The sequence below is a fragment of the Convolutriloba macropyga genome, chromosome 3 (genome assembly GCF_964194025.1).
Source record: "Convolutriloba macropyga chromosome 3, txConMacr16.3, whole genome shotgun sequence".
In the NCBI taxonomy this organism is placed as follows: Eukaryota; Metazoa; Xenacoelomorpha; order Acoela; family Convolutidae; genus Convolutriloba; species Convolutriloba macropyga.
Genome location: NC_134470.1, coordinates 3,408,960 through 3,481,048, shown reverse-complemented (window position 1 = coordinate 3,481,048; position 72,089 = coordinate 3,408,960). Strand labels below are relative to the sequence as shown.

Here is a 72,089-nt window from a genome sequence, read left to right as displayed (position 1 = left end):
TTTTGACTAGCTGTGATAACCAGTAAATATATTGTTGATATCTATTAAACCGGTGAATAATTATTAAATACCATATTACCATATTAAATTCCATATTATGCAATTTTAATTTTCAATAAAAATGGAGAAATGTTGTACATAATCATTTTGTTTGGTGCAGTAAAACTATTATACGATGTACTTATTTAATGCTGTACCTAATCTTGAAGGCCGTATCATAAAGTCATTTTAAGTTCAGTGTCTACCAATTTTAATTCACACATTATGTCTGTTGCCCAAATTCCCGCTCTGGGAATTATGTGTTCACATTTAGTTATGACTTCTGAGTTGCTAACTGTTATAACTTTTCATTCTCTTAGTTTTTCAATTCGAGAACAGTTACTTAATTTATCTTATTTCTTGTCAACCGTACTTTACTATCTGAGTAAAATAGACAAGTGTCAGGCAGACGATTCGCTAAGCAAATTCATTTACAAAACATCGTTAAGTGCACTTGCCCAATGAATAAACGAAACATAAATTTTAATTATGATTCGCACTGCAAGTTCAAGTACACAATATTGTTTGTGTACGACATGTTCAACTGCGAAAAGTTTGACTTTGGAAATTCAAAAACTGTTTTTCTACATGTTAATTCAAAATTTCGTGGACACCGACAACTGAGGGCTAACAAAGGATATGACTGGGGTTAAAACTCCTTTTCAGAAATTGGAAACAAAGTACCCAGAAGTTTTTAAAACTCTGGACTAAAGATTAGAAGTTATTGGTTGTATCAAGATAAAATGTTGTAAGTTCAATTCTAACCGAAATAATTTCGAAAATTAGATGCATGTAGTCAATGACAAGTTAAATTACTTTGTAAACTTTTTATAAGTATAAAAGTATAAAGTACAAAGTATAATGTACTTTTAAGTAAACCTGACGAAAAACACAAAGTTGGAAAACGCTTGTTTTTTGACCAATTAAATTTCCATTGGCAATTCATTTTTCTCCGCAGCGTTAATTACAATGTTTATCAACAAGGGAAAGGTTTTAGAGCTTTTTATACTTGTTGCCAGATAACTTTTTCAAGCGAGTAATTTTTTTTGCAAAACACTCAGCACATTTTGATTTAAAATAAATTTACTCTACACATATAATGCAACTAATTGATTCTAGTGCTAATTTAGTAAAAATATTGTTTTTCGTATTCTAGATTTTGTTTCATATTTTGAATTTCTGCTCGTTGAAAATAATTGTTTTAAATCAAAATTAGTACAGTTTCCGCGCAAACAAAGGTCTTTAACTTAAAAATTCATTAAATGTCAGTTTAAAAAAACATTTAACCGAAAGCAATTTTGAAGAAATATTGAAGATCGGATCGGGAAAATTTTGTTTTCAACTTATTTGACAGTAGAACAAAACTACTTTGCAAAAAACTCCTATATGAAAGCATTTATAAAAGAGGAAAATTGAATTAGAAAGAACAATTTAAAGTCCATTTTTGTTAAACTCCTATATGAAAGCATTTATAAAAAAGAGAAAAATTGAATTAGAAAGAACAATTTAAAGTCCAATTTTGTTAAAATCCTATATGAAAGCATTTAAAAAAGAGAAAAATTGAATTAGAAGGAACAATTTAAAGTCCAATTTTGTCTATTTAAAGTCAATTTTGGTTATACTTGATGGCATAACTCAATCTCGTGAAATTCATCATCCAGACATCAATTATCAATCTAATTTACCTCAGATGACGCGATTGGTAACTTTGTGGTTGTTGTTTACCCAGAATAAAAACCCCGTGTGATCTTTAATTATTACCACCACCATATACAAATCATATATGATATTGTATGGCAACCGAGTTTTGCATGATTGTCAAACCAGGATGTAAAAATTAATACTTCTGGTTATCATTCAAATTTGGGCATCCTGAAAACCTTGTGTAGAATTTAGGAATCGTCGCATTTCATTGAAACAAATCTTTACTTGTCGACCAGATCATAGTGGTAAAGGGGTAGAACTCCTCAGAATACAAAATAGGTATTATTTTCATTCAATTTTTCGCGAAAAAAGTTTGAAAAATGTGGTGTTTACTGTAATTTTTCGGGCTCTATAGAACATCATCAACATAGCTGGTGTAAATTAAACCAAAAAAATCACCATAACTGACTTTTGCTGAAACTAAACTGGAACAAGGCAAAACATCTTGTACGTACTCGTTTGAACTTGATTTATAAAAACTCAAGTTAAACGAACTTAAAAGACAAAAATAATTGGTTATACAGAATATTTATATAATATGATTATGCGTTGCTCGAAACGATAAAGGTATATTAAACTTTATTCGAAAGCTCTGAGGACAATTATAAAATAAGTTACTAGAGTTAACTTAAATAAAAATAGATTTAGTTGAAAAATCAGCGCCAATCTTCTTCATACTCGTAAAAACCGACAACTTAGTTCAAAATCATTAGTTGGTGGCAAACTTTTGCATAAAAAAATTTACGTTTTACAATTGTAATTCATTTTACAATTCGTTTTAATGATGAATTGCTATAGCTAATCTACGTGAAAATTGAGAACTTAATCAAGAGAGAAACCGAAACTCCAATTCTGAACAAAATTGTTATAGTATTTCTTTTATTTTTATTTTATCTCATTATCATAATGTCTGGCGAAGAACCGACCAGAGAACTTTTGAGCGAACCCGACGAAATGACCCCTTATGGCTCTATAAGCAACAAACCGGAACCCAAAACTGACGAACCCTCATTCGAACTACTTTCGGAAGACGGGCCTTATACGACGACCCAAATCATAGAAGCAATCGGTCTGGGCAAATCGCAGTATCTAATGATGACGATTCTATTCTTCGGGTTCTTCTCGGAAGTTTCTGAAACTTCGCTAATGCCCATTTTGTCAACTCGTCTTTACGTAGAGTTCGAGTTGACTTCGTCACTCGAGTCGGCCATGGGGGCCGCGTCGTTTGCGGGTTTTGCTGTGGGTTATGTTTTGTGGGGTGCAATTGCGGACAAAATTGGAAGGAGGCCGGCGTTGATTTTGAGTCACTGTTGGGTTCTGTTTTGGGCTATTATGTGTGCAATAGCGCCTACAGTGGGTTGGTTGATAGCATTCAGGCTCATTTACTCGCTTGCAGGAGGTTAGTGATTCTCGTCACGGCCGGCGGCCATTTGTAAATCATTTTTTTGCCTCATTAAAATTGAGCCACATCACCCCAGGTTGAGGTGCCATCCGGAAGTGACATCTTATCAGACCATCCCACGCCAAGGTGTCGACTGATCAGGCTGAAGTGCGCTCGAAATAGCTTGTGCGCTCGGAGTGCGCTCAAAACTGTCTCTGATCAGACCTTTACAGACGGAAGTGACCTCTGATCAGGCTAAAATCAGACCATTGTCCAGAGGATTGTGCGCTCAACATTACTCCTGATCAGACCATTGTGCGCTTGAATCCGCCTCTGCTCACACCAAGCCAGATTGAAATGGCCTCTGATCAGACCATGACCCTCCGTCCGGAAGTGACCTCTGATCAGAGCATTCCCAGATCGAAGTGACCTCTGATCATAGTATTGTGCGCCCGAAAAAAATTCCAGACCCTGTAATTTTGGTGTGGAAACACACCGTGTGCGTGGGACTTGGGTCTGATCAGAGGGCACTTCCGTCTGGCACCTCAAACTGGGACCCACAGCACAAATGGTACAAAAGGGTCGTCTTAGTTTTTCTCTAAAACAAAGAATAGCATTCACTATTGATGGGATTGTTTTCGATTAAGACGCCTACGAAGAAAAGAGATTTAATTATGAAAAAATAAAAGCTGCGTGTTCACAACCAAATAATTCCTCGAGTTCCATTTTTGCCAATTTTTCAAGAGTTACTACAATTAAGGAAAGTTTAAGTAAAACCAATGAAGGTAGAAGGAACTGGTTTGAAAAAGAGTTCTGAGGCAGCAACTTTCTCTACCGAAGGAAAAAATCAAAGAAATTTCACAATCTTAGTTAAGAGATCTTTTCTGGCTGTGATCAGTGCGTTAAAAATTGACCCAATTTCCTGAATCAAGTATTTGTTTTTTTGATTTACGCTTAGCTGTCTATTAAAAAAGGCTTGGTCTGAAGTTCGATTCAGTTAATGTGCAAAACATTTTTCGCAGGAAGTTAAAATATTTCCATTGTAACTGCGCAACTGGAAAAATATTTCCAGAAATAATCCAGATCAATTCAAAAAAAAATCTGAAATCGATGCTCCATAGGTCATCAAGTAGGCAAAAAATCAAATGAAATGTTTTACGGAAAATAATTAAAGGAAAGATATCTCCAATTTGGAAATCTTGCTTGCGTGGCCAACATTCGAACTAATTGGCTAAAGTAGAAAAATTCTAAACAAATGGTTTCGTCGAAAAGAATGTACACGCCGCAGAGCATTCCTTTGCTGTTATAGCAGGACTCAAATTGGTGAAAGCGTTGTTACTCGCGCTTGTTTTTTATAGGGCCCTTTCACTAAAAATTCACTGACGAAATAACTATATTGGGCTGAAACTATGTACCCGGATCTTAGTCCCAGAGTGAATCAGCGCTGAATCATAGAATTTCAATTCTTGGATAATGCTACGGCCATAATCTGATATCGTCAATTTTTTATTCTGACAAGAAAAAAATTCAGAGAATAATGTTTCATCGCACTGAAAAAACTGAACAGTATTAATTTCACTTTTGACTTTTTAGGGTCAGCGTTTCCTAGAATCCTGATTTAGGACTGGGCATGATGTCTCAAGGGCGAAAATATCCTCTTGAGTTTGCTGACTTTTTTGGAAAAAAATAACAGGAAACAGTAAATTTTGTTCATAGAGGTATATAAAAGCTGGACAAGATATCAATTTAACAAAAACGAAAAATTGCTATCAGGGAATCAAATTATTATCATCTAAAAGAAGTGACGTTTATGTGATAAAGATCACAAAGATAAAAACTGAATGTCTGGTGTTTTTATTAAAATCTTTTTCATCTAAAAACAAATGGTAATAGCAAATGATCTTTTCAGCAGTCGACCTCTCTTAAATTTAGTTTATCTCCCGTAGTTTGCATTTATTGGTCTCAATTTCTGCCTCATCGTTTATAATAATCATTATCATATTTTGTTTGTCGATCCAATTAATCGAGATCCATTCGAATTTCAATGCCCTGTTCATATTTCCTTTTCGTCCGTATCTGTGGACGGAATGATGGATTGGTAACTGAACACACCATTTGCAACCTGCCAGCTAGTGAGTAGCTGTCCAGTCCTGTCCAGTTAACTCAACCTCCCTTGTGGGTGTAAATACATCATCGACACAAACTTCAAAAAGAGTGTCATGGTTCAATCAAACAGATTTTAGCTCAATCAAATCAATGTTTAGTTTGAAACTGCATAGCTGAATTTTTCGTGAAACTATAGGAAAAAAATGCTGGGATTGTTTCAGGGATTAATCATTCAAAAAATTGTCTTTCTGTTTGAGTGGCCAATTAATCGTATCAATATAAACTTTACTTAAAACGCTTCCAGAAAAAATAACATTCCTTAAATGTAAGAAATTCCCTAATCTTACAAATTAACATGAATGCTTTTTATGGAGCAGGGACCTTAGTCTGATTAGTAAAATTACATTGTCTACAGTCTATAGAAATTGACATTTACTTTAATATATTATTATACAATCCCAATTGAATTAAATTCAATTAAATTTTGTTGAATGATTAGTTACACAAATTTGACACAGAATACGGAAGTTGAAATACAAAAATTTCTCCAACACGGAAAAACCAAAGAAAAAATTCTCCACAAATGGTTGTCTATGAGGTGGTATCGAATAATTGACTTTTGAAATAACTTATTTTAACCTTTTAATAAGCTTAACGCAAACTTTTTATGATAAACTCCTAGCCCCTTACATTGTGCCTCTCCAAACAATTTTAAAATAACAAACTTCATTAAAGCCAGAAGAACTATCAGTCGGCAGAACACCACGCGTGAGATTGCAATAGCTCTCACCTCTGATAAGTTGGAGTATATAAAAAGAGGAGTAAAAAATTAAAAGCGAATTTAAAAAAAATAAAAACTTATAAAAAAAAGTTTATTGAAATTATTCAAAATGTTGTTAAAATGAATAAAGAAGTTTTAACTCAAAAATGGAGACGTAATGTAATTCTAAATTGACTAAACTTTGCAATGTGGTTTATTTCATTTCATCATTTCGAAATGAAATTAACCACATTACGTTGTCAATGTCGGAAAAATCGAGTATAAGTAATAGATGATGTCACGTACCTTCACAGCCCACGTTTTAGCATTAAAGTTGTAAACGAGTGTGAAAATTAGTTACAATAAGCGATTTTAGTTCAAATTTGCTTCAAAGTTTACCATTTTCCCACGGAGTCGACTCTGTATCAGTTCTGATAAAATTTCAGGTGTGTACAGTTTGATGATTCCGTTCTACTACGAGTATTTAGCACCAGAGTACAGATACATTGGCTTTGTAAGTGGAAATGGATTCGGGGCTGCAGTTGGTCGACTTTTTCCAGTCATTATGGCCATTTTTATCCTGGACGAGGAAACTGAGAATATTTGGAGGTATGTAAATATAAAATACACAACGACCCCCCCCCATACACACACACACACGCTTGAAGCTAATCCATTAAACATTCTGCCATTTCTTTTAAAAAATCAATCAATTTTTCAAACGAAGTTAATTTTTTAGTTTAAACTATTATCAACTTTTTAACTTTTTTCTCCTTTTCAGATACTATCTTCTAGCCTGCGCTACCCCATTCCTTGTTTTCATTCCCCTCGCCTTTCTTTTTCTGGAGGAATCACCTCGGTATTTAGTCAACAAAGGAAACACGGAAAGAGCATTGAAGACTTTACAACGAATGGCAAAAATGAACGGGAAAACACTTCCCGAAAATTTAAAACTAATCCAAGAAACCGAAAGCGGAGATTCGGAGAAACAAACTTCCTTTATCCAAAAAATTAAGATAGCAATAAGCGATCCAGACATTACGCGAGGATTTCTTTGCATATTAGCCATTGGAATTGCGTCTAAATACATTGGGTACGGTTTGGGTTTTGTGAGAACAGAACTTATCTTCAAAGACGGAGACGAAAATTCTTACTGTGGGGGTGAACGAAATTCGAATTATTATTTACAAACATCAGATTACCTCAAATTGATCTACATCCAATTAGCCGAATGTGTTCCCTCATTTGTGCTGATTCCGGCATTGAAGTACAATTTATCCGTGAGAACTTCAAATTTATTAGCGTACGGGTTAGCGTTTTTCCTTCTTTGTTTTTTGTATCTTTGCCCGACCCTCGAATGGGCTTTGTCACTCGTGACGATTTCTCGAGTTGCAATCGAACCCGGACAAGTTATTATGCTAGTCGGGCTTTCGGCTTTGCTACCCACCAAAGTCCGAAGTACGATGTTCGGCTTGGCTAATTTCATCATGTTCCTGTACTTGCCAGCTATTCCATACCTAACTCAGTTTCTGGCTAAGGAGAATCAAGATTACGTAACTACAGTGACGTTGATATTTGTGGCACTTGGAGTTATCGGCGCTTTTATGACTCCTAAAAAATTGTACAGTAACTAGTTTAAATTTGTATAGATTGTTTCAATTTGTTTCGCGAAGAAAAGAGAATTTAGTATTGAATTGAGAAAAAAATGGAATTTAAAAAGTGATCAAGTCTTATAATTAGACGGGAAATGAATCAAGGACTAGCGAAAAAGGAAAATAATTAGATAACAAAATAATCTAAAAAAACCGCGAATTGTTAGCCAGGACCTATTTGTCATAAAATTTCACAGCTGAACCATGAAAAAAAAAACAAGCTGGATTTTTACACTGAGCATGAATCTGTTAATGTCATATTTTTCTATTTACAGTCTGGCTGTAAAACTTAAAGTGACTCATCCGTCTGCTTTTATCTTAGCATAGCAAATTACCGCATGCTTTCAATCTGAGCAGCTCTAATTACCGCATGTCCTCTATATGCGCAGCGATAATTACCGCATGTCTTCTATATGCGCAACTATAATAACCGCATGTCCTCAACCTGAGCAGATTGTTTACACGCCGCAATTCTCTCTCTCTCTCTTTCTCTCTTCCTTTCTCTCTCTCTCTCTCTCTCTCTCTCTTAAAACGCGCGGGGACAACATTTACGGGTAATGGTCCTTTCGAGTATACGAGCAACATGGCGCGTAAGGAGATAAATTTCCTTAGCTTCCAATGCCATTAACGGCAGCTCGTTTTCTTTCCATTGCAACATGATCGTCCACTGAAATAACTTTAACGAGATCCACGTACCCGTGGCAAAAATCTATCAAGGGGTCTATGAGGAGGAGTGGCACCGGCGACGCATCAACACATGTGATAACGGACTCATGAATGTCCAATTTGACTTTTCGTTTTCGATTAGCAAACAATACACAGACGCATACAATTCACAAACAGACAGCAAAAAACAATTTTCAATCAAATCTGGAAAACACACATGAAGACCGTTGAGTCTAATATTCAGACACTGGAAAAAGATAAACTGAAAAAGACTGATAAACACTGGTATTGACACCCCACGGGCGAAGCCCGAAGCTTGTACTACTACTACTACTACTACTTCCACTACACAACAACTAATTCTGACTCTCGCTTCAAACTCCGCCTTCGCCTCCGCCTCCGCGATCTCCGATCTCCGCCTCCGACCTCCGCCACCAAACTCCACCGACCTCCGACCTCCGCCTCCGACCTCCGCCTCCAACTCCACCGCAAACATGTAAATGCAGCAATATATAGTATAGTTGGAGCTAGAATTGCTTTTGAGAGTATCGCCATTTTAAATACCTTAAGCATGATGTCAGTTATTCGAATTTTTTTAAAACTTGCTATGTTCTTTGTATGTACAGTCTGATGATGTGAGACGTTCTGTGCAGTGTTCACCAATAATGTAAATGAGGCTGCGAAGAAGAGGGACAGACTGGGATGTTTGTTAATCGACTCTGGGCAAACTGGCAGAAGTATTTACACTTCTATTTGACTGGTTAAGTAATGGTTACTATTGAAAGTCGATGATACAGCGCTGAAACTCACTGTGAGGAAGGTCCGGGAAGACAATTTCCAACGTGGAATTCAATGAGCTGTTTGAAACATTTTAGTAAAATAAATAATAAATAAATATTTAAATCTCAGCTCACAGACATCCCATTCCAGTTCACTCCAAACTTCGGTAAAAGTTAGTTTTTAGGCAATTTAGACGGTTAAGACATTTATGCTGAAACGATAAATGGATACAATTTTAATTATAAAACGCGTGAACGGGTCTAGGAAATAAACCCCCACGGAAAAGAAAACACAATTTTAGATAGCAAATAAACCCCCACGGAAATTAACCCCCATTTCAAATTTGGCCGTGATAATTTATTCGGTTGTGATAGTTTCATATCAAGTCCCATGGGCCGCTAAGGCACGGTCATGGCCCGCGAGGCATGGTCAAACGCTCTAAATGCTCAGCTCGTTACCAGTAAAGGGGTTTATTTCCGTGGGGGTTCATTTCCTATCTAATTATAAGTGGATTTTTTTCCCGTGGTTTTTTCCGAAGCCTGCGTGAACTATGCACGCATTGATATTGTTGGACGAGTGAAAAAATTCAGTTCTGTCGTCCATTAGATCTAGTTTCAATTTTTAGGTTTGCTGTCCATTGATATTATCTTTTTATGCGAATCCTGTTTTTAGTATACATCGCAGGACAACCTAAAAAAAAGGTTGGTGATTACTCTACTAAGTCCGTAAGTAGATACCTTAATGGTGAGTAGTATGGTAAGATACCAGCTTAATGTCCAGTAGATACCTCTAATGGTACCTAAATAAATAGGCGATCTCTGAAAAATTACTCAACGTTGAGCGCAGAAATGAGAAAATAAAATTTAGGGTATCTTCTGTCACGAGACCATCAAACTATGGGCCCTTTCCGCAAAATTTGGATGCCTTCAGTTGAAAAATTAAAAATTCCAGCTGCCGAAAGGATAGAAATTGATCGCAGATTGCTAAAAATAGAGAATTTGAAACGTGTACTTTGACATAAGTGTGCATTATTGTTTTTTTATTTAAGGTTTACTAAAACTTTTCCAAATTGGAACACTTTTGAAAAGTCTTAATTATATCACATCAATTTTGTTTGAAGTCAATCACTAGCTCACACTGCAAATGCAATCACTTTTTAGAAGAAATTTTATCTTCTTACGATTTACTCTGTGGACAGTCATAGTTTGTTGAAATCCGTATTATGAAATTTCATTGGACCAGTTTTAGTTTTCAATTATCAGCCAGATCTCCGTTTTTGACCCACTCATCCAATTATGTGTTCTTTTGCGTACAAGCAGTAACTGGAGCGCTAAAATTGTCAGTTGAGTTTGAAATTCACATTCTTCCCTTCTATGTTAATATATGATACCTAGATCATTAAAACTAGAAATTTGCTGTTTACAACAGATATCAATATCTCTCAAGAACTCTTAAAATGAAAAAAAAAACATCCAATTCAGAACAAACCCCAAAATAAAGCCAAAAATGGCCGCCATTGATTCCGATAACTCCGATTGGGATTGAAAGAACAGAAAGCGAAAACTGATTAATGTAGGAAAACTTCTTTAAAGTGCGAACTGTCTCAATTTCATTTCGTTGTTAGACAAAATCCTGCCAGTTAATGAGATGATATATGGGCTAGTAGCAATACCAAAAAGCATTAAAGATGGTAACTAAGACTTATGAGAACCAACTTCAAGTAGCTGACATCTAAATTTCGATTGTATGGGTTTCTCCCGTTTCTCTTTTTGATTCCGTGTTTTGATACCGATTCTGTTCATTTTAGATTGCACTGCTGAGCAAATGTTGTTTAAAAGCACTTTGAGCAGAATGAGCGGACCTAGCTTAGAGAAGTCGAAAAGATTTCACGTAAACTGTCGATAAAGCGGCAAAGTGAGTTGAAGGAAATCAATTTTTAGTCGAGGAAGTAAAAACATTGCTGGAAGACTTCCCGAAACGACTCGACTCGGAGTAGAAAACTGACTACCCTAACTCCTAATTGATACCCTAAAAAACCTCCTAATTGATAATGCTAATCAATTTGAAACAATAACACTCGACATTTCAAAGGAAAAGTAACAGACAACAAAAACTGATAAAAGATCAGATTTAAAAATTTTATTTCGAATTGCGGCCCCAGAACAACTACTGGCAAAAAACTTTCGACAGAGTTATTATCAAAAACACTCAGGACACAGTTAATTCTCAGTAAACAACCAAATGCCAATGGACAGAAGAGGCGACAAAATAGTTCATATACAGAAAACCGGGAAAAGGAAAAGAAATGAAGCATAGTGTAGAAAAAAATTCGAGGAAACATTTGAACAAAATTATCCACAACATCAATCTTTTACCAACTGAATTTTTTTACAGCCAAAAAAACAACTCAAAGCAAAAACAGTTATATTGCAAAGCCAACCAAAACAACTAACACAGCTAATTGGAACCACGGAACTCCACAAACGCTATATAAATTGGAGGAAGAAAACAAAAACTGCTAAAAAAGAGTACAACATGTCAAAACGGCAAAAAGGCTCAAAACTGAATCTTAAACATTATTTTTCAATTCAGATGGTCAAAATAACTTACAAAACAGCTTACGCAATATTACAAATTTAGGTAAGCAATACAAGAATCTTTGAAGAGTGAGTTGAAACTAAAAAACTGCTTTCAAACTGCCGCACGTGATCAAAAAACTGTGCTCGCTTAACGAAAATTTTCACACCGACTTTTCACTAGCTCTCTGTAAAATATAGCATGTACAGAATACCACTCTTTTCTATCTGCTCTTCAGCAATTTGACCTATACACTTTGTTTTCACGCATTTCACTTTCTGTTCCAAACACACCAACAAAATTACTGATAAAAAAACGCGCCACCCTCGATTCGTAAAAACAAAAAAGAGCGCAATAATAGCCTGTAGAGAATATGAGGGCGATATCAAACAATCAATGGGTGTATTTCGCTTTCACCAGTTTTGTTTAAGTTAAGTTGCTTTGAAGCTCAAAAATTAAAGGTCCATAGTTCTGGACGAATTGATAGGCAGGTTTCAATTCTATTGTAGCCTGTATTAGCGGGTTGAGAGGGAAACTACCTCTCTAGTGTGCCCAAAATGAGGTTACGAGATTAAAATGATAACCAGAGATCAATAAAGGACCATAGGTTAGAGATAATTTTGATACAAAAACTGTATAAGCATAGGTTTCAAACCTCGCCATGCCGGATGAGAGTCCTGGCCAGTTAGCACTAATAAGCTACGCGGGCTAATAACTGTCTTCTCTCTACGTCCCTTTAATTTTGTCAACAGACCATTTTTGAATGCTCGCAATCGAAATCACTCAGAAAAAATCAGAAGTTCAGCGTGAAAAAGTCACTCGAGAAGTAAAATCTAAAGAATGTAAAATCTAAAAATCTAAATAGTCAAGCAAAAATTTTGTAAACCAGACTAAGCATAATCGACTAACGTCGGGCAAATTGCTCTCAAATGACCCGCAAGTGGTTGGCTTCCTCAGTAGCTACCTGCAGTTTAGTTAGGCTAGCGTTAGTTAAACGGAAGCTAGAAAGTATACATCTCCAAAACAGTTTCTGTGAATCGCACACTTGCATACTAGGGAGCTCAAAAAGGCTCCAAGAGAACTTAATGCTCACTGTGCGCTACGTTATCCCGTTTTTGAGGACAAAAACTCAAATGGATTAGACGAAAAATCGGCCAAGCGAAAAATCGCATATAGACCACAGGACTAATATAATTGCTACAAACTTCGTTGGAGAACAGTTAGAAAAGACACACGTTTACAATAATTGCTTCAAACTTCGTTCGAGAGGAATTAAACAATTCATGTCTTTCGGCTTAAACGAAAACCTATGACGCTCAAAAAATTCAATTCAATAATGTACAAAAAGACAAGTCAATTATTTCTTTATCTATGAACAGCTAGCGATGATATTCAAATCAGTAGAACACCAAACAAAGATCACGGTAATCACAAAAACAAACAAACAACAAAAAGCACAATTGTATTTGTAAAAACAAATATTTTCATCGGATTAGTTTTCAAATTTATAGTCACATCATAAGCAACTATTGCTGAGTATTCTCAACTCCAGAAAAAAAGCGCAGGATTATGAGCGATTCAGTTTAACAATGTTATTAACAAAAAAAATGTATCAAAATTTTATCGCGAATTTCTGATATAAGCTTTTTAATCATTCGTTTCAAAACTCTTGGACCTTAGCACACTAAGCAAATCAAATTTTACATTAAAATTTTTAAGACTCAGTTCTAAAAAACTGAGGGCAACCGCAGTTTATTTATTTATTTTCATTTTATTTATTGTCCATTTGCCTGTTTTGCAATAAAGTCGCTCTTCTATACCTTCTATACTTGGCCATGGCATTCGCAACTGTTTCTTCTTTATTGTTTGAGTAAAAACTGTTCAGGGTACTCCGTCTCAACAAACTGTCATCAGGTTGCCCAATACCCAATGATTGCACGAATTTAGACCCGCTATCAAAAACCGTGTCTTGAAGAAATCCAGAACCATCATTACTTTCCCTTCGTCTCACGAAAGTGTCATTTTTGCCATCTGGCGTGCTGAATGAAAATGGAGGCGGATTCTCGTTTGGAGTTGAACAATTACTTAGATCAGCTTTCGGTATTTTGGCTCTACGAACTGTGTTGTCATTTTCATTGTCGAAATTCAGAACAGGGTCACTAATTTCACGTAATCTTGAAAACCCTAGCGGATCTGTGTTCTCATCAACTAATCGATCCAAAGTTGACGCTCCGAATATTGTAAATTCAGGTTTTGAGGACTCAAAGCTATTACTTTCATTTTTAGCAGAAGTTATTAATCTAGAATTCCGCTTCGCATTAGCTCCCGGTCCGGATGACGAATCAATGCCATGTTTTGCAGAACTCGCACGAGATGAACTTTTAGTCGTGTCTCGCGACAATCTAGCAACTGTTGTTGATGAGCGTGTTGCAATAGAACTAGGTGCTGCTACCGTGCACCTCCGATTACCTTCGTTTTCAGATATTGCAAGCGCTCGTTGCGTTTCGAAAATATTCTCGAGATCCCGTTTGACAAAAGTGTCTCTTCGTGGAATCGGCTTGAAATTGTGATGCAACTTTCTGCGGACAGGTGATGGCGTTTTTGAGCGTCGTCTGCTCCAAGAGCGAGAAGATTTGCTTGAGTTGAGCGTGGATCCACTGACATTATTAGGCATGATTGAAAATCTGTTTGTATTTGGCATTACTGAGCTTGAAATGCTCTTTTTGAACTGTCTTGCTACCGGCTGCGCTGTCGTTGATACTGCAGACATAGCAGTTGCACTTCTAGTGGTGCTAGAAGTGGACCTGTCGGAGAGAGATGATTGCTTCGAGCTTGTCACGATTTCAGGCTTCCTTTTTCTTAAATTTGATTCGTTGGGTTGAATGACTGTGGTCTAAAACAAATAGGATTCAAAATTGAGACAAGTGATTTCGGACCAAAAGTTTGATTTTCAAACTTTATTTTACACTAATACTTGCATCCTAAAACTTGACAGAGGATTTTGTCATACCTTGATTATGATAGTTTTTTCGACAATTTCGTCATGACTATTTATTCTATCTACGTCTTTTAGAGACAGTATCTGCGTGTAGCGTAATAGGATAATTGATAATAACTGCAAATAATTTCTTAGCATCGAAAAACCGATTACTAGGTGAAATTTGAGACCTGGAAAACTTTAGCAGAGCTTGCCGGGGAATAGTTGTCAGTGCTTTGCAGACCTGCTTTTCAATACCAAATTAAAACAACCTAGCTAGCAGATTGCCAAAAAATACAGCGATAGCTTAGTATATATGCAGTCTCAAAAAGGTAACGAAAAAGAACAGACCTAAGAGATCTTTTTTTGTTTTAATTAATTATGTTTTACATTGATTGAGAGTCGGTATATCATAATGCTGCTTCTACAAGCTACTCCAAAATTACCCTCAATTAGTGCGACACACAATCAGTGCAACTTATCACCTTGAATTAAAGAAAAGTCACTTTGAAAGTGAGGAATGTCCTTTTGTGAAAGTGAGGTATGTCAAGTGTGACCAGGCGCTTAATCACAATCACAGGAATGAACAAAGATTCGCTCTACTAGGAGCAAAAATGACGCCACGCACGCAATTCAGTTGAAACTGAATGAATGAATGAGCAAATAGCTGATTTGAAAAGAACATGACGTCATATGATCGCAACAAAAATATTGACGAAACAAAACATAGGCAGAAATCCGAAAGCGACTCGAAGCTTCGGCCCTTTACAAACAAAACAGTTATCTTTCGTCCGAAAACAATTGTTCTTTCCAAGAGCTTCGAAAACTATTCGGGAAAGATTTCAACCCTGGCATTAAAAGTTCAGCACAAGCAATTAAACATAATTACGAACTCGTTTTAGAATCCATACAAAAAATGCCGCGCTAATTTAAATAGTTGAAATTTGAATTGAATTATAAAATGAAAACTGGAATATAGGTCTCCAGAAAACAACAATTAATTTTTGCAACAACTCAAAGTGGATGTTAGCGAGAAAGAAAAAGGCAGCTTCATAATTCTGAAAGCTGAAAATAAAAATGAAAATATACAGAAAAACAAGTAAAACATAGCCGGCAAATTGCCGGAAAAAAGCCACCGTTGACCCGCTTGACGCATATTGGGATTGAAACACACAGAAAAAAAAGAAGAGATAGAAAATGAGAGCATTTTTCTAAGTGTCAATTTTAATTGGTGTGCAAATTCTGCATATTCGGTTAGATTCTAACATTAATTGTAATTCAGCTTTTAAATTTTTGCTTTTCAGCTTTGCACAAAAGCTGTTTCTGCCGCAAAGCATTTCAGTGTTTATCAAAAAACCTGAGTGCCAAAAGAGTCAGACAACGAATAACGAGGAAGATCTCAAACAACAAAAAATTTGAAATTTGTTAACTACAAAACAGTTCGTCAATCCGAAATGTGTCTCCCCCCCTGATTATCGCAATAGCTATTCTCATATTTTGGTTATAAAAGTCGTTCTTGGCACAAAACCTGTTAGGTTGACTCGCTTGACGCAAATTGGGATAGAAATACAAAGAAAAAAGGCGATATAAATCGACAGACTTTTTCTAAGTGTCAATTTTATTTGGTGAGCAAATTCTGCATATGCGGTTAGATTCTAACATTATATGTAATTCAGCGTTTAAATTTTCAGTTTTCAGCTTTGCACGAAAGCTGTTTTTTGCCGCAAAGCATTTCAGTGTTTATCAAGAAACGTGAGTGACAAAAGAGTCAGATGACGAATAACAAGGAAAATCTCAAACAAATGAAAATTTGAAATTTGTTAAGTACAAAACAGATCCGAAATCCGAAATGTGTCTCCTCCCCCTGATTATCGCAACAGATATTCTCATCTTTTGGTAATAAAAGTTATACTAGGCACAAAACCTGTATTAGAATGACCCGCTTGACGCACATTGGGATTGAAAAACAAACCAAAAAAAATTAACATTAGATTCTAACATTATACGTAGTTCAACTTTTAAACTGAACGTTATTAAGCATAATGCTAATGCCAGCTAGCAATCGTTTTAATGAACTTTGATGACCTTTTGCGCTATGACGTACTGACCGAGCTTTATATGCTTATCTTGTATCTTTTGATTTTGCTCTTTTGACTTTGAGCGTATTCACTACATTGCGTAATTCAATGCCTGAATTTCTATTCAGTTAAAACAGTGAGTGATGTGACTCATAAGTTAAGCGTGAAAATCGTGACTTATGTAAACCGAAAAACGTGATCAAAAGGTAAAGCCAATTGAAAAAAAGGAGAGCGCCTAAATAATAGCTGCTGAAAGGCTCACGGTGGTTATTAATAAAAGTTATTTAGCATTTGGGGTTATCTTTAATTACTTAGCCTGACACTTGTCAAAATAAAATAGTGCCAACACAATTCAGGGATTCAAAATAATGAAATATTTTGCCAAAAATTCTGTGCACCATCAAAGATTGCAATTTGTGTGACTAATAATTCATTTATTTTTTGGCGTTACGTGTTTGAAATTCTAAAAATGTTTTCATAATTGCAATTTTAACACTTTTTACATTTCTGGCAAAATATATCAAATATCGCAATTATGAAAATATTTACTGAATTTCAAACACGTAACGCCAAAAAAAATGAATTATTATTAACACAAAATTACAATCTTTGATTGTGCACAGGTCTTTCTCAAGTGAATCATTTCAGAACAAAAAATAGGACAAACCGCTAAAAACTGATTGTGTTTTATTGTAAAAAACATAACCGACGAACGTCAAACGGCAACCGCCTTCGGTAGTAGTAGCCAACTTGGGCTTACGGGGACTAGTGAGTCATCAGCCTCTAATAGAGCTGCTCAGTCAATTAAACCCCACCAGGCTTCACCTGTTTCTCCCGTTTTGAAAACGCAAAATTAAAATGGTCAGACGAAAAATTGGTCAAGCGAAAAGCCACATAAAAAAGACCACATGACTACTATAATTGCCATGTGAGAAAACGATCAGACGAAAAATCAGTTGTACGAAAAATCGCATGAAACGCGGGAACAACATAATTGCTCTGAGCTTTGCTTCAGAGACATTAAACAGTCAGACAACAATTTTGCGAAGCAAAATTATATACAACCACAATAATTGATTAAAACCTCGTTTGAGAGCAATTAAGAAATGACATTTAATTACTTTGAATTCATATTGTCTTCAAATCACTTTTAGTGACTTCCTCAATTTCAGATTCATGATTTTTTTGCAGTTTATAAGACTATTCGGAGTAGTAATAGAGTGAGTGATAGTCCCCGGGGGGGGGGGGGGGGGTGAGGACCCCCATGTATTAAGATAGGGTATAGCGTATTTTTCGGGATTTGGGTCCTCCCTAACGTACTAAGATAGGGAATGAATTTGCATGTATTAAGATTAGGTATAGCGGTCTTAATGTATTAAGATTAGGTATAGGTTGCATGTATTAAGATTAGGAATAGAATCTCCATGTATTAAGATTGGGTATAGCCGCCATGTATTAAGATTAGGTATAGCCGCCATGTAATAAGATTGGGTATAGCCGCCATGTATCAAGATTAGTTATAGCCGACGACATGTATTAAGATTAGTTATAGCGGTAGACATGTATTAAGATTAGTTATAGCAGTCGACATGTATTAAGATTAGTTATGGCGGTCGATATGTATTAAGATTAGTTATAGCGGTCGACATGTATTAAGATTAGTTATAGCGGTTGACATGTATTAAGATTAGTTATAGCGGTCGACACGTATTAAGATTAGCTATAGCGGTCGACATGTTTTAAAATTATTTATATCCGTTGACATATATTAAGATTAGGGGTATTTTTTGAAAAATTGTTGAGATTTTTGTACATTTTTACGTCGTTTTTTCAATAATTTCTAATTACTCTCTTCTGATTGGTTAAAAATGACAGCTTTTTTGAAAAAATTGAATTGAAAAAGTTAATAACAGACACAGTATAAATTATGCACATCAAAATACAAAATCACTCAAACATTTACATTAAATTGGTATAAATTGCTTTTAAAATAAGTGAAAACCGAGGTACATTTAGCCGAGTGGGTTAATAAAGTCGACAAAAAGGAAAAACTTGCGTAGCTAACTGAGTAGAAGGTACAATTGTTAAAAACTAATGTCGACTTTATTGGGCACCAGCTTAGTGTATACCCCAGTAATCAAATTTACATATAATTACTAATAAAATTTAGTACATGCACATCATGAACATTGTAAGTTTGTTTGTAAAAATTTAAATAGATGAAAAGCAGCATAAATAGTGTAGAACCCACACAAGTTTTCCATTTTCTGGAGTGGTCTCTGTATCATTTTCTGACACTTTTTATTCAAAAATTTGTAATGTGTGATTGATCGTGCTAGAGAATCCGCATAGTAATAGTTCCTATTGAGGCGACCAATCATTATCCAATATTCACCAGCTTCACTGCTTGGGGAAGTGTTGATGATTGCAAAAGTAAATTTGGGCAAATTTGCGACAAAATCTGCTGGAAAGGATCCAATATACCGGAATTTAAGCTCTGGAATACGTTCAATAATGTCACGAAGTGAGGTGTTATCCATGACAAATAAGTTTTCTTTTCTTTATCTCACAAGCTCCGTTTGTACAAGGATTCCTGACAGAGCAATCAAGTTGAAAACTTTCGTTCTGTTGAGAGAAGCAACAATCTTTGGATTTTGTGATTTTGTCAACCGTTTCGTTCTGGGTGCTGGGATGAAACAAAACAATAATTATAAAAAGTCCAAGGAAAATTAGCAAAGGAATATAAATATATATATTTGAAGTTAGCCTACCCCAGTTCACATCCATTAGTTAATTAACAATTGATGTAGAGAACAACAGCTAGATAGAGAGGTTAAGCCTACAAATGTTCCAACAAAGTACATAAAATTGAAAAAATGATGAAAAATTATTAGACATTTTTAGCAACAGTCCCAAACTGATCAATTTTGACAGTGGACATCCTTTCTCCCAGAACAATGATTTCTGTTACGTTTCTTAGTGAACGATCAAAAAACATTTCCTATCGAATACTTTCACCACTGAGTTCAGGATAATGAACATTTTCGCCAGCATCTTGAAGTGAAGTGAGATCGAATACAAGTATGTAGTGGTTCTGAAACTGGTGATTCGGTAACGCAGGAATTTCCTCGTTAAAATTCAATGCTTTCATTGTTGTTACGTATGCTCTACAGTCATTAGTTGTATCAAGCGATACAATAGCTCTACCTCCGCGAACAATTCTAAGTTCTCGCAAACCAAATTTCTGATAATGGAAAGGATTTTCTTGAAAATGTCCTGTGAATACCGAATTGGTGTTCGTCGCAATAGCTACTCTTCTGATTGGAGCATTGTTAAAAACATTTTCCTGAATAAACTGGTTCTGTCCTGAGGGAATAATAAATGTACGTGCAATGGTTTCCATAAAGTTGTAACAAGCAGGTTGATGAGTTAATTGGTATTTGATAGTCTGGTGATACACTTCGTTAACAACCACGCGTCGTGTAAATAAGGAACAGTCAAGAACCTTAAGGGAAACGCGAGGATTGTAGGAAATCATGTAAAAATTAGGTCTTGCACGAATCAACTTCAATCTTACTTTGTATTTGGAAGCAGTAACTTTTCACATTGAAACAGATCAATAGCTAATTTACCGTAGTAAGTGCTTCCATTTTTCAGCAGAAGTTCTTCCTCTCGGTCTATAAACGGGCTCTTCTCATAATCACTAGGTTCTTTTTCAAATTCGTATCCATGACAAGCCAAAATGCCTTCATTATTTCTCGTTGAAGCATTAAATTCATTGGGAATTAAAGCCTTGTGTCCATAGAGACCATTTGAGTTGTACACTTGTTGATTGTTCAGATACACTTCACAGTTGGAGAAGAGTGAGTGTAAAATATTGTTGACATGAGTTAGATAATGTAAATCGTCATCTGTGAAAGACATAACCATATCTGGTTTTCCATGCTCATCTTTTTTCATAAAGTCATCAAACAATCTTCCCTTTTGTAGTCCAGTTTGATTTGAAGGTGGATATCTCTCATATCAAGATAGATGCTTCTATCTGTTTCAAATTCAAATTCAATGCTGCTTTCATCCAGTGAAGTACTAGGATAAACTTCTGGAACATGAGAAGACTCAATTGGTTCCAAACCAGGAATTTTGTCAAAAATCTCCAAGCAAGAGTTTGTAAAGTGTCCATATCGAAAATTGGAATCGTTTGTTGATCTAGAATTCATTTTAGATTAGCAAATATATCTTTTCTCGTTCGACGACGTCGATTGATTTTTGGAGATGATCTACGAATAATGCGACGTTTTCTTGTTTTTCCTGCACCTAGCTGTTTACGTAAAGTTTTCTTTCCAACATCAGCAGCGACAGATTTGAGTTTTTTCTTCCCAGTCAAAACATTTCCAATTTCAAGAGCAGCCATTTCAATTAAATCAGCTCCCACTCTTTTTGCTGCTGGGACAACATATCGTCTCAAAAACGGAATTGCTGTCCTCCCAATTGTTTGCGCTAAAGCTCCAAATCCCCTACCCCTTTGGCATATCCGCGAAAATACGGTAAATCAATATCAGCAACCATTTTTTACAGTCTTAATTCTAAAAATGATTTCCAGAAGTTTTTCTAAACATTAGTACTGCTCTAGTTACTCCAACAGAGTTGAAAGGTACTTTTTCACCATAAGAGTCTCGGAGCTCTAATTTTATGCTGTGGAATGAATTTTTCAGAATTTTTTTAAACTGTAGGCTTGGAAAATTTTGATAATTCATGTATTGGCCAGTTGAGATGATGTCTCCATTCTTAACCTTTGATATAAAAGGAATGCATCGTAAAAGAGCAGCTTTTGTATCACCCACAATGTTGTATTCAACAATATCACTATATATCATCAATGTATGTATTCGTACAATGTCATAAGTGAACTTGGGAAAATGTGGACCAGCACCACTCATGAAAACACCCATCCCATAAACAGCTTCTTCACATCCAAAGACATGACAAAAATCAGCACTAAATATAACAAGTAAAGAATTCTCATTGGGAAGACTCAAAGAAATTCGCTGTGTAATTTTGTTAACGTGTAATCTGATTGGTGTTTTTTCATACTTTTCTCGTTCCTGAAGTGTTTTGTTCATTTCGTTTACAATATCAGAGATCGAAGGAAATAGACCTGGATCAAGTGTGTAATAGTCTGATGGTTTTGTATTCGGTGTTGCTTCATCTAGATAGAAAAATTTCCCTTCCGTGATGTTTTGGTACAAGGAAGGATAAGATAGTTCTGTAATTGCAACCTCCCATTCTCCTTCGAGATTAATTTGTTCCGGAAGAAAGTTTGTAAAAGAACTTAATGTATTATTTGGATAACAATCAAAGGAAGCATTCGAAACCAACTCTACAGTAAAAGAATTCATATCTAAATGATACACTTTGCAAGCTCTTGTTCATAAAATTTGCCTAGAATTTCATCACCTTGTTCTCCATGAAGGTTATAGGTTGGTGGTTTTAAAGTCGCAATTTTAACAATTTCAAAAATTTCACTTGTGAATTGAGACTTGTAACCTTTTCTAAATGGGATATCGTACTTGGAGATTCAAACTTTGTCTCCAATTTTAAAGCGTGGTTTTTTGTACTCAATAATAGGGTTTTTGTAAAAAATTGACAAAAAATCTGAATTTTTAACGTTTTTGGGGGATTTACCTATAGATCTGTTAACTCTTGTATTCATAGTGTTAACAAAACTATCCATTTTGTGAACGTATTTATCGCCGTTTTCCTCCATGTAGCGATAAATAATGTTTTTTAAAGATCTAATTGCTCTTTCTGCTACAGCAGCTTTTGTTTCACTTCTTGTAGAGTAGATTTTGATGTCTCTACTCTTGCAAAAATTTTTGAATTCTCCCCCGAACTCAGTACCTTGATCAACCCAAACTCTATCAGGTTTAGTGTTCTTCCTTAACATTTTTTTAAAGGCAGCTACAGCATCAGAGGCATATTTTGACTTCATTGACTGAACACGGACCAGGCGAGAAAAGACGTCAACACATATCAATAAGTATTTCACGCCGTTATTAAATTCAGACAATTTAACCATAAAAGCCAAATCAAGACACCAAATCTCGTTGATACGTTTTGCAAAAGCAGGTAATCTTTTGAAATGTCGAATTGCTCGTCTAAATTTAGTGTAAGACTTCTTTCTGTATAAAAAATCAGTAACCTTCTTCTTTGACAACCCACTGGCTTTCTGAAGGTTTTGAACTGAACCATATGCGGCTTTTCCTTCCCTGTACAACCTCTGTAGCTTGACTTTTTCAGATTTGGAAAGGGATCCAGCTTCCTCGTTCTTTGCTTTTGGCATCTTTGTTTAAAATTTTATGTGGATTTATTCCGATTGCGTCAAGAATTGTGTAATAAATATCGGGACATTCAACGTTTTTCTTCTTCAGAGCGTATACAAAATCGACAAATGCAACGTTTGTATCTCTTCCGTCTAACAAAATGGAGTCAGATAGGGATAGTTTAATGCGAGGTGAATTTAAAATTTCATTGATAAGTGATTCGTTGCTAGAAGACTTTGTTTTAGCGTTAACTTTTCTATAAACAGTTTCCAAATTTTTTGGAACCGAATCCTGTTTTTCGTTATATTTGTCCAATCTTTGAGGTGATAACCTGATTTTTTGATCATAAAGTTGTTGAGGAATCAAAACAAACTGATCCATTTCAAGAGACGATTAATGATTGACGGAGTTAAAATTGATATAAGACTGATGCCTTTTTTGGAACTCAGAATCTGTCTTCTTTTACTGAGGCTTGTTCTTTTTAAAATAAGAGGATGAATTTCTTCTCTGAACTTTAAAACTTCTTGTTTTTGAATTTCTCTTAGCTCTCCTCTTAGAAGGTTTACTATGCACTCGTTTAGAAACTGGATAAAGTCTTTGGGACAATTTTTGAGAAAAGTTATTTTGAAGCTCTGGGAATATTTCTGGAACGCGATCAGAGTAGAGAGATGTTGTGTGCTCATCGTTCAAAAATGTAATCTGTTGCTTGCTTTGAGGTAGGAAAAATAATAAAGATGGTGTTGAACCACTGTTAGTACAGTATCTCAGAGAGTCGACTGTTTTTGGAGTCAAGTCAATAAGTAAATGACCATAGGGAACTGAAGTTGCTGTGGTATACCAGTCTTTTAGTTGAGATCCCAATCCCAACTGTTGACTGAGCGTGTTTATTTGAAAGACGTCTATGGGTGATTTGAATAAAACAATATGGGTGTTCTGTAGTTCAATATCCCTTCCTAGTCGACTTTGATGAAAGAGATTGTGCTTTATGTACACTGTACTTAAACCTTTATGTCTACCAGCAGTAGCTATTTTTACAAATTCTTTAGAACTAGAAATTTCTTCACAAGAGTCATCAAAAATAAGTAAATACTTTGTTCCATTATTAGGTAAATTTTGTATCAACTCAAAATCAACACCTTGAACGAACTCAATGTTTTTTATATTTTTTGACATTAGTCCGTAAAGAGATTGATAGTGTTGATAAAAATAGTAAATTTTGTCAAATTCTGGTTGAAAAGTTCCAAAAACTAACCAATCATGGATGAGTTGGGATTTCCCAGATCCACTTGGTCCAACCAATGAAATAAAAACTCGTTCCTTCGTGGAAATTATTTTGTTCATAAATTTGGAGAAGGTAAAATATATCCAACTGTACTCGACAAAATGGCAATCCAAACTGTTGTCTCCTCACAAGTCTCAGCTAATGTAATTCTTACGATACAACAAGCTAAAATCAATAGTATGACAAAGAACTGGGACAAAAAAACTACTAAAGACCGGTTACACGTCTGTCCAAAACATTTCCAAGATTGACGTTCTTGATTATTGTCATCAAAGACAAAATTACCTAATTGAAGCCCCTTATCATTGTGATCAGTCATTTATACTCTATCTTCTTCCCTAGGGATAAAGGAACTGTGCAACTGAATTGAAACGTAAACAACGAAAAAAATGCCAAAAATTAAAAAAAAGATAAGTGAACTAAACATAACACACAACCAAATTATTGTTCCCTCAGATGAATCAGTGAGAAAAAGCATCAAAATTGAAAAAAGTACCAAAGTTAGGAACAAGACTATGAAAGAATAATAAAGTATGGGAACACAGTATTTGTAGATATTTTTTGACCAACTCAATCTCTTATACTAATTTCAGAGGAAAAAAATTACAAATAAAAATGATAAATTACAATCACAAATACAAACATTAAATATTATCAAAAAAATTTAAAGTCCATATCCCATAAACGTAAGCCTTCTTTTCTGCACAATGAAGAGTCTTCTTGTGTCGATAGGGGTAGTTGCTGCAATTCCATTCAACATCCTTGTTTTCTAATAGTTTGGAAGCCTTCGGACAACCAAGATCATCAAGATTTTCCACATCCTTACGCAAGTAGGGTGATAAAATTTTGCATTTTTCAAGTCCTTTAGCAAAGTACTCTGTTGTTGGTGAGCAATGTTGATGTATAATAAAAGCCAACTCAGAAAAATCAAGCTTTCCATGGTTCCAATTTATACCGTGCATATTTTTTGTATTCCATTTTACTTGAAAAGTCGGCTTGTAGTCTTTAGGTGGGAGAAAACTGTATCCAAGTACAATTCCGTTCTTAAAGATTCCCAACTCTTTGATAATTTTTCCTTGTAAGCATTCAATATCTAGTACAACGAGAGGCATTCTTTCCTCTGGGATGATTTCTCAAAAAATGATCAACAGTCTAGCATTTTGAAAATACGTGGATGACAAATTTTTATAAAGATACAAAAGAACAGACCAGTAATGTGACCCATGAGACATGAGCTCGGAAATTGAGGTAACATGTAACAATAACCCGGTCCTTGGTTTGTAGTTGCTTTAACCGCTCCAGCAGAATCGTGTAAAATTGCATGTAAACGAAACACTTTCGATCTTGCTAGGAAAAAGTCCAGAATTGAATTAACGTATCCAATAAGTCCTCCGTGGGGGAAGTTTTGGTCAATTTCCTCCAAATTAATGTTTTGATCCCAAATTTTACATGCAGCCAGGAAACAGTTTTTTCGTTTTTCGTTGTTGGGAAACATTGGAAAAATACTACTGTAACAATTAAAAATGTTTAGAAGTGTGACAATATCCATCAATTGTTTTCTTTATTTATCTAAAGTGATACTGGTCTTTTTGAAAGTCTCTACATAAGAAAGAAGGTCAGGAAGATGTTCCAATAATTTTTTGTATTCCTCCTTTTTTAGTTCAATTTTTGTCAAAAAACTCGACTGAACTCCGTTCCAACGATGTTGTGAAATGGAAATTTCGTGTTTATCAGATTGATATATTAAAGTAGTGCGTCGTAATCCGTTATGAATAACCCACTTTAGTTCTGAAAAATTGGACTCACTGTCAAGTTTATCAATTTTGGGAAAATTTAGAGCTTCAAGAACTGTATAAGAAGACTTTTTTAGTTCGTAGTGAAGTCTAACGTGGAATACTTTAGATTTATTTCTTAGACTCAGAAAAATATTTCTGCAGGAACCAATATTCCAACTCATTTTCAGTTTGAAAAAAAAAATGATTCAAATAGTATGAATTAAAAAGACAAATACATTATAAAATTACACATTTATTGAAATGTACATTGTTGAATATTAGAAAAGTCCTTCAGATTTTGTATCAACTCCTTGAATTCATCCAGAGTGTAGCTGACATAAGTCACTTGTTTGAACTCGTTGTTCTCCTTTCGACAAAAAAGTCGAATTTGTATATAAGTTGAAACTGGGTTCTCCTTGATGTATTGGAGGAAAGTAACATAGAGTCTGCGATTTCGTCCAATGCTAATCTCTCTCACTTTGTGACACTGTTCCAGCACATGTTCCATTCCTATGTTTTTGTCGAATTGGGGTTGGTTTTCTCTCATCTCCAGTTCTCCATTGAGAAGATCCTCCTTGAGGAAGCAGAATTTCTTAAACTCATAGTCTCCAATTCGCAGTTGCTGGTACTTTTCAAAAGTCCCAGAATTGTCTTTTCTAAAGACTTGGAAGGTTGGTTCAGTATAAAGTTGTCCGTTTCTTGAAATCTGGGACATAGTAAATCTCCCAAATCTTTTTGAATTGGAACCAAAGTCCATATAAAAAGGAACCGAATCAGTCCCTGGTTTTGGTGAAGATTGAGTGTACATTGAAGGAGCACTCGAAAGAAAAGGTGATACTTTAGAGAGAGACATTTCAACAAATTGAGCTTAGAGTGAAAGAGAAAATAAATGATGTATTTGTACGCAATTCCTCTCAATAACTTAAAATTTCCTTTTATGGTAATGACGTCATGTATACCCATAAAAGGTATGCTAAATGACGCTATTTCCTTATAGGGTAATCTACTCGGAAATCTTGAGGTTCGCAAATTTTTTAACCAAATTTCAAACGGATCCTGGTGTTTAGCTCGTCTGTGTTGCATTAAAGAAAAATAGTGCTTGAAATATTTTGAACAAGTATAACAACGAATTTTTTAGCCTTCTGTTTCTTGAACTGTATCATTTCGAAAATGGGTTTTTATGGAAACAGAACTTGTTACCTCTAAAAATAGAAATTACGTTACCGTAATTCTTGTTTCCATATATAGGTTCTATAGTGTTATCCCGATATAGAAATGGCAGCAATTATGTGTCAGGTTTTACCTCAATTTTACAGAGATTATAATGTCAAGACATTATTCATTTGTATCAGTTAAGGAGTATAAACCTTATCTACTCACTAAAAAATACTCCGTTGCTACTCATAATGACAACTTTTGTCCATTAAAGACCTGTCACTACCACATTATTCTCATTTCATCCTCAGTGAAAGAGATACTAGAGAAAATGGAAAATTTGTCTTATGTTTATCAAACAGTTGATTGCTTGTACACACTCTATAAACATCAGTTCTTTGGTTCCATTATAGAAGAGTCAGGAGAGGTCTTTACTCAGTTAACCCGAGCGGTAGAGCACAACTTGGAGAATAAGTACGTGGAAAAATTGCCCAGTATCTCCAAAAAACGATTGAGTAGAAAGAAGTTCAAGCGTCACCTTCTACGCGCTGAGCAAAGAAATGCGAGTACTCAAACCCCTGGATCATCTTTTCTAGATAGGGTGCATTCCCTTAGAAATTCAAAGTATGAGAGTGAACTTATAAAGATTGTTGATTGTTTGTTAGATGGACATGGCATAATTGATAATCCTCTTTTGTATCTTGAAATTAGAAAATAAAGTATATAATTTCTTGCTTGTGATTTGTATTTACCTTTATAATTTAAATTAACTTATGTTAAAAATCAATTTTTCAAAAACTTTTCTTAAAAATCGAAAATTCAAACAACTTTTTTATTAAATATCGAAAAATTTTCCAAACTTTTCTCTTAAAAATCGAAAACTTTTTCAAGAATTTCTGTTTAATATCGAGTTTTGAATTGAAAAAGTTTTCTTAAATGTCGAAAAAATTTTCAAAAACTGTCATTTAAAAACTTCCTTTTACGGTATGATTTTGCGCAAATAAAAGAAATTTTCTTTACATTTTAAAATGACAACTTTCGAACTTGTTTTGTTTCAATAAATATCAATTTTTAAAACAAAGATTTTTATTAAAAATCGAAAAAGTAATTTAGTTTTTTTCTTAAAAATCAATTTTTAAACGATCGTTTTTGTTAAGAAACAGAATTTTTATCAAAGTGTTCCTAAAATTTTGACAAAAAAAATTGCTGTGTTTTTTTCAACATAGCTTGCATAGTGTTTGTAGTAAAGAAAAAGTTCAACTTAAAAAGAAATGAATTAAAACAAAAGTATAAATACATCACAAAGAATTCAAGTATAAAATATACAATATCAAACTTATTCAAAAAGAGTTCTCACAACGTGATCTGGCAAGTTTTGAATTTCATTGCCAAATGGACGGACTCTTTCAACAATTGTTGGCGGTTCTGTAGGTCCAACACTAATGGGAGTTATCGGAGCCTCATCAGTCAGCACAATGGGGTTGTGAGCTGTTCCGTCCTCTATGGAGGGGGTTGTCATTGACGGTGTGGTTGACATATCAGTCGAACCATAATATTGAGCTGGATCGAAGTTTTCCAGATCCTTAAATGACCACGTGGTGCTAGTATCGACACTCAGTTCGCTTTGTTCACTGCTGCCAGCATTGCTCACTATCTGGAGAAGGCTGTTTTGCGGTTCTGGACTGGATACTTGACTTGTCTCGGGTGTATTGAACCAGTTGTTGGGAATCTGTCCTTCCTCCCATGGAAATGTGTACTGAATGCTTCCAGCAACGTAGTTGTCGGGAAAATCTGTTCCGTTAACGTGAGGGTAGTGATGCCCACTGACCACAGCAACTTCGTGACCCATTGCGTGAGTTCCAAGCAGATTCTCCGTGACTGGAACCTGCCCCTGATGATATGTGTCAAACTGTTGTCGCTGGTGCTCAATGTGCCACACTGTGATAGGTAGGGTTACAACGGACTCGTAGAGACCATTCGATAGGTCTCTGATGTTGATCCGAGCAGTCTCCTCTGTGAAAGAAACTGAGTAGAGAAGGCTGTTGTTCTGCACTGTAAATTCCATTTCTCAATGAGCTGAGATTAGATGACAGTTTATAGTAGTTGAGACAGAGGTGATGTTGATTTTAGAGAATAGAAAGCAAGTGATGCCGGGAGAATTTTTCAGCTCTATTTATACTAAACTCCAACCAATGAGAACAAAGTTTCCAAAAAGGGTAAAGTTAAGCCGAAAAAGTGACGTTATTTTCCAGAAAAGGAAATGTCTCAGTTGTAAAGTTACCAAAGAAGGAATCAACTCATAGAAAATCTAACATTACTATCCGAAACCCGTAAGCTCAAAACTGAATAGTGACCAAAAAAGGTACTTTTTACACGTGTTATCCTAGTTAACAGCCAAAGATGGATAAGTTAGAGGAAATGAGTTGACGTAATTGATCAAAAAAGTCAACCTTTGATAAATTCTCTCCATCTCGTTAAATCTCAAATCGATCTCGGAAAATGTTCCAAATTTGGAACTAAATTTTTGTATATAAATGTTGGGGAGTCGTATTCCAAATCGTAGTCTTATCCCCTCTGCATTGTAGTCCTTGTAATAATGAAAGAACAGCGCACTCTGCAGAGATGAAGTAATTGTTACTGGTTCAGGAATTGGGATATAATTAGATTGAGACAAATTTCTGTACTGTTCCATTATCTCTGGGACAGAATTCAATATGAAGAGCATTTCATACTTGTTGATGTGTAGTTCTGACGATAAATCGAAAGATTGTTTTGTTATGTAGTCATCATACTCGAATTTTTTTATAGAAAAGGTTGCATATTCAAATCCTTTACTAAATCGGATAATTCTGTTGTTTTGAGTAAAAACGTCCAAAAAATTGTACAAGAAATAAGAGTCAACATCAATTTCGTCTACTCTGTAAGCATCAGCGATTCCTTCCTTTCTTTTGTAAATTTTTTCCAAAAGTTGTAAGTGATTTTTGATCAACATTTTTCACAAATGAATACGGTATCAAGTAAAACTCTGTTAATATAAAAGAAAATTAAAATAGAAAAAGCAATGCATAAAATGAAATCGTTTATCTTGAGAGTTAGATTTCTAAAGCTGAAGTCTGATTGGGCGGGAGGTTCTATTACAACAACATTAAGTTGTACAACGTAAACTTGTTCTTCAATAGTAGATGGAAACTTTTTCTTGATCTCTCTCTTGTTGTGTTGGAAGCACATTCATTCACTAGTTTCTATTTTCAGTAAATCTCAATTTGATCTCAGGCAGTAAATTTTATCAATATTTGAGATACAAAATTTTGGACTAAATCTATACAAAATACTGTAACAATCGTGAATTTTTAAAGAATAGTTTTCTTGTTGTAATTTCTTTGGGGAAATAATCTGAATGGAAAAAATCAAGTAAAGTTTAACAAATAAGAGTGAGAAGAAAATGAGAAAAATATGTTTAGTTCGAATTTCTTGCCACGGAATGAATTTGCACATTTAAACTGAAAGCTAGTTAATTATAGGCAGAACTGTCGCAATTAGAATCATATCAATCTTCTAGAATGTTCTGACATGACGCCTGAGTCTAAAAATAGAAATGACGCCATTTCCATATATGGAAGGGATGAGTCATTATCGAGTACCTCAAAGTTACATAGCAGCTTTAAATCATTATACTTTCTGTTTTTTCAGATTCAGTTGCTTCGCAATTTACCTGAATTATACTCAATTCATATTGAACTAACATAACAATGCCTGCTCTCGATAGAAATCTCCCAGTGAAATGCACAAAGTGTGAAAAAATGGTGGTGAAGAAAAATATGGCAAGACACAAACAGTCTTGTGATAGTGGGACTTTATCATGTCCCAAATGTCCCAATTACTATACTCAGAAGAAGGAAGACTTGAATTATCACCTTGCCAAGCATCACGCCCCAAAAGATGTTAAGCTTAGTACTGTGTGTACTGTGTCCTTGGAAGAGTTCCCAAGTTTTTATTCTCTTCAACAACACAAGAGGAGAAAGCATGGAACTTCGACAAAAGTTGGGACCAAATCGAGTGAAAAGCTCAAAGAAGTCCTAGAATCAGAGGAGCTAGACCAGAACAACGAGCAATTGCAGCAGGAACTTAGTGCTTGCCAGCACTTTTTTGATGATAAGGAAATGGAGAATGGGAGACATCGAGTGTTTAACTTCAAGTTGTCCAAGCTCGATCCCAATGAGATCAACGAGAAATTAAAAGAAGCTTTCGCAAAATTAAATTGTGCTGCCGAAGTGAATCTAGCTCTTGGTTTTATCCTGCGCAATGTGGGCACAGATGAGTATCGATACTTTTATGCGCATGAGAACAACACTTTCTTTGAAAAATCTCATTTGCTCTGCTCAAAAGGTGACTTGATCTCTGTTCAAGACAGAGTAGAGAAAATGGATCTAGTGGAGACGTGCGCACAGGAGAGGGAAAATACAAAGTGGCGATTTGCTTTGACTACTAACGTAACAATATTTTGCGCTCTCCTAAAAAACATTCCAATGGGATGTATCGATGCTGTTCTTCCTGAACAGTTACTTAGACGACCAGATGTAAATTGTCTTGTATCGAATGGCTACGGCGAGACCTACAAAGATTATCTTTGCCTGTTCAGAGCTATAGCTGTTCACTTGTACGGATCATCTGAGTTGGAAACGAATGCAGCAAATTTGTTTAGTGCTTTTCTTCATGAATCCGGACATGATGCAATCAACTTCAGGGGAGTATCAATCGATCATCTCGTGTTTGTTGAAAATGCGATAAAGCATAACATCTTTATATATGATATTGATATAGAAGGAGAATTTGTTGGAGAATTTGCAAGAAGAAGTGTTGAAATGTACGAAAGGAACATTAATTTACTGCGATACAACAACCATATATGCTACGTGGATGATATTAACACATTCTTTAAACGATTCCGTTGCCCCAGTTGCGATACATTTATAAAGTACGTAAGTAATTTTAACCGTCATGTAAAATCCTGCAAAGACAGAGTACAGCATATTTATCCAAAGAGTGTGTATGCTCTGCGAGAAACTTTGTTTGATAAACTCGATGCATTCGGAATCTCCTACAACCATGATCAAAAATTGTTCAAAAACTTGGCTAATTTTGACTTTGAATCTATCTGCGTTCCCACTGAAGAGCTAAAAGATACAAATACTACTCGGAAATCTTGAGGTTCGCAAATTTTTTAACCAGAATTTCAAACGGATCCTGGTGTTTAGCTCGTCTGTGTTGCATTAAAGAAAAATAGTGCTTGAAATATTTTGAACAAGTATAATAACGAATTTTTTAGCCTTCTGTTTCTTGAACTGTATCATTTCGAAAATGGGTTTTTATGGAAACAGAACTTGTTACCTCTAAAAATAGAAATTACGTTACCGTAATTCTTGTTTCCATATATAGGTTCTATAGTGTTATCCCGATATAGAAATGGCAGCAATTATGTGTCAGGTTTTACCTCAATTTTACAGAGATTATAATGTCAAGACATTATTCATTTGTATCAGTTAAGGAGTATAAACCTTATCTACTCACTAAAAAATACTCCGTTGCTACTCATAATGACAACTTTTGTCCATTAAAGACCTGTCACTACCACATTATTCTCATTTCATCCTCAGTGAAAGAGATACTAGAGAAAATGGAAAATTTGTCTTATGTTTATCAAACAGTTGATTGCTTGTACACACTCTATAAACATCAGTTCTTTGGTTCCATTATAGAAGAGTCAGGAGAGGTCTTTACTCAGTTAACCCGAGCGGTAGAGCACAACTTGGAGAATAAGTACGTGGAAAAATTGCCCAGTATCTCCAAAAAACGATTGAGTAGAAAGAAGTTCAAGCGTCACCTTCTACGCGCTGAGCAAAGAAATGCGAGTACTCAAACCCTTGGATCATCTTTTCTAGATAGGGTGCATTCCCTTAGAAATTCAAAGTATGAGAGTGAACTTATAAAGATTGTTGATTGTTTGTTAGATGGACATGGCATAATTGATAATCCTCTTTTGTATCTTGAAATTAGAAAATAAAGTATATAATTTCTTGCTTGTGATTTGTATTTACCTTTATAATTTAAATTAACTTATGTTAAAAATCAATTTTTCAAAAACTTTTCTTAAAAATCGAAAATTCAAACAACTTTTTTATTAAATATCGAAAAATTTTCCAAACTTTTCTCTTAAAAATCGAAAACTTTTTCAAGAATTTCTGTTTAATATCGAGTTTTGAATTGAAAAAGTTTTCTTAAATGTCGAAAAAATTTTCAAAAACTGTCATTTAAAAACTTCCTTTTACGGTATGATTTTGCGCAAATAAAAGAAATTTTCTTTACATTTTAAAATGACAACTTTCGAACTTGTTTTGTTTCAATAAATATCAATTTTTAAAACAAAGATTTTTATTAAAAATCGAAAAAGTAATTTAGTTTTTTTCTTAAAAATCAATTTTTAAACGATCGTTTTTGTTAAGAAACAGAATTTTTATCAAAGTGTTCCTAAAATTTTGACAAAAAAAAATTGCTGTGTTTTTTTCAACATAGCTTGCATAGTGTTTGTAGTAAAGAAAAAGTTCAACTTAAAAAGAAATGAATTAAAACAAAAGTATAAATACATCACAAAGAATTCAAGTATAAAATATACAATATCAAACTTATTCAAAAAGAGTTCTCACAACGTGATCTGGCAAGTTTTGAATTTCATTGCCAAATGGACGGACTCTTTCAACAATTGTTGGCGGTTCTGTAGGTCCAACACTAATGGGAGTTATCGGAGCCTCATCAGTCAGCACAATGGGGTTGTGAGCTGTTCCGTCCTCTATGGAGGGGGTTGTCATTGACGGTGTGGTTGACATATCAGTCGAACCATAATATTGAGCTGGATCGAAGTTTTCCAGATCCTTAAATGACCACGTGGTGCTAGTATCGACACTCAGTTCGCTTTGTTCACTGCTGCCAGCATTGCTCACTATCTGGAGAAGGCTGTTTTGCGGTTCTGGACTGGATACTTGACTTGTCTCGGGTGTATTGAACCAGTTGTTGGGAATCTGTCCTTCCTCCCATGGAAATGTGTACTGAATGCTTCCAGCAACGTAGTTGTCGGGAAAATCTGTTCCGTTAACGTGAGGGTAGTGATGCCCACTGACCACAGCAACTTCGTGACCCATTGCGTGAGTTCCAAGCAGATTCTCCGTGACTGGAACCTGCCCCTGATGATATGTGTCAAACTGTTGTCGCTGGTGCTCAATGTGCCACACTGTGATAGGTAGGGTTACAACGGACTCGTAGAGACCATTCGATAGGTCTCTGATGTTGATCCGAGCAGTCTCCTCTGTGAAAGAAACTGAGTAGAGAAGGCTGTTCTGCACTGTAAATTCCATTTCTCAATGAGCTGAGATTAGATGAGAGTTTATAGTAGTTGAGACAGAGGTGATGTTGATTTTAGAGAATAGAAAGCAAGTGATGCCGGGAGAATTTTTCAGCTCTATTTATACTAAACTCCAACCAATGAGAACAAAGTTTCCAAAAAGGGTAAAGTTAAGCCGAAAAAGTGACGTTATTTTCCAGAAAAGGAAATGTCTCAGTTGTAAAGTTACCAAAGAAGGAATCAACTCATAGAAAATCTAACATTACTATCCGAAACCCGTAAGCTCAAAACTGAATAGTGACCAAAAAAGGTACTTTTTACACGTGTTATCCTAGTTAACAGCCAAAGATGGATAAGTTAGAGGAAATGAGTTGACGTAATTGATCAAAAAAGTCAACCTTTGATAAATTCTCTCCATCTCGTTAAATCTCAAATCGATCTCGGAAAATGTTCCAAATTTGGAACTAAATTTTTGTATATAAATGTTGGGGAGTCGTATTCCAAATCGTAGTCTTATCCCCTCTGCATTGTAGTCCTTGTAATAATGAAAGAACAGCGCACTCTGCAGAGATGAAGTAATTGTTACTGGTTCAGGAATTGGGATACAATTAGATTGAGACAAATTTCTGTACTGTTCCATTATCTCTGGGACAGAATTCAATATGAAGAGCATTTCATACTTGTTGATGTGTAGTTCTGACGATAAATCGAAAGATTGTTTTGTTATGTAGTCATCATACTCGAATTTTTTTATAGAAAAGGTTGCATATTCAAATCCTTTACTAAATCGGATAATTCTGTTGTTTTGAGTAAAAACGTCCAAAAAATTGTACAAGAAATAAGAGTCAACATCAATTTCGTCTACTCTGTAAGCATCAGCGATTCCTTCCTTTCTTTTGTAAATTTTTTCCAAAAGTTGTAAGTGATTTTTGATCAACATTTTTCACAAATGAATACGGTATCAAGTAAAACTCTGTTAATATAAAAGAAAATTAAAATAGAAAAAGCAATGCATAAAATGAAATCGTTTATCTTGAGAGTTAGATTTCTAAAGCTGAAGTCTGATTGGGCGGGAGGTTCTATTACAACAACATTAAGTTGTACAACGTAAACTTGTTCTTCAATAGTAGATGGAAACTTTTTCTTGATCTCTCTCTTGTTGTGTTGGAAGCACATTCATTCACTAGTTTCTATTTTCAGTAAATCTCAATTTGATCTCAGGCAGTAAATTTTATCAATATTTGAGATACAAAATTTTGGACTAAATCTATACAAAATACTGTAACAATCGTGAATTTTTAAAGAATAGTTTTCTTGTTGTAATTTCTTTGGGGAAATAATCTGAATGGAAAAAATCAAGTAAAGTTTAACAAATAAGAGTGAGAAGAAAATGAGAAAAATATGTTTAGTTCGAATTTCTTGCCACGGAATGAATTTGCACATTTAAACTGAAAGCTAGTTAATTATAGGCAGAACTGTCGCAATTAGAATCATATCAATCTTCTAGAATGTTCTGACATGACGCCTGAGTCTAAAAATAGAAATGACGCCATTTCCATATATGGAAGGGATGAGTCATTATCGAGTACCTCAAAGTTACATAGCAGCTTTAAATCATTATACTTTCTGTTTTTTCAGATTCAGTTGCTTCGCAATTTACCTGAATTTTACTCAATTCATATTGAACTAACATAACAATGCCTGCTCTCGATAGAAATCTCCCAGTGAAATGCACAAAGTGTGAAAAAATGGTGGTGAAGAAAAATATGGCAAGACAAACAGTCTTGTGATAGTGGGACTTTATCATGTCCCAAATGTCCCAATTACTATACTCAGAAGAAGGAAGACTTGAATTATCACCTTGCCAAGCATCACGCCCCAAAAGATGTTAAGCTTAGTACTGTGTGTACTGTGTCCTTGGAAGAGTTCCCAAGTTTTTATTCTCTTCAACAACACAAGAGGAGAAAGCATGGAACTTCGACAAAAGTTGGGACCAAATCGAGTGAAAAGCTCAAAGAAGTCCTAGAATCAGAGGAGCTAGACCAGAACAACGAGCAATTGCAGCAGGAACTTAGTGCTTGCCAGCACTTTTTGATGATAAGGAAATGGAGAATGGGAGACATCGAGTGTTTAACTTCAAGTTGTCCAAGCTCGATCCCAATGAGATCAACGAGAAATTAAAAGAAGCTTTCGCAAAATTAAATTGTGCTGCCGAAGTGAATCTAGCTCTTGGTTTTATCCTGCGCAATGTGGGCACAGATGAGTATCGATACTTTTATGCGCATGAGAACAACACTTTCTTTGAAAAATCTCATTTGCTCTGCTCAAAAGGTGACTTGATCTCTGTTCAAGACAGAGTAGAGAAAATGGATCTAGTGGAGACGTGCGCACAGGAGAGGGAAAATACAAAGTGGCGATTTGCTTTGACTACTAACGTAACAATATTTTGCGCTCTCCTAAAAAACATTCCAATGGGATGTATCGATGCTGTTCTTCCTGAACAGTTACTTAGACGACCAGATGTAAATTGTCTTGTATCGAATGGCTACGGCGAGACCTACAAAGATTATCTTTGCCTGTTCAGAGCTATAGCTGTTCACTTGTACGGATCATCTGAGTTGGAAACGAATGCAGCAAATTTGTTTAGTGCTTTTCTTCATGAATCCGGACATGATGCAATCAACTTCAGGGGAGTATCAATCGATCATCTCGTGTTTGTTGAAAATGCGATAAAGCATAACATCTTTATATATGATATTGATATAGAAGAAGGAGAATTTGTTGGAGAACTTGCAAGAAGAAGTGTTGAAATGTACGAAAGGAACATTAATTTACTGCGATACAACAACCATATATGCTACGTGGATGATATTAACACATTCTTTAAACGATTCCGTTGCCCCAGTTGCGATACATTTATAAAGTACGTAAGTAATTTTAACCGTCATGTAAAATCCTGCAAAGACAGAGTACAGCATATTTATCCAAAGAGTGTGTATGCTCTGCGAGAAACTTTGTTTGATAAACTCGATGCATTCGGAATCTCCTACAACCATGATCAAAAATTGTTCAAAAACTTGGCTAATTTTGACTTTGAATCTATCTGCGTTCCCACTGAAGAGCTAAAAGATACAAATACAACTACTTGGATTGGAAAACATGAACCAATATCTGTCTCCATTTCCACCAACTTGATTGGAGAACCTGTGTTTCTTTGCGACAAAGACCCTAAGAACCTGATTGTTTCTTTTGTCGAAGCTCTTGAGGAGTTAGCTAACAAGAGTAAAACCGAAATGCAAACAAAATTTGCATCAATTCAAGAGATAATCAATAGTCGAGTTAAAACCATCTTTGAAAAATTGAACGAAAGGAAAGGTCGAACAAATCCTGCATTTGATTTCGAAGATGAGTGTATTGAGGAGGAGGAGGAAGCTGATATGTCTACTCAGTTCCTACAAATGCAGAAAAATCAACTTTTGGACTTGCAACAACACTTTGAGCGTTATATCAACACATTACCTGTATTTGGATTCAACAGTGGAAAGTACGATTTGAATCTCATCAAATCCTACCTTCCACCTTATCTCATTCATGAACGGGATATTCAACCTACAGTTATCAAAAAGGCAAATCATTTTGTTTCCTTCAAGTTCGGTGACGTGCAGTTCCTTGACATTCTAAATTTCCTTGGAGGAGCTACATCTCTCGATTCATTCCTCAAAGCTTACAAGACCAGCGAGACTAAAGGTTTCTTCCCATATGAATGGTTCGATTCCAAATAAACTTGACGCACCTGTTCTACCCCCCCCCCCCCCCCTATGAATGTTTCTTCAGTAAGCTGAAGGATCACAACCCTTTGGAGAAAGAATTCACTGACTTTACTAAGTTGCTGAACAGTGGACTATCTCAACAAGAAGCTCTGAAAAAATTGAGACTGAAAGAAGTTCCTCCATCTGGGGTCGATAACTACAATTACTTGAAAGTGATTTGGGAGGAAGAGCAAATGTCTACATTTAGAGATTCTGTCAAGTGGTACAACAACAAGGATGTTGTTCCAACACTAGAAGCAATGCAAAAAATGATGGAATTTTATCACAACAAAGGAATCGACAGGTTAAAACTCGGATGTACACTTCCCAATTTAGCAAACATTTGTCTTCACCAGTCAACAAACCACAAATTTTTCCCATTTGTTGAAAGTGACAAGGATTTACATGATAAAATACGCGAGGACATGACTGGTGGACCTTCTATTGTGTTCACAAGAAAGGCAGTAGTTGATCAAACCTTTATCAGGAATTCAGAAAATATTTGTAAATCTATCGTGGGTATTGATGCTAGTCAACTCTACCCCTTTTCAATGTGTCAAGAAATGCCAACAGGAATTTACACACGGTGGGAACTCGACACAAATTCTCAAAAATTCAAAGCTCGAACCAATAAATTTCGAACATTTGAGAACATGGTCATGTCTTATCTCCAATCACAACGCCCGGAATGCATAATTGAAAGCTATTATACGACCGGGAAACAGAAAAAGATTGACTGTTTTAGCGTGGACGGTTTTTGTGCTCATTGTGACACAGTATTCGAAGCAATGGGTTGTTATTTCCATTTTTGCCCATGCCAAGAAGATCGAGCAAGCCTCTCGGAGGAGGAAATGCAGAGAGGAATCAGAAAAAGAGAACATGATGAATTGAGAAGAGACTATTTGAGAAACAAAGGATACAATATTGTTGAAGTCTGGGAGTGTAAATGGTGGGAACGTGTTAAAGAAGAGGAAAATGTTAGAAATCACGTGAGGAAGAACTTTCCCTTCAAACTACCTATGAAGCAAGAGTCTTTTAGCGAAAATAAGAGATGGGAAAATGTTTGGATATGTACAGTGCGATCTCGAAGTTCCAGACGGATTAAAGTACAAGTTCTCTAATTTTCCTCCTATTTTTAAGAACTTTAATGTCAGTCGAGCTGATATTGGAGAATATATGAGAGAGTATGCAATTGAAAACAACCTACTCAAACAACCTCAACGAATGTTGATTTCGAGCTTCAAGTTGGAAAATGGGACAATCATTACACCTTTACTCAACTTTTATCTCAGTCTTGGTCTGAAATGTACAAAGATTTATAGATTTGTACAATACACACCCAAAAAATGCTTCATCAATTTTGTTCAGTCAGTGGTAGATGCTAGAAGAGCGGGTGATGAAAATCCTGACTCTAGCGTTGTGGCTGAGACAATGAAATTGTTGGGTAACAGCTCTTATGGGTATCAAATTATGGACAGAAGTAGACACACAGAGACCAAGTACTTGAATGATGAGAAGACGCACAAAGCAATCAATGGGAAAATGTTTAAGCGTCTGAACAATGTGCCAAAAGAAATTTACGAAGTTGAGCTTGCGAAATCGAAAATTGAGCATCGAGAACCTATAATAGTTGGATTCTTCATACTTCAGTACGCAAAATTACGTATGTTGGAGCTCTACTATAACTTCTTCGACAGATTTTGCGATGTGGATAAATTCGAAGAGTTAGAGATGGATACAGATTCTCTTTATTTAGCGCTAGCGCACGAGAACTTGTATGATTGTATTCGACCTGCTAAAAAGGAAGAATGGGAGACTTTGCGAGAAAAGGACTGTGATGATTCCTTCAGAGCAGATGCCTCACACAACTTTTTCCCTAGAACATGTTGTTGTAAACATAAGAAGCATGATAAACGGGAACCAGGTCTTTTCAAGGAAGAATTCAGATGCACCGAAATGATTTGTCTCTGCAGTAAAACCTATTGTTGCTACGATGCTAAGTCGGACAAGTACAAATTCAGTAGCAAAGGTCTGAACAAAAGAACTCTGGAGGAGACTGGAGATGGACCAATGGAAAAATATCGACGAGTGATGGATGAAATTATCAACATTACTTCGACAAATAGAGGTTTCAGAACAATAAATCATTGTGTTGCTACATATGAACAGACAAAGAAAGGGTTATCCTATTTCTATCCCAAGCGAGTAGTTCTAGCTGACGGTATCCATACCGAACCCCTCAAAGTGTAGAGCTTTTATAATAACTTTTATTATTCTCTAACATGTGATATTTTTATTATTTTGTCTTTGTCAATTTTTATATTTATGCTTTAATTTTTATACCAATTTAATGTAAATGTTCGAGTGATTTTGTGTTTTGATGTGCATAATTTATACTGTGTCTGTTATCTACAACTTTTTCAATTCAATTTTTTCAAAAAAGCTGTCATTTTTAACCAATCAGAAGAGAGTAATTAGAAATTATTGAACAGAACGACGTAAAAATGTACAAAAATCTCAACAATTTTTCAAAAAATACCCCTAATCTTAACATATGTCAACGGATATAAATAATTTTAAAACATGTCGACCGCTATAGCTAATCTTAATACATGTCGACCGCTATAACTAATCTTAATACATGTCAACCGCTATAACTAATCTTAATACATGTCGACCGCTATAACTAATCTTAATACATGTCGACCGCCATAACTAATCTTAATACAAGTCTACCGCTATAACTAATCTTAATACATGTCGTCGGCTATAACTAATCTTAATACATGGCGGCTATACCCAATCTTATTACATGGCGGCTATACATAATCTTAATACATGGCGGCTATACCCAATCTTAATACATGGAGATTCTATTCCTAATCTTAATACATGCAACCTATACCTAATCTTAATACATTAAGACCGCTATACCTAATCTTAATACATGCAAATTCATTCCCTATCTTAATACGTTAGGGAGGACCCAAATCCCGAAAAATACGCTATACCCTATCTTAATACATGGGGGTCCTCACCCCCCCCCCCCCCCCGGGGACTACCACTCACTCTATTACTACTATTCGGGCATTTCAACTGTAAAATTAATGCTACTGAGCACAACAAAGAAACCAAAAGAGAATAAAGAGCGGCATAAACAAATTCGACAAAAAATTTTTCGCTTTTCAGCTTTGCACAAAAGCTGTTTTTGCCGCAAAGCGTTTCAGTGTTTATCAAAAAACGTGAATGACAAAAGGGTCAGACGACGAATAACGAGGAAAATCTCAAACAAATAAACATAACCGACTAACGTCGGGCGAATTGCTCTCAAACGACCGGCGAGCGGTTGGCTTTGTCAGTAGCTAGCCACGGGGGGGGGGGGCTGATGAGAGGGGCAACACTGGGTTGGGGGGGGGAACAGCGCGGTGTGGGATGGAGGCAATGGGGGGTCAACAGGGGGGGGGGGGGTCTCAACCTCTGAGAACCGCCCTTCACACCATAAGTATAAGTCTCCAAAACAGTTTGAGCTGTGAAACAGAGCTGAAAGGCTCTAAGAGCACTTAGTGCCCGCTGGGCGCTACCTGTTTATCCCGTTTTTGAGGACGAAAAGTCAAAAGCGTCAGACGAAAAATCGGTCAAGCGAAAAATCGCATTAAAAAAGACCGACAGGACTAATATAATTGCTACAAACTTCGTTTGAGAGCAATTAAAAATTTGAAATTTGTTAAGTACAAAAGAGTTCCGAAATCCGAAATGTGTCTCCTCCCCCCTGACTATCGCAATAGCTATTCTCATCTTTTGGTTAAAGACATTCTTGGCACAAAACCTGTATTAGGTTGTTCAAAAATGTTAAAAAACATAACCAACAAGCGTCGGAAGGATTGCTCTCAAACGACTAGTGAGAGCTCGAATCTAATAATCTATTGCAGCCGGGTGGGGGGGGGGGGTAAATATATTTACTAAAGGAGCTTTAACAAAACTGCTGACACTTGTAGACGAGAGCGAAATTTAGATCATGCAAAACGAAAAAAGTGAAGGATGTAAAATTCACTGGAAAAGTCAAAACTGTCAAGCAAAAATTTTGCATAAAAAGACCAACATGTTTACAATAATTGCTTCAAACTTCGTTCGAGAGCAATTAACAACTTATTTAATCACGCATGGGGCGGGTGAACGAAAGCGGATCGGCTATCTAACTACTCATTTCTAAATCCTGTTGATAAGTTAGAATTGTTGTCAGTGTTTAACACGAGACTTGTTAAAACCTAGGTCGACCTAATTAACTCATAGCAAAAATCACGAAAAAATGGTGAAACAAGTTCACTTACTTTAGCACTAGTAGCTGTCTGATTTGTTGGTTTACTCTTTGTTTTGTTGAATAGACCCGCTACTGCTCTAGATGCAACACTACCACTGCCACTTGCCTTTCTCTCATTGCTTTCTTTGTCTCCTTTTTGCTGTTGATTTCCACTGACCATGAACTTAGTCTGTTTAGCTGCGGATGATTTCACATTCTGTGACTTGCTCCAAGCAAACTGAAAACACCTTGCCAATTTAACTTAATGGATAAAATCCTAATTTTATTTCGTCGTTTTTTTATTTCGTCGTTAAAACAAGCGTCAAAAGCTGTTCCCACTAACCTGCTTAACCTTGGCAGTACGTGGGGTGGGTGTGGCGGATTTTCTCTTTTTAGTGGCAGTTCCTGTTCCTGTTAGAGTCTTGTCATTGGTTCCGTTACTGTTACCCCCAAGCGGTTGTATTGGCGTCCTTTTCATACCTCCCCCTCCCCCTCCCCCTCCTCCTCCCACTGTTGACATCTTCGTGTTGTGGGACATTATCTTATCGCCTGAAACACGGCAAAAAGTATGTACAAACTTAGTCGCTTTGATCTATAACTATTGATAACTTGTCGGAAAAACAGTTACACGTCTAAAGTTCATACATAAAGTGAAAAATGTCAGCCAGAAATTAGCTTGATGTACGCGATGAATTATTTCTAACTTGTTTCCCTCTCATCAGGGAACAGGGTTATTGCAACTTTTTTCCAACCCTAGTTGCAAAATGTGATTTGGTATGTGTCACATTCATGTATGTGAATAAATCCAGCCTCCAAGTTATGCCCGATTTGTCGCATCCTTACTCAAAATTGAAAGTGAAGTCCTTATTTTAGATTTTAAAATATAGGTTACCCATTATCGTTGTGGAGTAATTATGTTCGTCTCTATTCCCACTGATTGCGGTTTGATTTTAGGAGTGACTAAACAGTGATTGTAAATTACACGCGCTCACTAATCCGTTTGAAGTTCCGCGAAACAAACAGGAAAATCTGGGTCTCTACCTGTGAATGGAGTATGACAACTTGGATTCCTCGGAAGTCCAGGTGTCTTTGGACTAATTGGCTTCAGAATTGTGAAGTCCAGAATCTGTTCAAATTTCTCGCCCTGCAACTCGTGTTGCGAGGATTGAGAGTGGCGATTGACGTTCGAGCCCCTCCGCTTAGAGACTGTGAAGTTACTTGTCATCTCGATATGAGGAAGGTTGTCCATGACTGATCTCTGAAGATTGGTGAAATTGTGGAGCCACTGTTGAGTAGATGGAAGACAATCCGAGAACTCCACTTCTGAAATATTTTGTGCATTGCAAAGCAAGATGCGATTTGCGTTGGCCAGTCAAAAGATGACTCCGAGGTTTATTATGTTCCTTCCACCTTAGTAGGCACTTTTAAACCACCTGTCCAATTTTCTTTGTCTTGAGCTTTGTAAAAACCGACTGAACATTGAAACAACTTTAATGTATACTAGAGCATATTCAGGACTTTGCAAAAGATTTGCAAAAAAAAACAAATTTTATAGAAATAAGAACTCTTTGTGTACTGTGCACTTCATAGCTGTAACTTCTCAAAGGATCTGCTGTTCAAAAAAGCTGATATTTTCACAATTATCTTGTTGAAGTCATTTCTTGAAGTCAATTATTGATTGCATGGAGATAAATTTTCCGAATCATAGAATTTACTTTTAACAAGAATTAACAACAAAAGATTAGAGATTTTAACCATAACTGTGGTAACTATTGCAGCGCGCTAAAATATTCTACAACCATTTTTAAGACTAAATGCATGTAATAGCTGGAAATTTACTGAACTTAGAATTATATTATGTCCCTTTTCTCGAAAACGAAATTCACTGCTTACACCACCCAAGGCAACCACAATTCTATAAAATAGATTAAGTTTCCCGAGTAATTTTCTAAGCAAGTTGTCCATAAATATTTAAAGAGGCAGCATATAAAAATTCTCGCAAAAATTTAGTTTTTTCTTTAACCAACTTCGGGAACTCAAAAATATTCTAATTTGCATAGAAGTGCTTCAAAGCAGCAAACCGGATGGACACAAGGTTAAACCCATAGAAGAGGATCTAATAGGCCACGAACTTCCATTTTTCAGCTGAAAGCTTAAATACAGCTGAGTGTGGTGCAAAGAGATCACTTTTCAAAATATCACGGTGCACAAATATTCGAACCTTCTCGAAAACATGAAGGTGCTGAGTGGTCTAATAGCGCAAAATACTCAACCAAACTTCTTAGAAAAATCAACGAAGCTTTCAAGTATAGTTCTTACAAAAGTTAATGGACGCTTATTACAGATTTCAACACAACATTCTGCCAAACTATAGGGAGGATTCGTTTGATATTGCTTGCTTTTAGAGTTGCTTGTTTTAGCAAATGAAAATAGTGAAACATGACCAATTAACGTCGGGGGAATTGCCCTCAAACGACTGGCAACGGTTGGCTTCGCCAGTACCTAGCTGAAACTGGACTCCCCAAAATGTAGCTAGGTACTTGCGAAGCCAACCGTTGCCAGTCGTTTGAGAGCCACTCCCCCGAATTAATCGATCATGTTTCACTATTTTGATTTGCATAACTCTAAAAGCAAGCAAAATCAAACGAATCCTCCCTGTAGTTTGGTAGCATTTGGTAGAATGTTGTGTTGAAATCTGTAATTGGTCATAAAATAACTTTTCTAAGAACTATAATTAAAAGCTTTGGTGATTTTTCTAGGAAGTTTGGTTGAGTATATTGTAGTAGTTACCTTTTGGGGAGACAGTTAATTGAAGGGGCGTAGGTGACAGCGGTGAAACGATGCGCACAGGGTGGGAATTGGTGTATGAAGTGGGGGGATCTAAGAACCTCCAAAATTTTTGCCTCCAAAACAGTTCTTGGAACAAAAGAAACGAACTAGATTAAATTATGCCTTATTGGAAATCCAAAAAGCGCTGCTATTGATGGGGCTATGACAAAAACCACCATAAAAACTGCCAAAACCAAAAAAAACTAGAAATTTTTGGAAACAAGGATTATCAGAATTGTAAGATATGAACTGGAATAGCTTCAAAAATGCTTCATTAAAGGAGCAATAAGGTTTTTGAGGACGAAAAGTCAAAAGGGTCAGACAAAAAATTGGTTAAAAATTGCTTAAAAAGACCATAGGACTACTATAAATGCTAAATATATTGTTTGAGAGAAATTAAACATAGCAGGTAGATTGCCGGAAAATAGCCGCCGTTGATTCTGACAACCCCGATTGAGACTGAAATAAGAGAAAAAAATGGAAAATGATTTTTGGACGAACATTTTAAAAGTGCAAATCATTTTGATGTCATTTTATTGTTGGACATGTTTCTTAATGAGAGGATACAGAGGCCAGCTGGAATACCAATAAACATTGGGGATGCTGACAAAGATTGATATTGCTTGTTTTTAGAGTTAAGCAAATAAAAATACTGAAACATGACCAATTAACGTCGGGGGGAATTGCTCTCAAACGACCTGCAACGGTTGGCTTTGCCAGTATTTAGCTAAAGCTGGAATCTTGGCGCTGATCTTGAGCATTGCGGAGGGGTGAGGCTGATCTTGGAGGGGGCAGGGCCAAGTGGAGGGGGAGCGCTGCGTCACGGGAGGGGGGTTTAAACTCCTATAACACCATGAATTTATGACTCCTAAACAAGTTCAGTGAATCGCCTACTTAAAAGACTATTAAGCCGTAAGGCCCTTAGCGAATTTAATTCACCTGAGCGTTACTTTTTTATCCCATTTTTGAGGTCGAAAAGTCAAAAAGTTCAGACGAAAAATCGGTAAAAATTGCTTAAAAAGACCACAGGACTATTATAAAACATAGCATGTAGATTGCCAGAAAATAGCCGCCGTTGATTCTGATAACCCCGATTGAGATTAAAATATGAGAAAAAATGGAAAATAGTTTTGGACAAACATTTGTAAAGGCAAATTATTTTGTTGTCATTTTATTGTTGGACATGCTTCTTAATGAGAGGATAAAGAGGCTGGTGTCAATACCAATAAACATTAGAGAATGTTTTTCAGTGTCAAAAAATGTTCCAATTTGGCATGCAATTTCAGATGGGTTCTAAAACTATACTAAATTCAGCTTAATACCAAAATTAGTTAGCAAAGACTTTAATGAACTATGATAACCTAAGTCTCAAAGACTTATTGACCGAGCTTTATCGGTTTATCCCGGCTCTTTTGATTTTGATCTTTTGACTGTGACAGTATTCACCACATTGCGTAATTGAATGCGTGAAAGTTTAAAATCCATTCAGTTGAAACATCGAGTGAAGTGAGTCAGAAGTCAAACGTGAAAATCGTGACTTATGTGAAACAAAAAACGTGACCGAAAGTTAAAGCGAATTTTAAAAAAGGAGACCACCTAAATAATAGCCGTTGAGAAGCTGACGGCAGCTATTAATAAGAACAGATTGCAGGCGGCGGGCAAAAAAAGGCTGTGTGGCTTTATCACGTTTCTATTACGGTTTATTACTTCGATACTCACTCTTTTCAATTGATGTGTAAAAAACACTTTGATAAAAAATTATACAAACTGGGAGTATAAACTAATCCCAATAAGTTGCCGGAAATTAGCTAATTCTCAATGACTTAATTAGCGGGCTTTATCGGCTTATCCCGTCTCTTTTGATTTTGCTCTTTTGACTTTGACGGTTTTCACTATATTGTGTAATTCAATGCAAGAAAGAACTTAAAATCCATTAAGTTGAAAAAGGGAGTGAAGTAAGTCAGAAGCCAACTGTGAAAATCTTGACTTTTGTAAAACTAAAAGCGTGATCAAAAGGTAAAGCGAATATAAAAAAAAGGCAGCGCCCATATAATAGCCGCTGAGAGGCTGACGGCTATTAAAAATAGGAATTTAAATTATCAGAATTTACAGTTACGCCTCAGTTTTAGCCACCAATAAATATCAATTTCAAAAAATTTTGATCCAGTTTCATCTAAGAAATATAGAAGCTTCGTAGAAGTTTTACACCTGTACACTGAAGGTGATCGATGATTACGTCAGATTCGTGAGTACAGAGGATGACTCTACTAAGCATGTATCACCAAAGTGGGTATTAAACTTCAGCGTGATCGCCTTTTTGCGCCCACTTTCAACAAGAGACGAAAGACAACTCTCTTCCAATTCTCTTTCGCTTTAATGAAATTTGACAAGCTAATGCACTGTGACTTAATGACCGGGTTTTATCGGTTTATCCGGTCTCTTTTGATTTTGCTCTTTTGACTTTGACCGTATTCACTATATTGCGTAATTCAATGCAAGAAAGAATTTAAAATCCATTCAGTTGAAACAGGGAGTGAAGTAAGTCAGAAGTCAAAGGTGAAAATCGAGACTTTTGTAAAACTAAAAGCGTGATCAAAAGGTAAAGCGAATATAAAAAAGGGAGCGCCCATATAATAGCCGCTGAGAGGCTGACGACGGCTATTAATAATAGGGATTTAATTTATCAAAATTTAGTTACGCCTCAGTTTTTGCCACCAATAAATATCAATTTCAAAAAATTTCGATCCAGTTTTATCTAAGAAATATAGAAGCTTCGTCGAAGTTTTACACCTGTACACTGAAGGTGATCGATGATTACGTCAGATTCGTGAGTACAGAGGATGACTCTACTAAGCATGTATCACCAAAGTGGGTATTAAACTTCAGCGTGATCGCCTTTTTGCGCCCACTTTCAACAAGAGATGAAAGACAACTCTCTTCCAATTCTCTTTCGCTTTAATGAAATTTGACAAGCTAATGCACTATGACTTAATGAACGGGTTTTATCGGTTTATCCCTTTCTTTTGATTCAGCTCTATTGACCTTGACCGTATTCACCATATTACGTAATACAATACGCGAAAAAATTTAACAATCCATTCCGTTGAAATAGTGAGTGAAGTAGGTCAGAATTCAAGCGTGAAAATCGTGACTTATGTAAAACGAAAAACGTGATCAAAAGTTAAAGCGAATTTAAAAACATAGCAGGACAAGTCATGACGTACAATTCAAAGACTTTTACTTGACTAAACAAAAGACCAGACCTGTAAAGTACTATGAGTGAATTGAGAAAACCATTTCCAAAAAAAACAGATCAATAAAAAAACCAGAAAATCGAAGTTAAAATGCCACTTGTGAAAAACCACCAGCGAGAAAGCTAAATTCGGTTCAAACAAAAAACAAGTCCTAGAATGAACTATGAATGGATTGGGACAAACCATTAAGAAAAAAAACCGATCCAAAAAATGAAAAAAAAAACAGTAGAAATCGAAGCTAAATTGCCGCATGTGAACAAAAAACCACTAGCGAGAAAGCGAATTTTTGTTCAAACACCGTTTGCTCACTCTACTTTAAAATTAGAGTGAAACAATTTTACGCCTCCAAAGCACTCGTTTTTTTGCTCCACTTCCTGTTTCGGCGTGACCAAATCACTACTCCAATTTGACTTCAAAAATCATGAAAATGTGTGAACAAATCTTAAAAAAACATAGCAGGACAAGTCCTGACGTACAATTCAAAGAATTTTCATTGACTAAACAGAAACCAAAACCTAGAACGAACTATGAAGGATTTGGGAAAACCATTTAGAAAAAAATCCGATCCAAAAAAAAGTAAAAATCAAAGTGAAATTGCCGCATGTGAACAAAAAACCACTATCGAGAAACCGAATTTTTGTTCAAACACCTTTTTCTCACTCTACTTTAAAATTAGAGCGAAAAAAATTCACGCCGCAAAACCACTCACTTTTTCGCTCCATTTCCTGTTTCGGCGTGACCAAAGTGACCACTCCAATTTGACTTCAAAAATCATGAAAATGTGTGAACAGATCTTAAAAAAAGACAGCGCCCCAATGCAATTCAAATTCTTTGAACTGTAAAAAGGAGAGCATCTAAATAATAGCCGTTTGAGAGGCTGACGGCAGCTATTAAAAACATAGTACCTCAAAAAATTCAAGCGGAATTCACTTACAATTTTTGAATTGTAAAAAAAGCCACAGTGACCAATGATAGCCTCAATATCGCTTCGCAGCTATTACAAGAAAGGAACGACTCTTACCCATTAGGAGTGATTTGAGGAACTGCGCAATAGGGAACAGCTTGGAACTCTGATCAGTGATGTGCTCCTGCTGTCTCTCTGTGAGACTTCTCAAGTGACTGTTCTGGTGGTGAAGGTCGTTGATCTTGATCATCTGCTCCAGAATGTGCAGCTCCTTTGTTAGAAACTCAGCCTCGTCAGACACCTCCCAAGTTGCCACTTCTCCCCACAGACGAGAGTAGTCCTCCTCCACTTTGGCCATCTTAAATAGACAGCTGGCATCAATTCCAAATTGCCTCTTTTCGTTTAATTATCATCAATGGAAACATAGGTTCCCAATTATGGTAAAATTACGTTATACAGATTGCATAAGAGGTAAAAACCCTAAAATTGATACGAGATTAGATTATTCAAACTTTGCTAACATCGCCATGTTGTCCAACAGAGCTAAACTGTTCTCATTCTTTTTCCGATAGATGCCTCAACAGACATGCATCGGAAATAAGTTTTGCAAATTAGTTAATTATTTTTGCAAATATTTTCATTTTTGCAAATAAGTTAATGCTACTAGTTTAATACTTCTTTATGGTTCCTACTGCCAATACAAACATGATATTCTTAGTGACTTGTTCTCCTGTAGGCACAGGAAACTGTTTCCATGTTTGGTAATATCTACTTTTAAATAAAGTTGTGATCAGTTTTGAATTGAAAGAACTTTAGAGTTAATCCGATCATTACTAAAAGTTTCGTTTAGGTTAGCATGGCCTGTTTCACAGTTTTTAAAGATAGGAAGTTCTCTTTACCTTCTCAATTAAGGTCTGTTTTTTGACGTGAAGATTGTCCATTTTCTGTTTGAAATCTTCTTCTTCAGCCTGCAAGCTCAACATCCTCCTCTCCTGTTCGTCACTCTCACTTGAGAACACCTGAAACAACAACGCCTGAACTTAAATTGGATGATTGACATTACAACTTTTAACTTACAGATTGCTACAATCTTAAATACTGGGACAAAAAAATGTCCCACATTTTGACCAATTCTTGTTTCAGCCTGATCAAAAGACAACGCTCGAAAATCACGCCAAAATGCATGCGCAAACATTTGAACAGTAGGCCATATCATTATTTAACTTCGAATCGTAAATAGACAAAGCGCATATTATTTGCAACCCCCAGACGCAAGTTCTATATTTTTTACAATAATTTACTATGTAATGGCACGTGCTCTGTAAATGGGGGGGGGGGGGTGCAAAACGTACAGGGGTACAGGGAGGGGGGGACAAACGGAAAAGATCCCGAGTTTTTATTGAACTGCAGCCATTGCAGCTATAACCACAAAAATCTAATCACTAACCTGAACCAATTTCTTCATCTGATCCACAAAATGAAGCGACAGCCTGTGCTGCTTTTCCTCACTTTCAATCTGCAACATTGACTTCCTCAGCTGAGCTCTTTGAGTGTGAACACTTTTCAGTTTCTTCACTGTCCGCTGAGCCTCCGCACTAACAATACTCCTCGACCCTCTGTGACTGTTGGCAGTCGCCACCGAAGATAGACGGCGTTCACGTTTCGCTTCGCTATTTTTATCTCCAGCACTAAAAGCCTGATCAATGGCTGAATTGATCTTTTCTTCGGCAGCTTTAAGCTCTTCCCTCAAAGAGTTAATTTGAGAATTTAGTCGTTCATTTTCAGTTTTGAGTGTCTCGATGATGCTCTGGTATTTGCCCACGTGTTCTGTCACATTGATGGTTTCTTTCTTCAGTTGAGATTTGATGCTTTTAGCTCTCAGGGCGTATTTCAGAGTGTTGAAAGTGTCTAAAAATAATTTTGTTACATCCATATTGAAATATTCATACTAAAATTTCCTCCTTGAATACATATTTATTTATGAATTTTACGAGATCACTGATAATCGGTGCTACAAAATGAAACATTAATGACTACGATCGGTCTAATTGTACACGAGGAGGTCAATTTTGCCTTCTTTAAGTTAGCATATGAAAGGGGGGGTTAATTGTCTATTAAGACCACTACAAAGATCTAAAATGAAAAAAAGGAAATCAATTTTGGCGCAGATTTCATTTCAGCTTTAGCATCAAACTGGTGAGAATTACCGGCTTAAATTCTAGAAATTAAGATCACACAAAAATCAAGACGTCAAGCGCGAAAAAGTGGCCCGAAAAGTCAAATAATGGCCAAACAAACAATTGATCGAGCACAAAAGCATTAAAAAGACAAGCAGGAAGTATATAGTGGCTAGAAAATTTGCTTGAGAGCAATTAATGAATAGACAAAAGTCAGAAACCTTCAAAAGTGAGTCTTGATGGAGAAACTGCCGCAATCATGCACGTTTTGCAGTTGGTGCCGAGGCAGTCTTTGAGAATGCGGGTGAGTTGGCTGTTTCTCCATGGTATGTGCATATTCTTCTTGTTCTCAGCCAGGGCATTGATACAGTTTCCCAGAGCCAAAAGACTCCGATTGATGTTGGCACCCTCTCGCATTCTATTCGCTAAAATGAATTCACAAATTACGAAACAGCTTCCCTTTTTTTCTGAGCGTTAATTTGAATATATTTTTTTGATGTTATAGAGAAAAAGTGTCCAAAATTTTTCCGTTCCTCAAAGTTGATTTCCATCTACATTAACAATTTTTCAGGATCATTTTCGTTTGCCCGTTAACGCAGTTCATTTATAATACGACAATCACTCACAAATTATGCTTTTCCAGCTCACTATCATGAAGTATAACAGAACGTTTACAAGCGGGTTGAAAATAACCCATCCCACTGATCTGGAGGACGACTCTAACGAAATAGATCCCTATATTTTATGCTAATTTTATTTCACAGACTCTGCTTAAGCTCTGCTTTTAACTACCTCTGTTAGTGGTAGCAGCTGCCCTCTCCGACCCCGCCAAGTCTATAAGGGACAGTTTGGAGAGGGAGAAGCGGGTCGTGGTGCCAGAGTTGACAGGTCTCTGTCTCAGGTAGACCTGGAAGATGGCGTGACTCCTCGATGACTGCGAGTTTGCATCTGTGGGGTGCTGGGTGCGGTTCTGGTTGCCTAAACATATACGCCAGATTTCTCAACAAAGAATTAACAAAGAATAATTGAAGTTTCAATAAAAAGATGAACATCCAACATTTCGCAAATAACTATTTTTTTTTCAATGATAAAATACTGCTGTTTCACATCCTCGTTATCTAACGTATCTAGCGTTATAAGGAGCCATTATCTAGTAGTTAAAAAACAATTTCCAATTTGCAACAGACTGACATAACAAGAAGTGATGTTATTTTTTCTTTCTCTCGCCAAAACTTTTATAATTTTTCTATTTCATCAGTAAAACTCATAATCAAGAGATCTAGCATATCTAGCGTTATAAGGTGCTATCATCTAGTAGTTAAAACAAGCAGTTTTCAATTTGCCAAAGACTGAAAGAACAACAATTGATGTTATTTTTCTTGTTTCTCTTGTCAAAAGTTATATAATTTTCTACTTCATAAAAACTGAGCTAGCACTATAATAACACCAAAATTTAAATGTTCCTAAAAATGATAACCAACCTGTCAGAAGCATGTCATACAACTCTCGGACAGACTTGGGCGAATGGAAAGTGAGACCAGCTATTGACACTGCACCCTTCTCATTCTCTCTCAGAGGAAGGGGTCTGCTGGGACCAGAGGGTCCAAAGAGATCCCGAATAGTCTCATTGTAGATCTCCATGTACGAGACACCTAGAAGAAACAAACTTGAATTTATGACATAACCTCGTTCTTACTTGACCAAAGTGGGGAGAATCGAAACATATATTTCATATCTGGAAAACTGAAATGAACTGTTGAAAATTGATTTGTTAAACTGGTGATCTGCTGTTTTATAAACCTAATCATGGTAACCAAGTTAATTATTAATTCAAAATTACCACCTCGTTTCTAATTTTACTTGTAATCTAACTGGACAAGTTTTCTGACATTAATAATGGCCTTATCTGTTCTTAATATTTTTTAAAAAAATCATTTGCAGGCATATCTAGAGACTGTAAATAAAATAAGCTTTTGCATGGTAGCTCGCTCAATTGTGAAGAGTAATTTTCTGTCAGAATTTCTGATTTGTGAGCCCAAGAAAAATAGAATGATAAAATTGAAAGGTCTCAAGGGAACCCTGTAGTCAGGGTATCTATCTCAATCGTGAGTTCAATGAACGATGAGCTCAGGATTCCACCTAAACATTTTTCGAAAATCCAGCTTACTAACCCAATTCAAAAACAGTGTCCTCTCGTTCCTCCATAAGTCTGAACAGTTCCACCATCGTCTGGTAAATCACACCCGGCTGGTCCACAGAACCCAACATGGTATGGGTTTTACCCGCTCCCGTGGCTCCATACGCAAACACTGACCCGTTGTACCCGTCAACTACAGACTTGACCACGTCTAGCGAACTGGCCTCGAACACTTCCTGTTGAGTACTGAATCTAAATTGAAATTGAGTACTGAATCATTTAACTCCGTCTTATTTAAACCCAGTGTAAATTCCAAATTAGTCGTATTTGAAGACCTTGTAGACAAAAACTCAAAGGACGCAGATTCGAGAAACAAATCGATTAATTGCGCAATAAGCAAAAACATTAAATCCTGACTAATATTTCAAACAAGCGTGATGTTTGAGCTGAAAAATTACAAAAAATCAGTTCTCAAAAGTCACTTATATACTTTGATTTCTCCGATTGCATTCAAATATCTCCACATGATATTTTTGTTAATTGATAAGAATAAGTCTGACAAGCTGTGTTGATCTCATTAAAAACTTTTAATAGATCAGAAACAAAATTAGTTAAATGATAACGCCAATAAAAATTCAGACTGTCAATGCCTTTAAAAAGTAACAACGCTGATTGGATCCTATAATATCCGGTTCATTTAGAAAAATTCCGATAAAATGAATGCTGTTTTTTCTACTTTCCTCGACTGCATTTTAATTTTAAACGTCTTTAAATGGTAATTACGTTTCTTTTTTGGGTTAGTAAGGTTTAAGCTTGACAACTAGCATTGCTCTCATGAAAAAAAGTGAATTGACCAGAAACGCAACAATCTTGGTAAACACAGCAAGATAAAATTTCCGATCTCTGGCTCCATAACTCAACTTACTGTGTCAAAACGGAGTCAAACACACATTTGAAATCCTTCGCCTTTCTTTTCGTCATGTCTCTGAACTTGACCTTCTGCCCGTGAAAATAAGTGGGCGCATTTTCAATTTTGGGGTCGAAAACAAGAACTTGTTCGTCTACTGCACTAATCAGCGGGACTTCAGTGGAGTCTGCGGATGACTTGCACTCCCTTGAGTTTTCGGGACGCACACGCACAATAACGCGCATGCTCTCGCCTTTTGACTCAGGCATGCTTAACTGAAAAAAAAACTTGGGTGGTTAGTTCATACAGGTAGCAATAACTTTGGATCGTTTCCATTTCTGCCCCACCCCTGTAAGTTATGAAGAACACAGCCCACTCCCACACACACACTTTTAAGAGCACGCACCACGTGTTCCATTTCACAATATATCATGCACAAAAATTGGAGATGCAAATAATAAGAGCAACTAATAGTTTCTAAAAAATCAAAACCGTCCGCATTTCTCAATCTATCAGCCGTGACCACGTTCCGGGGTTCATAAATTTAAAACCATTACTTTCTTATTACCTTCACATTACTATAATAAGCGTTATTAATAACATTCTTCAAAAGAATCGCTATATCAGAATACAATTTGATAAATTTACTCTGCTTTTAGGTTCAAAAAAAGGTTGTAGTCCATGAATTTTCATCAGCAAAAGCGGTTAAACAACTCGAACTTTAAAGAGCTTTCGTTTGTTTCAAATTACATTAAGTCTATTTATATTACTATTTCCATTAACCATTATCCTCCAGGTATAGTGAATTGTTTTAACGGCCGAAGTTATATACGGAATTCATATACTCAGAAAAGAATTCAATTAGTTTCTTGTATTTTTTGGACTATCTATAACAATACAGCAGTGTTTGTTTATATATCTTACCACGGAAAAAAAAGAAAATATTGTCCAGTCTTTCAAAATCAATCAATCGACCTACAAATAAATAGTTTTGTCAATAATTAACTTTTTGAACTGTGGAGAAAACCAAGCTGATCAAAGAACTTTCATCTATGGCACCCAGATTCTAATGACAACATTTTTAAGGTGTTTCGTGGATTATTTTATTTCTTAACAAAGAATAAAGGGAAAATTCTCCAAGATAAAGTCAATGTATCTAGCCTTGATAACGCGACTATTTTCCTATGCTGATGAAACAGACAGACAGACATACCGGATATCAAAATTTTAGGGAAATTTGGATTGAAAAAAGGAAATGGAGAAAAGAAAGAAACAAGGGAAGGGAGGGAGGAAAAGGGAAGAAGAGGAAGGGAAGCGGAAAGGGAAGAAAAAGGAAGAAAAAATTTCAATAAATGTTATTTCATAGTTAGGGCACGCACTGTGCGGATCAGTTCGTCCCGTACTAAGTCCACTCCAAGTCTGTTTTTTATTTGCCTTAATTCCTCTTCTTGTTCCCAGCCAAAATAGTCCTCAAAACTTTACAACAATTAACCAGACAAAATAGTTCTAAACTGACGCAAGATTCTTTCTTAGTTCTGAAAATCAATAAAAATTATATGTGCTACCTATAGTTGCGCTCACTTTTTTGCAGGTAAAATATTGGAAACCTTTTAGCGAGATTGATACTCTTTTCCAAAAAGAAAATTCAGCAATATGAACTTATAGACTGTTTTATGCTTACACAAACCCAACCATTGGTCATCTACTTCAATTTCTAGGAATTGCGATATGGCTGCAAAAGCCTGCATTAAAATTATGAAAAACAACATTTTATATCACTCAAACTCAAAAAGTCAAAAGATGTAAAGTCGATTGAAAAAATGGTCTAGCAAAAATTTGCATGCATTAGGCACACACGTCTACAACTTCCTCGCTTGAGAGCAATTGAAGATGCATTTCTTGAACAATCCAGAAATAGAGCCAATTTGGACCAGTTTTACTGCCAACAGAGATTAGGTAGATCTGTACAACGGGGGATAAAATTTTTGTTACCAAAACCTTTGTAGAAAATCCAACAAAAATAAGAACCGCCCGGTTTAAAGTTTTTTTGATTTGGATATTATTTCAGACCGTCCATACTTGATTACATAGTACGATTAAACCAAAGAAATCAAATGATCCTTGTTTAATGGAAAATGTGAATATAAAACAATAAAAGTTTTATGATGTGAAAACTTTAATGGAAAGACACTTTATTCCAGAAAATTAATGAGTGGAGCTGGATTTGAGTATACTTTATGCTCGCATTTATTTCATAAAACTTTGTTTATCATCCTTTGTTTGTTTCATCCTTTTAGTAAAACATAATAAATCAGAGTCTGCTATTTGGTTTTAGCTTTGAACTTAATTTTCATTCCGTTAAAATACCATTACAACCATTTTCGATGACAGTGAAACGTTTTTTATTGATCTAATCGGTAAAAAATTTTTTGGCTCCACTGAAAAATAGTTTGCTTATGATACACATTTAATTCGAAAGACCAATGACAAGCTTCTGCTCATCACGTCATAATGAGTCATAAGAAAAGCTTCTATAAGAAAAACTAACAATTCAAATACCAAAACTCAATGAAAATAAACTCATAACCTACTTAGCTTCGTTTTCACCATTACTCAATTGTGCGCTTATATAATTCAATTGTATTATAGAACTACTGAAATTTATGCCGTAACGATATTAAACAGCCTCAATTCGAGTCAGATTTCTAAATATGTCAACTTTGCATCTTTACGAACACAGGTTATTGAAACCATTTCAAATCAAACAGAAATACAATACGCGGCCACATAATTGCCAAGTTAATGTACATACTAGCATAGCATAATAGTTCTTTATCAAATAGCGTTCATTTAACTACTTTGAATACCAATCCATTGTTATTACGTCATACAATTTCAATCAAAATGTCGGACGTGTCAGATGTGAAATCATATTTGGAACACGCGGAAGAAGAACATGAAAAAATCTTTCAAAAATCACCAGAAGACTTGCTTAAATCCTTGATAGCAGAGGAATCCCAAACAGATCCTTGCGTAATAGTTGTGGGATCCCAAATCAACTCGGAATCCGGACTACCTTCCCCTTTGCAGTTCAGTTCAGCATTGATCAAATCGGTCGTTGGATCATCAGCAGATGCTATTTTGTCGAAAGACGACCTAGCCGAGCTCCTGCGCGTGATATCGTGCCACAGTTTGATTCTTCAGAAAGCTTGCAAGTTGCTTGGGGATGAAATTCTGACAAGTTTGGATGTTTTCTTGGAGGGAATTTTCACCCCTGTTCACTTTTACCTTGCAAAGGCTATCAAGAAAGGCCACATAGTAAGTCAAAGTTGGAAAATATTAGTAACTGTGAGAACTGGAAATTCATTAACTTGATACAAGAAAATATTTTGATATCGTTGCATGAATTAAAGGGCCGTCAGCATGTGAAAATTGTCAGCGCTGAAGCTGTAAAGACAAACTGCCAATAGCAACTCCAATCCTCCAAAGAAATGGGAGTTAGGAACTTTATACTGTCCCTAGTTTTTGTGTTGGCTTAACACATACTAGGGACAGTATAATGTTACAGTATACTGGTCGACAGATATTTTTCGGTAGAGATATAAAAGGGGCAGCATTATAACTCCTCCGTCCTCTTTTTCACATTTCAAATAAAGCTTTAAGTACCTATATTACAAAAATTTGATAAATAATTATTAAAAATTGATAATTTACGAAATTTAATTGATCACTAGCAGATAGAGTAATTGTTTAAAAATGCTTGATTTATTTTAGGGTTAGCAGCTTTATGCTAAACAGGATTTTTTATGCAGTCAATTTTGGCCTATGTTTTCCGATGAGATTAAAGAGTGAAGTGGTATGGTACCATTGAAAAGTTTTAAAAAACCTGAATCAAACCCTGACAATCTTTTCAGTTTTTCATCTACGAGGATAAAATCAGGTTTTTTTCACACATTTTTCTATAATTGCTTCCCGAAACTAAAGCACAATTTCTTCAACGATATTTGTCATATCTGGCAGTACAGAAACACCTAAAGTGATCAGCCAAAATGCGCAACTCCCGGTTTGAAGGGAAAATTAGTTGACATATAAGATTCGGAAGAGTTAACAGAGTCAACTGCTTTTTTTAAGAGTGAACTGCTTTTTTTAAAAACAATTTCTAAAAAATTCCAATTCTTTTTAAACGTAAAACATAGCTGGGAGGTTGCCAGAAAACAGAAAATAGCCGCAACAGATTTGTAGATCTGCCGTCTCAAAAAGATAGTAAAAGAAACAGACCAAAAGGATCTTTAAATGCTGATGTACTATTTCAAATAAGAATCTGCTGCTTCTATTAGCTGCTCTCAAATAAACTTCAATTAGAGTGAAACTTACTCACTTAACCTCATCTATTCGAAGTAAAGTAAAGAAACGTCGATTTCAGTTTGAGGAAGTCATTATTGCGAGTGAGGTAAGTCACGTGGCACAAAAAAAACTTAATCACGCCAATGAACAAAAAAACTCTCCACAAAGATTGATAAACAACTTCACGCACGCAATTCAATGAAAATTGCATGAACGAATGGACAAAAAGAAGAATTGAAGTTATTGCGACAACATATGTTTGTTGTAAAAATCTTGACGAAAAAAAAAAATCATTTGTGAACATGAGTTGTAGGTGTTAATTTTCACTCACAGCTTCCATGTAAAACAATAAAAATAGGGCAAAACAGCAGGAAAAAGTGCGCGCTGAGTAACTTTGTTTCAAAAATTTTGCATTATAAATAGCCAAAAGTTTCCGGCTATTTTTACCGCAAAAAATGAAGAATTTAGCTGCTGCTTTCTAACTTTTTCCAAATTAAATTTACCAGGAACCATGGTATTGACAGTTATCATCTGCAACTGGTCATTACAAAACAAACTAATTTTGAACATTGATAAAATGGAAATTTCCTTTTAAAGTGACTTTTTCTTGAGTTAACTATTCCAGAAGAATATACCAAACATAACAGATTAACTTCTGGTGAATTGCTCTCAAACGACCGGCAAGCGGTTGGCTCCAGTACCTATCGACGGTTTACTGAGGCTAGCTTAATTGAAGGGGCGTGAGGTGATGAGGCGGGGATACACCGGGGGTGGGGCAACAGTGGGTCGGGGGGTGGTTGGCTGCACGGGGCCCTTACCGCCCGAACGATGTGCAGGGACGGGGATTGGGGGCGTGTGAAGTGAGGAGGCTGATTTGCTCACGTGGGGTTGTTGGGGGGATGGGTGCCGTTGACTGCATTAACGATGACTGATATTAAAAAGTCAGGAAAAAGTTAATTTAGAATTACTTTAGCTTTGAGTCAGGTAAAAATAACAACCTGAACTTAGTGAAATAATTAAAAACTCAAAACGTGAAAAGTGTGAAGAAAAATAAAGAAAAAACATCAGGTCAACTCATGAACAATAATTCGAAGAATTTCCATTGAAAAACAAGACCTCGAAATGACTGAGAATGGACTTTAGAAACCATTTTAAAAAGCAGTCCACTCTCAAAATGGAGGATCAAAAGTCTAAAAGGCCAGACGAAAAATCGCATAAAGATCACAGGACTAATATAATTGCTATAGTTGCTTTCAGACTTCGTTTGAAAACAACTAAACATGGACCAAGTCACTGTTGACAGTTGTGAGCTGATAATATTCAATAAGATTCTTAGCCTCTCAGTTTGTAAGTTCTGAAATCCAGCTATTAAGAAAAGAAATTTCTTATCGTTTTTCGGTTTGACTATAGACTGTTTCGAAGTTAGGCTTTCTCTTTCTCATGAGCCAAACAGGTAACTAGAATCTAACAATCAAGGCACCGAGAAAAAAACGCAAAAAAGTGTTCTTTGTACTGCGATTCAGTTACAAACTGCAAACTAACGGTCAATTTATGTTTAGGTCATCTCCGCCCAGTATGACAACCTGATAGAGAAAGCATACCATCAACTCCATGGAAAATTTCCCAATATTTTGCACAAGGTTGAAGATTTCTCCCTGCAGCAATCGCTCTCTAAACGCACCGGCCAGGGTTTGTTGATCAAATTTGGAGGAAGAATTGACAAAGACAGCAAAGACCCTCATAAGAGGTATTCAAGTATTAAACAGTACCTGGACACGTTGGGAAATGGCATACCCAAAGCGAAACAGAACCTAATTCAACATTATTTGAAGACTATGGATGTAATTGTTATTGGCTACAATGGATCACATGATGAGTTTACGTTAGGGCCTTTACTGACACATACAGAGACGGAAAAGTCAGCATTGTGGATATTTGATGATCCCACAAGCATTGAAACAGGTTCGAAACCAAAATCATTCTTCTTTGATGTCTTGAATCGTACATATTTGTGACTGAAGTTCTGAAGTTAAATAGTCCATTGTATCTGACAACTATTCAGTATATTATAATGCTTTATTTAGGATAAAAACAAAATATTTAGTATAAAAACCAAATGCATATTATAATGCTTTTTGTTTTTTTATTTGTGCAGTTGTGTGAATGAACGGCAAAATCACGAAAATTATTCTTCTTAGCCAGCAAAATAAGTTTTTATCTTGTTCAGTACTAATAGTAATAATTTGATCCCAAAATATCACGAAATTTAGTGGATAGTTGAGTAGGTTCTTGATGCAATTTTAAAAATGCGATTTTTTTAACTGCGATTTTAAAAATGCTATTCATAGACTTACAGAGAAAACTACAATCAAGCCGCTTCATAAGCACTGCTGATACTATTAGTTAAAAAAACTAGTTAGTTAAAAAAATCCCATTAAAAAGACCACGGGACTAATACAATTAACAGCTACAAACTTCTTCGTTTGAGAGCAATTAAGCAGTAAATTGCAATATCGGCATAAAAGAATCTTTTTTTTTAATCTCAAACATGTAAATTCGAATAACCCCAAGGTTAAAGTTACATGTTGTAATATTCTAAATCAAACATACTGCATCTTTCCCTTGAATAACTAAACATAATAACAATAAAAAACTAAGGTTCAGTATCTAGTTCTCGTGAATTATTTAGTTATCTAGTTCTCGTTATCGTGAATAAACTTTTAAAGCTTTCAATTTTTTTGTCCATTGGAACTCGTTCGTGTCCTTTTTTGCATCTCTTCCTTTAATTCTTTCTTAAACTTTTTCTTTGATTTTTCCTTTCTAAGAGCTCTTGGAAGTTTATTCCATTTCCGAACAAAGTTTCTTATAATTGAATTCTGACTCCATTTTCATTTACATTTTTTGTGAGAGAAAAATCATTTGTACGATTATTAACTTTAATTTCAACGTCTCCGATTATTCTGAATTTTCTTTGGTCTTATGTTTGTTTGTTTGACAATATCGAAAAGTCTATTTAATGAAGTTTTGCTATTTGAATTTCTGCGGGAAGTATTTTATTTTCAAGAAGTAGTTTATGAGCACTGTCATATTTTGTTCGAAAAAAGCAAAATTTTATGCCCCATCTAATTTGTTTGTTTATTCTGTCAATTGAGTAGGACGGCAAACTTTGAAAAAATATTGCACTAAATTCTAAATGCGATAAAAACAAGTGATCTAAAGAGATTTATTCGAGCCTTTAAGGGTATTTGCTTGCGTACCAAATAAATTGATCTGATAGCTAAAGCCGTTTTACTGATCACATTATTAAGTTGTTTTTGGTAGGTCAACTCTTTGTCAAGAATAACACCAAGGTATCTGCATTCATCTATTGGTTTCAATGAATGACTTTTAAACTCAACGCAATTGACAGTTGGTAACTTTTCATTTTTGAAAACCAGTATTTCTGTTTTCCCTTCATTTAGAGTTAACTTCTTTTGTTTCATATATTGTTCAGTTTCCATCAATATCTTTTTAGCCTTTGCTTTTAAACACTGTTCATTTTTTTCATGACATAAAATTGCTGTCATCTGCAAATTGTAAAACATTCGAACTTTTCTCTATTTCCTCACCGAAGTCATTTACATAAAGTATGAATACTAGTGGTCCTAGTACAGTACCTTGTGGAACGCCATGATTAATAATTGTCCAGTCGGATTCAACTATTCCGTTTCTGACACACTGTTTCCTGTTATTTAGAAACGAATTCAATAAGACACTTGCGTTTTCTCCAAAACCATATTTTCCAATTTTTTGAATGAAAATGTCCAAGGATATTGAGTCGCTAAATCCAAAAGGATTGTTAAGACTATATTTTTTCCTTCAACATAATGATTTATTTTCTCTGTCAGTGCAATTATTGTATTAAGACACGACTTGTTTTTGGAATCCAAATTGATTTTTTTAATTATTTTATTCATATCTAAATGTTCCGACATTTGCTCCAAGAGAGGTCTTTCAAAAATTTTTTCCAATGTTGGAGTGACCGAAATTGGTCGATAGTTTTCAGGGTTATGCCTGTCGTATTTCTTATAGATGGGAGTGACATAGGCTCCTTTTAAAATTTCAGGAAATGTGTTTGCGTTTATACTCATTAATAGCAAACTATAAATGGGTTCCAATGGACAACTTACAATCTTTCAGTGCCCAGGATGATATTTACCCTGGTCCAGCTGATTTTTGTGTTGGTAGTTTGTCAATAACTTTGTATAGTTTTCTTCTGGTTACCGGCCTGAAATTGAATTCATTTCCCTTAAAAATAAAAGAAGGCAACTTAGGAGCAATTATTTCGCCCTTATCAAGTCCAAGACGGGCAAAACAATTATTCAAACAGTTAGCAATGCTTTTTTCATCCGATATTACGTTATGGCCCTCTTTCAGCTTTGTAATTTTTTCTGTCTATTTATTTGAGTTAATTTTGTTCTTGATAAATTTCCATTGTTCTTTTGAAGTTGGAAGATTCTCGAAAAATTGTTTTGTATAATCGTTAGATGCTTTACGTATTTTTCTATTAACATTGTTTCTAAGTACTTTATAACTGTTAAAGAGCTCTTGATTAGGATCTTTTTTCCATTCATTGAATACACGATGCTTTTCATTAATGAGACTACGCAGTTTTTTTGATAGCCATTGTTTGTGCTTCTTTTTCACTTCTATTTTTTTTCAAAGGTGCGTGAATATTTAATACGTTTCGGAAAATTTCTTAAAAATTTATTAAAAATTTCATTTGCTCCAATGTTTTTGTACATTAGTGACCAGTCTTGCAATGCAATATCACGGTTAAACTTACTTCTTGTGTATCTCCTTTTATCTCGCATTAAATATTCCGTCTTTTGCTGCTTCCATTCTAATTTCAATGATGATTGATATACAATCGTGAAATGACCATTTTCAAGTATTGACTCTATAATATCTGTTTCGAATATTTGATTTTTAGAAAAAAAGCAGTGGTCGATTAAAGAAAATTTTTCTCCATTTGTTCATGTTGCTTTTTTTGTGTTCACGTACTGAAGCCCGTGTTCATGTTGCTTTTTTTGTGTTCACGTACTGAAGCCCGTTATCTGCAATGAAGTTGTTTAGTTTCGAGTGATTAAACAAACAAAATATGCAGATCATGAAAAAATTCATAACAATTATGCTCGGGAAGGACTTGTGGTTTGCTTGTATTCAAACTCTAGGGTTAAATTAAAAAAAGCTGTGGGCAAACCTCGTGGGAGAACTCCGAACTCGGGCATAAACAAAAAAACCTTAGAAAACCCTTCATCCCTCCCTCCTGATCAATGGTAAGCGCATGATCATGATTGCGTACAGTATTTAATTGTATGTTTAGATATAACCGAGCGTCAACGACTGGAAAAATTCAAGATGACAATGTTGACTTCAATTCATAAAGGGACGGCAATAGCTGATATTCACAGGTAATTCAATTTCCACAACGATCAAATTCTTTTAAGATTTGTCTAAAGAAGTGTTACCGTTTTGAGTTTTAGGGGCAAAGAAATTCTGTTCATGTGGAATTTCTTGCTGTCTAGAAAGTGCTTCATTCTCAAAAAAACATGTATGAGCACCATGTTTGCAACTCTCAATGGTGAGATAAGGTTTTACTTTAGTACTCATATCAATTATGTTGTATTCGGGTAGTTTCCATTATTGAACTCCCTACTCCGTTACGAAAGGTGTCAATTCTCGGTGAAGTATTTTGTATGTTAATGTAGTACGAGCACTTCAGCTCACAAATAATATGCACTCGCCAAACTGGGGTTCACAAATGTAAACAATCTTCTTTTCAGTAACAGGTTTACAGTTCTGGGCGGATTGAAAAACGCCCAACTTAGAAATACAAATACAACCCCCTCCCCCACAGAAATTTTTTAATATCTGGGTATTATTTAATGGGCCAGTACAGGTTTTAGCCAACTTAGCTGTGGAGTTACAGAGAGCTATACCTAGACTGTTTCAGGTGCCAACAGTTACACGAAACATACATACGTTCCAAAACAAAATGCATCTAGAAAATTTGCAGACTGGAAGAAAAATCATTTCCTATTCAGTTTGTTTCTCTCAACTGAAAATCAGGAACGCTGCAAAGATATTGCCTCACATTTCTCACAAATTGATAGTCCCGAATCTTCATTATGCGCTGCGGAAGCTCTATTAGAACTGGGAAAATTTTGCATAGCCGACGGAATAAATACACCACCAAACATTTTAGAATTTGCCAAAGACAGTCTTCAGAAATCTCGCGACCTCTACACAGACCTCAATAACGTTTGCGGTAAAAATGAATGCAATGTTGAACTAATCAAAGTTCAAATATGCCAAAGGGACTATAGGGACGCCATGCAAAAGTTGGACGAAATTGAGAAACTTTTGGAGAAGTCAGAAAATTATGAGGGCATAAAAAGACACCTAATTCAGGTATTCATTGAGAAGGGATTACTTTATGGCATGACAAATGATCCAAAAGTTAGCAGGAGAAACAAATCATTGAACCTTCTGAAAACTGCCTTATTCTACGCAAAGCGACTTGATGATTCGATGCTTATTTCATTCTGCTTGCAACTCATGGCGGCATCTTTGCACATGTCAGCTAAGACAATTGAAGCCTTGAATGATGCTAAACAGCACCTTGAAGAAGCTATACAACTTTCTCAAATGGGTGGAACTTCGACAATGAAGACACAACAACATACATTGATGGCGCTGGTTTCACTACATGCCATGAAGTTAAGTGACGAGCCAGCGAATCAGGTAAATGAGAACAACTGACTTCTTCCCATTCTAATCCCAACGTAAAAATTATAGCCTCCTCGGTTTTTTGGATTGTAAAATGGTCTATGAGGGAGAATTGTAATTCTATGATAATTAGAGGGGTTTAGGATAAACCACTAAGCTGCGGGGCTACACTAAAAGAGGACAATTAAAAGAAAGCCCCTCCCCTATAAGGGTAGTCGGCCAATACGGGGGCAGCAAGTCATCTCCTACAAATCCTGATAGTAGACAAAAAATAAAGCATCAGATGCGAAATTAGAGCATCAGAATTATAATCAAAATAGAAAAGATAAATAGCAATCAAAATATAATGTGTAGTGATTTTGAATCAGGATTAAAAAAATATAGAAACATTTTGGACAACAGCCTCCCTTCCTCTACAATGGTGCCTATTCGCGATTCCACTGCAGGGCGCCAGCGCATGGAGCGCGCGCCACGGAGGCAGAGTATGGAGCTACGCAAGAGAGCGAAATAATTTTGTCCTTACGTAGGTGATTGCGTTCGAATATGTCTCTTCTTTCTTATCGCTGATCCTGGAAGCCAATCTCTGTATGGTTTTTGATAATAACGGACCAGCTCTTCCTGTACTTAAGATTAACGGACAGAAGGTGGCTTTCTCGACTTCGATTATACTTTGCTCGTATTTCAACTTCTTGATGGACTCGTGACATTTGTATGAACCCGGTATGCTTCTTGGGCAATTGTTAGCATACCGGTTAAACACTTTCACATCAAAGAACGTTCTAATGAAAAGCGGGGCTACAATGGTGAAAAAACAGAATAACTGAAATTTGGAGCATATCGCATTTTGTATGAAAAACTTAAATACAACCGTTTTTACTAGATAATCAAGAAGAAAACCCTTTGACAGTACTCAATCGTCGAAGAGCATCAAATACAAAATAATGATAACTTCAGAGGAATGAGAGCGGACATACAAGTCACGATTTTAAATCCAGATTTGTATTGAATTTATAAGCAGATTTAAAACAACAAGCTCGCCTATATTATGGCTCCAATGGAGGTTAGAGAACACAACGCCGACGTGTGGATCGCACGCAACGGAGGCAGACTACAGGGCTACACAAAAGCACGCAGCTAACTTTTGCACTGAAGTATGTAATCACGTCAGAATAAAAGACCTCTTTCTTCTCGGTGATTCTTGCTGCCAACATTTTTATGGTTTTCGACTTTCACAGACGAACTCCGGCTATTCAGAAGATCCACGGACAGAAGGTGGCCTCCTCCAATTATCCTCTTTTCATACTGCAATTTTTTCCAGCACCATTTACGGGCAACTCTTAATGAACGGGTCAAATAATTTCACATCAAAAAAGCTTTGTCATCTAATTGCTCAACGTTAACAGTTGACACTTCTGATCGTTAACGTTTCTCCTTGCAAAGTCTGGAAACAGGGGCTCCACCTCGACATCACATAGCTCATTAAGTTGCCAAATGAGTCGCGTATATCGTTGCGCCTGATGTGGGTACAGCCACATTGTGGACAATTTAATACATGAGCAACTTTAAGTTTCTCCACATACACACGTTGATGGTACTTTCACAGGTTCACAGCTGTATCTGATGGCAACTCCATCTCGAATTAAATCCAAAGGGCGGGAGCGCATGCAACCAGAACGATGCTACTTTTTCCTTTGCGAAATCTAAAAAATTTTTTTTTCAATGAGACTCACCATCCTGTAACTGCTCTTGTTCTGAATTTCTCAAGGATCTGATCTTGTATAACAACTACGTTCTCAGCACTAAACTCATACAAGGGTTTACACAGTTGAATAGATCTTAGATATCTCTCGCCCTGTCTTAAGGAAGTAACGGATTCAAGTCCCCTTCTCTCACTTCTATCCTTGCAGTTGAAAAAAGGACGATTCACAAAATGGATGGGATTAACTCATTCTTAACTACATTTTCTACATCTTGAAATAGCCTGTCCGAATGCGAGATTGTTCTCGGAATAGATGGAAGTTGAACTCGTTGTGTTAGACTTAGACATTCTGAGGAGACACCTTACTTCTGAGCAACTTTTCAGAGCAGGAGCAATTAGGTTCTGACTTTTCTCTCATGAACTCGTCGCAGTATTCACTGTAGCCTATCACGGACCTTAGAATTCAATTTCAATCTACGTAAATAGTATTCCAATTCCATGGTCCAACTTAGTTAATTATTTGGTTATTATGTCATAAAAACACACGTACTTAAACCTGCTTTTACCGCAAGTTTAATTTCTTTAAGTTTTATTGCTCTATAAATTAGTCCACCTCTTGCTCTAACAGAATCTTTCGCACATTCTCAGCACCTTAAAAGGATCCTAGAACACTTAGCATGATTGCCTTTCAGGGATTTCATCAATTAATTTATCCATTTTTGTTTTAGCAAGTATTTTTAAGAACAGCAAAGCAGCACTACGCAATTTCCGAGTACGAGCAAGTGCTGGCACCAAAGCCGCACCAGCGCACATCGTTTGATACCTGGACTGGTCTTGCAACAACTGCAGCTAAATGCGGTTTAGTAGACGAGGCAATAACGTACGTGGAGCTGTTGATGAACACACACGCGACCTCAAACAATTCAGTTTATCTGCATTTAAAACAAATGCACGCCATTAATACTCTACTCGCTCATCACAACGATTCACCAATTGACACAGCGAAGTGGTTCTCAAATTTATTATTTGTTACAAATAATCTACAAAATGAAAAAATCACGATGTCCGAAGTGGAAAGACAAAAACTGAACGCAGAAATTGAGCAAACAATTTGCTTAGCGAAAAAATTGTCGCCTTTTGTACATTTAGCAGACGAGATGGAGGCAATCAGTTCAGCACAAACGACCAAATGATGACAACTTTATTTAGCTTTTGTTTTTATCTGTCATATTGATGCGTATTTTAGCATTAATTAAGCTTCAATTTGATATGAAGCGATCTTACATTCATTCAACGCGCTGAGGATTTTTATTTTCTACGCAGCAAAACTCAAGGCTTTCTACACGTGTTTTCGGAGCAGTTTCTCACTTCATTTGCTGACAGATCCGAAAAAAGATGAGGAAACATTTTGTCAATTCAAATGAATTTTCTGTGAAAAAACGCACGTTTTCGAACTAGGTTTTCACTGTGAGGTTAAGTTAAAATTGATGTCGAATTGAATAAGTTAAAATAAAATGTATTTACATTTATGAAATTTCAATTATAGATCTAAAGTAAATTAAGAAACAATGAAGAATCAGAAGATTTAAGAAATCAAGTATATGAGGGTTCATCGCAGTGCTAAAAAGCATCATGAAATTAAACGAACCTCGGAAATAAATTTTATGTAAATATTTTGATTAAAGAGGGCAAAAGAGGTGTTTTATCCCACATTTTATACCTCTCATACAATACATCTCTTGAATAGGAGGAAAGTTTTTGCCTCAAACAGCTCAGAAATAAAGATATATGCCATCATACAATTCTGGAAAAAGACTGTAAAGATTTAATAGGATTAGATACAGCCATGTTTCTCGAACGTTTTTCTCAAAACCTTACGAACTTTCAGCGTGTTCTTTTAATGAAAACTTTGAAGTAGGTGTTGAATTAGCCTCTTGTTTCACAATAACTTAAAATTAACCTCTTTGCTGGCGTGTAAATCACTTCAGATACTAGTTTCACGAACATCCCTAATGTAGAGTTTGAAGATCTGCCCGGTAGTGTGGACGACGTCAAGGAGTTATTGTTCATCAACACCTGGATGCGGTCCCGATTTCGTTCCAGAATTTTTGAACGGTGAAACGTCAAGTATCTGTTTCCGTCTGCAAATTATTTGCCTTAGTGAGTTATGTTCACACTATCCGAGGTACAATTCGAAAGAGAGCCTGGAAAAAGATCTGGCTTATTTTTATTCCTGGAATGAAGAGAATGGAATTCAGTTCAATTTACCGACAACTTTGTGTTTAGTAATAGGCAGGGCTCGAGCATTAAAAAATTACATTTTAATGGTAAAAATTTTTGTTGCAACTGATTCAGTGCTTAATCTTTGAAATGGAGTGAACATTTTTTAAAAAATTGAAATGGAGTGAACATGTGACAGTAAAGCTTCATAAGGCACATTGGAGCTGTCTATGTTTGAAATGCAATCTGCCCTAAAACATGCAGTTCCATCAAATTTAATTTATCGCTCTTTCATTATTCTGTTCTTATCCCACGCATCCGGGGTCTTGGCAAATGATGATTTGCAGAGAAAGGAAATTTTTCAAAAGCAACCATCAAAATGGTTCTCGAACAGAAAAGATTATGTTGAAAAGCTGCACAAATGTAGCTCACTGCCTGCCAGTCTGTTCCCGGAGCACAAAAATTTACAGCTCTTTAATAAAATGTACTGCAAAAACTAAATTTTTATTATCTTCAAAATTCCAAAAAAGACTAAATGTAAAGTCGCAAAACGTAGGAAATGCTTCCCTGATACAGAAATCTTCATTCGAGCTAAGCAGGCTGGAAATTATATTCAACAAGAGACGGAGCTGAATATGTTCGATGATCAGAAAACTTTTAAACGAGAGGATTTCCTCAGTTCTTAAACACTAAATACTCGGATTCTAATAAAATTTTTCTTTTTTGTTAATTAGTGAAATTCAAAATGAATTGCCCCCAAAGCTAATTTGGATTTTTTCCCTCTCTGCCTCTCACAATGCAATACTATTCAAAATATGCGCAGTTAAAGAATAAAATTGCACAAAACTTTAAGGTCTTTTTCTTTTGCCCCACCACTAAAGCTTAGTGGGTAGATATTATTTGCAACCTCAACAGCATGCGCCAGATACTCAGCTAATCATAATCTATGTCAAAACACGTGATCTGCAATTTGGGGGATGGGTGCATACCGTAATGGAGGTCAAACCGAACAAGATGCGAATTCTAAGTTTTTGTCAGCGGTTACTTTTATTAAAACTCTTAGATGTAATGAAGTAGGATCAATTTTTATGAAGTAGCTTGGGTAAATAACTGCTCAGAAATGCAGATTTGTGGTCCCCAATCTTCGTTCGTTATGAAAACTTTAATTGATGATTTTACAAGTAGATCAATAGCACTTTGCAGCAAATAATATAACAAGGAAAGTTGAGTGAAAAGATTTATCAGGGGCTCAAGAAAACTGGATCGCACACGGCCAGAATTTAATGACTTGCTAAAATACATAAATACGTTACTCCGCTTCGTCCTTCTATGTTTATAGCCGGCATCAGCTCTGGAATCTGAAAAAAATGCTGTCCACTTTTGTCCAGAAGTTACCAGGAACAAATATTGACTCTAATTCAAGAGATAGTAGAGCCGCTGTAGAATCTATCAGTTGATGAGTAAGGATGAGCAAATAGTATCCCTCTATGTTAAAATTCTGTACACCAATGAAACCTTAGAAGGGGCGATATAGATTCCTCTTAAAACTGTATTTCTTTGACAAGGTTTGGAAGACTCCGGTTTCGGCTATGAAGACACTTTTGACACTAGCCGCAACGAACATTCACTTTAAGTGTAGTAACAAGTGGTACGAGCAATTGGACCGCTTAGGCATGGATGCTTCTTTGGTTCTTATTCTGACAAATTTGTGGATGAAGTCATTTGAAGAATTTTATCAACAGAAACCGGGTAGATGAGCGAATAGAAAACTCCTGACGTAAATGGAATGTGCATTAATTGTAACCGACCCATTACTTTTCGAGGTGTCGACCGCGAATCATTAAAAGTCTGTTTTTTTTAAATAGCGCTTACGCTATCCTCGAACACATGCCAGAAATTGTTTGTATCTGTTCTTCTTCTGCAGAAAAAGGTACAACAGGGGACAGACATTAGAACAGTATCTCGCGTATGCAAATTCACCTACCAAAAATTTATATTTCATTCTGATGAGCCCCACCAGGAATGGAAAACTAGCCCTCCTAATTCTGAGCATTCACGTAAAAGTCGAGAAAAATATAAATTAGATATCATGGTTA

General features: G+C 35.9%; 3 protein-coding genes across 3 annotated transcripts; 2 read left to right on the top strand and 1 right to left on the bottom strand.

Moving 5' to 3' along the window:
- The first annotated feature begins 2,479 nt into the window (after window positions 1–2,479).
- Window positions 2,480–7,657, top strand: LOC142336787 (synaptic vesicle 2-related protein-like). The gene is made up of 3 exons (XM_075385705.1): window positions 2,480–3,142; window positions 6,437–6,599; window positions 6,772–7,657. Exons 1-3 carry the CDS (start codon window positions 2,650–2,652, stop codon window positions 7,622–7,624), a joined length of 1,509 nt encoding a protein of 502 aa, XP_075241820.1. The 5' UTR covers window positions 2,480–2,649; the 3' UTR covers window positions 7,625–7,657.
- A 5,318-nt stretch (window positions 7,658–12,975) lies between these two features.
- Window positions 12,976–55,244, bottom strand: LOC142335880 (uncharacterized). The gene is made up of 12 exons (XM_075384227.1): window positions 54,978–55,244; window positions 54,087–54,304; window positions 53,397–53,567; window positions 52,708–52,893; window positions 52,137–52,340; window positions 51,186–51,646; window positions 50,638–50,757; window positions 49,856–50,096; window positions 43,793–44,074; window positions 43,095–43,300; window positions 42,783–42,989; window positions 12,976–14,558 (listed from the first exon to the last, which is right to left on the bottom strand). The coding sequence occupies exons 1-12, from the start codon at window positions 55,226–55,228 to the stop codon at window positions 13,437–13,439; spliced, it is 3,669 nt and encodes a 1,222-aa protein (XP_075240342.1). The 5' UTR covers window positions 55,229–55,244; the 3' UTR covers window positions 12,976–13,436.
- Window positions 55,245–57,492: 2,248 nt separating this feature from the next.
- On the top strand, window positions 57,493–69,078 carry LOC142335879 (uncharacterized). Its single transcript, XM_075384226.1, has 6 exons — window positions 57,493–58,277; window positions 60,863–61,265; window positions 64,669–64,756; window positions 64,829–64,926; window positions 65,299–66,089; window positions 68,502–69,078. Exons 1-6 carry the CDS (start codon window positions 57,864–57,866, stop codon window positions 68,964–68,966), a joined length of 2,259 nt encoding a protein of 752 aa, XP_075240341.1. The 5' UTR covers window positions 57,493–57,863; the 3' UTR covers window positions 68,967–69,078.
- The last annotated feature ends 3,011 nt before the right edge of the window (window positions 69,079–72,089 follow it).

Excerpts from the sequence above, each read along its gene's own strand:
- LOC142336787 (XM_075385705.1), top strand. The coding sequence starts at position 2,650 with ATGTCTGGCGAAGAACCGACCAGAGAACTTTTGAGCGAACCCGACGAA. Across the intron at positions 3,143-6,436 it reads CATTTACTCGCTTGCAGGAG|GTGTGTACAGTTTGATGATT; the intron begins GTTAGTGATTCT and ends ATAAAATTTCAG. Across the intron at positions 6,600-6,771 it reads GAAACTGAGAATATTTGGAG|ATACTATCTTCTAGCCTGCG; the intron begins GTATGTAAATAT and ends TCTCCTTTTCAG.
- LOC142335880 (XM_075384227.1), bottom strand. The coding sequence starts at position 55,228 with ATGCCTGAGTCAAAAGGCGAGAGCATGCGCGTTATTGTGCGTGTGCGT. Across the intron at positions 54,305-54,977 it reads TTTGACTCCGTTTTGACACA|ATTCAGTACTCAACAGGAAG; the intron begins GTAAGTTGAGTT and ends ATTTCAATTTAG. Across the intron at positions 42,990-43,094 it reads GTACTGCCAAGGTTAAGCAG|TTTGCTTGGAGCAAGTCACA; the intron begins GTTAGTGGGAAC and ends AGGTGTTTTCAG.
- LOC142335879 (XM_075384226.1), top strand. The coding sequence starts at position 57,864 with ATGTCGGACGTGTCAGATGTGAAATCATATTTGGAACACGCGGAAGAA. Across the intron at positions 61,266-64,668 it reads TCCCACAAGCATTGAAACAG|ATATAACCGAGCGTCAACGA; the intron begins GTTCGAAACCAA and ends TTGTATGTTTAG. Across the intron at positions 66,090-68,501 it reads GTGACGAGCCAGCGAATCAG|CAAGTATTTTTAAGAACAGC; the intron begins GTAAATGAGAAC and ends TTTTTGTTTTAG.